This window comes from Lactuca sativa, chromosome 4 (assembly GCF_002870075.4).
Source record: "Lactuca sativa cultivar Salinas chromosome 4, Lsat_Salinas_v11, whole genome shotgun sequence".
NCBI classification, from domain to species: Eukaryota; Viridiplantae; Streptophyta; class Magnoliopsida; order Asterales; family Asteraceae; genus Lactuca; species Lactuca sativa.
In genome coordinates, this window is record NC_056626.2 from 308,594,531 (window position 1) to 308,666,619 (window position 72,089).

Below are 72,089 nucleotides of genomic sequence, written 5' to 3' on the forward strand. Positions count from 1 at the left end.
CCCAAAAACACCATTTGAGGAGTTCACGGACATAAACCTATGAGTTTACGGCCGTAAACTCCAAGGTGTGGGGTTTGTTGGATGGTGAACTCCTATACAAGGCCCTTTGATGTTTCAAACCCTTTTGCCTTGTCCCGTAGCAACTTAGATGCAACCATTTGAACCTTAAACACTCATAAAAGTGTTTAAATGTTTTCTATGTGTCTTAACTTATTTATTTAAGTTATTATATGTCTAATTAGTTATATATATGTTTATTATATGATAACTAGGCTCGTGCGTGTAAACCAGTCTCCGTTTGTCACCTAGCACGGTAGCCGACACTGCAATTCAGACGACTCACCACAACTGAGTTCATACCCCTTGAATCAACCTTTGAAATGATTTTAAGTGTTTTAAATACTTTATGGGGGGGGATACAAGTCAAATACTTATAGTTATTGCTTCAATCACATGTGATTGCATTTAATCACATGTGATTAATAACTAGGAAAACAACGATTTTTACCACTATTCAAACTGTTTTCAACTGCTTTACTATTGAAATGTTTTACAAACTGTTTTACTATCCAAACTTACTTATAGACTGTGATTCAATCAAATGCTTTTTATACTTAAACTGTTTTATCAACTTATGCTTTCAAAATGATTTATAGATCGACATCAAGTCAATCTTCTCTTGAAATTATGTTTATGCTTCAAAATGTTTTATGAAAACTTATTTATGCTTTTATATATCCAATTGCATGCCCATATATGTATAGATATATAAATAATGTTTAAAGGGCTTAGGAAGGCCATCCGCCCTATTTCCTTTTCCTCGATTTGGATGTGGTCTGGTGGGATTTCGGGTGACCATCCGAAGGTCATTTCCATATTACTTATATATCATATATACATGTATAGACATAAAGGTACTTCCATATTCATACTCTTCAGTACATCATTAGCTGGTTACCATCGGGGTAACGCAGGAACAATACATATACAGATATACTAGAAACAATACATATACAGATATACTAGAAACAATACATATACAGATATACTAGAAACAATACATATACAGATATACTAGAAACAATACATATACAGATATACTAGAAACAATACATATACAGATATACTAGAAACAATACATATACAGAGATACGAGAAACAATACATATACAGATATACGAGAAACAATACATATACATAAATACGTAATAATTGTGATCCACTGTATCGGGCATGCCTTAAATGTCATGGCCCGAGTTGTAGCCAGAATTCTCTTGGAGGGAGAGCGTGAGTTTGCGTATAGATCTATACTGGATTGACTATCCTACACCTTGCTGCTAGCTACAGCCGGACCTGCAGGTCTGCGGGTGCCAAACGTCATTTCTTATTACGACCATTCATTATGTCGTTGTTACCAGTCGATAGCATGGTGCAATTTATCACAATATGCCTTAATATAAATCCGGTTTAAGGTAGTAGTATTTAGTACAGCAATAGTCTTATTATACAAAGCTACAGTACTACAATGATTTACCCATTACATATTTTAGTGATAATCTCACTTAAGCATTAATGTACAAACTATATTTTAATAAATGATAGTTATATTTGGGTAATCACACACGTTACAACAGAAAAGTTTACAAAACAGCCTAGCCTTGGTAGAAGGTTACTTTTATAGAAAATATAGGATTTTCTGAGTGATTCAAACTTTTACAAACACTTTCAAACATTTACTTACATTTTTACAACTTATACATTGAGACAGGTTCAAACGTTTTTACAAGAAACATTGACACTAAAATACTTATGAACTCACCAGCTTAATGCTGATAAACTCTTTCAAAATAACTTGTATTCTCAGGTCATCAGTAGACAGGTACCAAGGCCAGCTTTTGAGAAGATGGTGTGCATTCAAGAATCATCTCATATTATTTTGTGTTTCATTATTTTTGGTGTCTATAACTGTACAGAACACACTTGTATTAAAATTATATATTTAATGCAATGGATGATGTTGTTTGCTTATTTACATTTACTGTGTTGTGATACTGTACATGACGTCCTCCGCCCCGGAACGTTTCCGCCGTTCTTGGTTTTGGGGTGTGACAGATTGGTATCAGAGCATTGTTTATAGTGAATCAAATATATCAACCCATAAAAGATATACTAATCTATAAACCCAAAAGGGACTAAAACACTCTGACCAAGAGTCTATACTTTAAATAATAAAATATTTAATTAAGTATACTAGTCTACATTTATACTAAAATCAGTGTCACAATGACAAGAACAAAAGTATTACGATTGTTGAATATCACAATTGAGCTCGGGGATGTATGGTCAGTCCTGGGAATGGCATAGCCTGATCAACTATGCTGGTCCTAGGAGTAATTAGCATATGCCCTAGAATGGTTGTGATATGTTAGCAAGTCTAAAAACTTACCAACAATACCACAAGAAGATCAGTACAACTTAACCTTAAAATACTATAGGAGTATTTTGTGCTATTAGTTACACGTATACTATATTCTTATACCTCTCTTCTCGCGTAGATCTAAATGGCTGGATTCCATCATGGCGACCCGTACTTCCCCATTGAAGGCAATGCCGGGTGGATCGATGAAGAGCCCGAAGATGACCATCCAATCCCTTTGGATGATCACCTCGCAGAAGGCTTTTCAGATGGATCTGACTCCGAGCCTGAAGTCAACAACCTACCGCTTGTAGGTCAAGCCCCGAACAACAACCCTCGACCAGCGTTTCCAGGTCCTACTCCCATGTGGGCAAACAATCTGAATCGCTGGAGTGATGAGCAGGGTCAGCCCTTGCCATACTTTGGGGACCGAACCTTCTACAACATCAGCGATGGTGGCTCTGCTGACAGAGCTCTGCCGGTGATCATCCGCAGAATAGCTCGTAATGTCGAGCAAGGTCGAGCAGCCATCGACCGGGTCATGGAGATTGATGCCAATTCAGGTGTCAATACAGTCCGCATTTGCCGTCTTGAAGAAGACATGGAACGGACCCGGAGAACCAACGAAACTCTGCAGCAACAGCTGGCTGCCTCCCGTGCTGAAGTCTTAGAACTTCGAGCTCGTCTGAGAGCTCAGGACCGACACCTTCAAGAGGTGTTTCGCCAAGTGTCCGACCTCATGGATCGCCCGAGGAATTCCCATCGCCATTAGATGATGTCTAGTACATCTCTGTCTTTTGATTTAGGGATAGCCTTGAACTTATGTGCTCTAAGTGGCACTTGTCTGTAAAATATTCCTAACTTTCGGTACTCTAATTAGGAATCTAGGACTGTCAGTATTGTCCTTATGGTATGATGTAAGACCTACTGTTAGGTCGACTTTTTCCTTGAACTTATTACATCAGTAATACCCGTACTATTGAAATCTATATAATCTGTGGGAAAAATTTGTACACTTGTGTATTCCTACTAATATTTCTTATTGTGATTTCAAACACTCATTCAAACGGTTGGGCTATGGTTACTTAGTCCATGGGTCACTCTCACTTTGCTTACAAATTGATTCTTAACATCCTTCTTGTTTTATAAACTTATAGCCGAAGGATGCCTCCTCGCAAATCTCCTCGGAATAGGAATAATCCTGTACCTCCACCGCCTCCACCACCTGCGGTCATCGATACTGTAGCTCTGAATGCTGCTGTAGCTGCAGCAGTGGCAACTGCCATGGCTCAGTATCACTCATCAGATGCCAGCAGAGGTGGAACCCCTGTTGAATCTATCCCAGTTGAAATCCCTGTGCGCTCGAGAGAGTGCTCTTACAAGGATTTTACAAACTGCAAGCCGAAGCCTTTCTATGGCACCGGCGGAGTCATTGCTCTCTCGCAATGGTTCGAGAAGACTGAATCAGTCTTCGAAATCTGTTCGTTCCCTGCAGCATTCAAGGTGAAATATGCCGCATGCACCTTCGGGGATAAAGCCCTAACGTGGTTGAACGGCCACGTCAAAGCCCTAACTCTTGTCGTGGCTAACGACATGGGCTGGGCAACGATGAAGGACCTCATGACTGAGGAGTATTGCCCGAGGGGCGAAGTCCAGAAGTTAGAACATGAACTCTGGAATCTAGCAATGAAGGGCACCAACGTGATCGCTTACACTGCCCGCTTTAGCGAATTGGTGGCCCTATGCCCCAACATGGTTCCCACTGAAGGGAAAAAGATTGCACGGTATGTATGGGGACTAGTGCCTCCGTACCAGGGGAACGTCTTAGCATCCAACCCTGCTACTTTCGACAGTGCCAAGCGATTGGCACAAAGACTTATTGACCATGGTGTCAAGACCCCTGCAACTACAACCACCCTAGTCATCCCAGAACCCTCCAAACCCGCTGGCAACAAGCGGAAGTTTTGGGATGAGAAGAAGAAGCAGCGTGCTTCAAAGAAATAGCAAATAGTAGCAGTACATGCTGCGGTAGTCCCTACTGCTGTTACTTCTCCGGGGAAGCAGTACTCGGGAAGTTTGCCGAAGTGCAATAAATGCAGCTTCCACCATAACGGCGCCTGTCGTGAAATGCAGTGTACTAACTGCCACAGGAAAGGACACACCGTCCGATTCTGTAGGTTCCCGGCGCAACCGATCTCCCAAGTTCCTGGCTCTGGTGTGAGCCCAACTTGCTATGGATGTGGCGAAACAGGCCACTTTAAAAGGGACTGCCCTAAGGCGAGGAATACTGGAGGAGCAGGGAGGGTACTAGCAATAGGCCACGGGGAAGCAGTTGCTGACCCGACAGTGGTGAACGGTACGTTCCTCCTTGATAACTCCTATGCATGCATTCTATTCGATAGTGGAGCGGAGCGAAGCTTCGTAAACCACAAATTTGCTTGCATGCTTAAGCAACAACCGCACGCACTTAATGAACAATTCACAGTAGAAATGGCCAATGGGAAGACTGAAAGTACTAATAGCATATACTTAGGTTGTCTTCTAACATTAGATAACCATTCATTCCCAATTGACCTTATGCCGGTCTCGATAAAAAGTTTCAACGTTATTATCGGCATGGATTGGTTAAGTCTTCATCGCGCCGACATCATGTGCTACGAGAAAGCAGTCCGACTAAACCTCCCGTCTAACGAAACTCTTATAGTCTACGGCGACAAACCGGGTGCGAGTCTTCGCATAATATCTAGTATTCAAGCACAGAAATATCTGCGCAAAGAATACCACGCATTTCTTGCTCACGTCGTCGACACGAACCTAGAAACGAAAGAACTGAAGAACCTCCCAGTAGTGAGCGACTTCCCCGACATTTTCCCAGAAGAACTACCCGGGTTACCTCCGCAACGACAAGTCGAGTTCAGAATAGACTTATTCCCAGGAGCTACCCCAGTAGCCAAGTCGCCCTACCGTTTAGCACCAGCCGAGATGCAAGAACTCTCTGGTCAACTTAACGAACTGCTCAGCAAGGGCTTTATAAGACCAAGTTTCTCACCTTGGGGAGCACCGGTCTTGTTCGTTAAGAAGAAAGACGGATCATTGCGTATGTGTATTGACTATAGAGAACTCAACAAGTTGACGATCACAAATCGTTACCCTCTGCCACGCATAGATGATCTATTCGACCAACTGCAAGGGGCGAACTATTTTTCCAAGATTGATCTGAGATCCGGATATCACCAGTTACGAGTGCTCGAGGAGGATGTGCCGAAGACAGCCTTCCGAACTCGTTACGGACACTACGAGTTCGTGGTGATGCCATTCGGATTGACCAATGCGCCCGCAGTCTTCATGGATCTGATGAATAGAGTATGCCGACCTTACTTAGATCAGTTCGTCATCGTTTTCATTGACGACATCCTGATCTACTCCCGAAGTAAGAAAGAGCATGGTGATCATCTGCGACAAGTTCTAGAGACGTTACGAAGGGAGAAACTTTATGCGAAGTTCTCAAAATGTGAATTTTGGATCTGAAGAGTCGAATTCTTAGGACACGTGGTTAGCGAAGAAGGAATCCACGTGGACCCATCCAAAATAAAAGCCATTGAGAACTGGTCAGCACCAAAGACACCTACAGAAATTCGTCAATTTCTAGGTCTCGCTGGCTACTACCGCAGGTTCATTCAGAACTTCTCCCGAATAGCGAAGCCTCTTACGACCCTGACCCAGAAAGGAGTGGCCTTTGACTGGGAAGAGAAGCAAGAAAGAGCGTTCCAAACGCTCAAACGAGCCTTGTGCACCGCACCAATACTATCCCTTCCAGAAGGAATAGAAGACTTCGTAGTCTATTGCGATGCATCCAATCAAGGACTCGGATGTGTTCTGATGCAGCGAGGTAAGGTCATCGCCTACGCCTCGAGACAGTTGAAGACACATGAGGTTAACTACACGACCCACGATCTTGAACTAGGAGCAGTAGTGTTTGCTCTGAAGATCTGGAGACATTACTTGTATGGAACGAAGAGCACTATCTTTACCGACCACAAGAGTTTACAACACATTTTCGATCAGAAGGAGCTCAACATGAGACAACGACGGTGGGTTGAGCTACTCAGTGATTACGAATGCGATATTCGTTATCATCCGGGTAAAGCCAACGTAGTAGCAGACGCCCTAAGTCGGAAGGAATATTCTGGTCGCAAGGTCAAGTCATTATCAATAACCATCCATTCACACTTGACTAAGCAAATTCAGGCAGCTCAACTTGAGGCCATGAAACCTGAAAATGTGTCGAGTGAATCCCTTAGGGGAATGGACAAGAACTTCGAAGCCAAGGGTGACGGAGCTTTATATTTCATGAACCGGATCTGGACACCGAAACACGGTGGTTTCCGAGACGTGGTCATGACCGAGGCGCACAACACTCGGTATTCCGTCCACCCGGGTTCAGATAAGATGTATCTGGATCTGAAAAAGCTATACTGGTGGCCTAATATGAAAGCAGAGATTGCTACCTTCGTGAGTAAATGCCTTACTTGCGCGAAGGTTAAGGTCGAGTACCAGAAGCCCTCTGGTTTACTGCAACAACCAGAGATTCCAGAATGGAAGTGGGAGCGGATCACTATGGATTTCATAACCAAGTTACCCAAGACAACGGGTGGACTTGACACCATATGGGTCATCGTTGATAGATTGACCAAGTCTGCACACTTCCTGCCTATCAAAGAAACAGACAAGATGGAGAAACTTACGAGAACATACATTAGGGAAATTGTACGATTGCATGGTGTACCTATTTCCATTATCTCCGATAGAGATAGTAGGTTCACTTCCAGATTTTGGCAATCCCTACAACATTCCCTAGGAACAAGGCTGGACATGAGCACAGCCTACCATTCACAGACCGACGGACAGAGTGAGAGAACCATTCAAACATTGGAAGATATGTTGCGAGCCTGTGTGATTGATTTTGGGAAGGCATGGGATACTCATTTACCCCTTGTCGAATTTTCCTATAACAACAGTTATCACACGAGCATCAAGGCTGCTCCATTCGAAGCTCTCTACGGCCGCAAGTGCAGATCCCCTCTGTGCTGGGCTGAGGTTGGTGATACCCAATTAGCGAGAGGGCAAGCTTCCGACAGTACTCTCACTGGTCCGGAAATCATTCGGGAAACGACAGAGAAAATCGTTCAAATCCGTGAACGATTGAAAGCCTCTAGAGACCGACAGAAGAGCTACGCCGATAAACGAAGAAAACCTTTGGAATTTCAGGTGGGAGACCGAGTCCTTCTCAAAGTCTCACCCTGGAAGGGCTTGATACGCTTCGGCAAGCGTGGGAAGCTTAATCCGAGATACATAGGGCCTTTCGAGATTCTTGCCAGAGTCGGCCCCGTAGCTTACAAACTTGATCTACCCGACACACTTCGCAACGTACATTCTACATTCCACGTATCTAACTTGAAAAAGTGTCTGTCCGACGAGACTCTCGTAATCCCACTCGACGAGATCGAGATCAACGAGAGCCTCAACTTCGTGGCAGAACCTGTAGAGGTCATGGACCGTGAGGTCAAGCAGACGAAACAAAGCCGTATCCCTATCGTGAAGGTTCGCTGGAACGCGAAGCGAGGACCGGAATTCACTTGGGAACGCGAGGATCAGATGAAGTTGAAATACCCTCATCTTTTCGCTTAAATTGTTTGTAACTTTTATTTGCTTAAATTCTAATTTCGGGACGAAATTCCCTCTAACGGGGGGATGATGTGACAACCTGAAATTTCCAACCGTATAAACCTCATCTACTCAATAGAAGCTAGTTCAGTTTCAGTGAATTTCAAGCTTTTCCGAACAAGTTTGTGTACATTAGGGTTTATGTTTTACGTGATAACAGGAGAGTGGATACTCCTGGTTTTGTGAAACTTGGGCATTTCAAGTTTCATAAGGTTACAGTCCAACATCAGGAATAAAAACATTTTCTGTCAAAATATTCCAGGACTATAAATAGTTTTCTGAATTAAATAAATTCATTATTCACAATTTCAAATAGAGAAAAGCCATATTCTCTCTGACGGATCTTCGGGTTTTCATCCCAGATTGTGAGTCTACTTTTCTATATGTGATTCAATACTAGTTTAATGCTTATTAACAACAATAACATGTTTAGATTACAAGTTCCGGGAGTTTACCGCCCAAGATCGTTCTTGGGGAGTAAACTCCAAAATGGAACATTATGGCTTCCTAGTCCCAATTCCTTGCTAGAAGACTTGTTTAGGAGATAGGATATGACATTTATGGATCAAAAAGCAACCAAGAAACATAAGTTCTAGGAGTTTACGGCCAAGGAACTCCCTTGGGCCGTAAACCCCTTTTCAAGGGCTAAAATGCCCTAAAACTTTCCCCAAATGCTTAAGGACCTTACCTACTAGTACATGTGCTTGATTAGAACACCAAAAGCCCATAAAAGCCATAAGTTTTTAGGATTTTACGGCCAAGAACTCCCTTGGGCCGTAAACCCCTTTTTGTGGGACAAAAATATTCCAAGCTACCCTTAAGCCTTTAGACAATTTACCTTGCACCTTTGGGACTAGAATGGAGAGTAGAACACATAGAAATCACTCCTTGAAAGGAGTTTACGGCCAAGGAACATGACTTGGGCCGTAAACTCCAAGTGAAGGCACCAAAGTGTGCCTCTTGTTCCCATTAGCCTTAGATAAAATCATGGATGCCATTCTTGATGTTTAAGTGCCTCAAATCAATTTATTTCCTAGAGTTTACGGCCGTAAACTCTAAGGTGAAGGAACTTAGGCCGTAAACTCCCTTATGGAGTGTTCTAAAGCCTTAAAACTACTTCATGCATTATTCCAATAGAGATAGGAGTGTTCTAAATACAAGATAACACCACAAAACACCCAAAAACACCATTTGAGGAGTTCACGGCCATAAACCTATGAGTTTACGGCCGTAAACTCCAAGGTGTGGGGTTTGTTGGATGGTGAACTCCTATACAAGGCCCTTTGATGTTTCAAACCCTTTTGCCTTGTCCCGTAGCAACTTAGATGCAACCATTTGAACCTTAAACACTCATAAAAGTGTTTAAATGTTTTCTATGTGTCTTAACTTATTTATTTAAGTTATTATATGTCTAATTAGTTATATATATGTTTATTATATGATAACTAGGCTCGTGCGTGTAAACCAGTCTCCGTTTGTCACCTAGCACGGTAGCCGACACTGCAATTCAGACGACTCACCACAACTGAGTTCATACCCCTTGAATCAACCTTTGAAATGATTTTAAGTGTTTTAAATACTTTATGGGGGGGATACAAGTCAAATACTTATATTTATTGCTTCAATCACATGTGATTGCATTTAATCACATGTGATTAATAACTAGGAAAACAACGATTTTTACCACTATTCAAACTGTTTTCAACTGCTTTACTATTGAAATGTTTTACAAACTGTTTTACTATCCAAACTTACTTATAGACTGTGATTCAATCAAATGCTTGTTATACTTAAACTGTTTTATCAACTTATGCTTTCAAAATGATTTATAGATCGACATCAAGTCAATCTTCTCTTGAAATTATGTTTATGCTTCAAAATGTTTTATGAAAACTTATTTATGCTTTTATATATCCAATTGCATGCCCATATATGTATAGATATATAAATAATGTTTAAAGGGCTTAGGAAGGCCATCCGCCCTATTTCCTTTTCCTCGATTTGGATGTGGTCTGGTGGGATTTCGGGTGACCATCCGAAGGTCATTTCCATATTACTTATATATCATATATACATGTATAGACATAAAGGTACTTCCATATTCATACTCTTCAGTACATCATTAGCTGGTTACCATCAGGGTAACGCAGGAACAATACATATACAGATATACTAGAAACAATACATATACAGATATACTAGAAACAATACATATACAGATATACTAGAAACAATACATATACAGATATACTAGAAACAATACATATACAGATATACTAGAAACAATACATATACAGATATACTAGAAACAATACATATACAGAGATACGAGAAACAATACATATACAGATATACGAGAAACAATACATATACATAAATACGTAATAATTGTGATCCACTGTATCGGGCATGCCTTAAATGTCATGGCCCGAGTTGTAGCCAGAATTCTCTTGGAGGGAGAGCATGAGTTTGCGTATAGATCTATACTGGATTGACTATCCTACACCTTGCTGCTAGCTACAGCCGGACCTGCAGGTCTGCGGGTGCCAAACGTCATTTCTTATTACGACCATTCATTATGTCGTTGTTACCAGTCGATAGCATGGTGCAATTTATCACAATATGCCTTAATATAAATCCGGTTTAAGGTAGTAGTATTTAGTACAGCAGTAGTCTTATTATACAAAGCTACAGTACTACAATGATTTACCCATTACATATTTTAGTGATAATCTCACTTAAGCATTAATGTACAAACTATATTTTAATAAATGATAGTTATATTTGGGTAATCACACACGTTACAACAGAAAAGTTTACAAAACAGCCTAGCCTTGGTAGAAGGTTACTTTTATAGAAAATATAGGATTTTCTGAGTGATTCAAACTTTTACAAACACTTTCAAACATTTACTTACATTTTTACAACTTATACATTGAGACAGGTTCAAACGTTTTTACAAGAAACATTGACACTAAAATACTTATGAACTCACCAGCTTAATGCTGATAAACTCTTTCAAAATAACTTGTATTCTCAGGTCATCAGTAGACAGGTACCGAGGCCAGCTTTTGAGAAGATGGTGTGCATTCAAGAATCATCTCATATTATTTTGTGTTTCATTATTTTTGGTGTCTATAACTGTACAGAACACACTTGTATTAAAATTATATATTTAATGCAATGGATGATGTTGTTTGCTTATTTACATTTACTGTGTTGTGATACTGTACATGACGTCCTCCGCCCCGGAACGTTTCCGCCGTTCTTGGTTTTGGGGTGTGACATGATCCAAGTAAGGTCGGCATACCTTATTCATCAGATCCATGAAGACTGCGGGCGCATTGGTCAATCCGAATGGCATCACCACGAACTCGTAATGTCCGTAACGAGTTCGGAAGGCTGTCTTCGGCACATCCTCCTCTAGCACTCGTAACTGGTGATATCCGGATCTTAGATCAATTTTGGAAAAATAGTTCGCCCCTTGCAGTTGGTCGAATAGATCATCTATGCGAGGCAGAGGGTAACGATTCTTGACCGTCAGTTTGTTAATTTCTCTGTAATCAATACACATACGGAATGATCCATCTTTCTTCTTAACGAACAAGACCGGTGCTCCCCAAGGTGAGAAACTTGGTCTTATAAAGCCCTTGCTGAGTAGTTCGTTAAGTTGACCAGAGAGTTCTTGCATCTCAGCTGGTGCTAAACGGTAGGGCGACTTGGCTACTGGGGTAGCTCCTGGGACTAAGTCGATTCTGAACTCGACCTGTCGTTGCGGAGGTAACCCGGGTAGTTCTTCTGGGAAAATGTCGGGGAAGTCGCTCACTACTGGGATGTTCTTTAGTTCTTTCGTTTCGAGGCTCGTGTCGATGACGTGAGCAAGGAATGCATTGTATTCCTTACGCAAATACTTCTGTGCTTGAATACTTGATATAATACGAAGACTTGCACCGGGTTTGTCGCCGTAGACTATAAGAGTTTCGTTAGACGGAAGGTTTAGACGGACTGCTTTCTCGTAGCACATGATGTCGGCGCGATGAAGGCTTAACCAGTCCATGCCAATGATAACGTCGAAACTTTTTATTGAGACTGGCATGAGGTCGATTGGGAATGAATGGTTATCTAGAGTTAGGGTACAACCTAAGTATATGCTACTCGTACTTTCAGTTTTTCCATTAGCCATTTCTACTGTGAATAGTTCTTTGAGTGCGTGTTATGGTTGATTAAGCATGCGAGCAAATTTATGGTTTACGAAGCTTCGCTCCGCTCCACTATTGAACAGAATGCATGCATAGGAGTTATCGAGGAGGAACGTACCAGTCACCATAGTTGGGTCAGCAATTGCTTCCCCGTGGCCTATAGCTAGTACCCTCCCTGCTCCACCAGCATTCCTCGCTTTGGGGCAGTCCCTTTTAAAATGGCTTGCTTCGCCACATCCATAGCAAGTTGGGCTCGCGCCAGAGCCAGGGACTTGGCTGATAGGTTGTGCTGGGAACTTACAGAAACGGACGGTGTGTCCTTTCCTGTTGCAGTTAGAGCACTGCATTTCACGGCAGGGGCCGTTGTGGTGGAAGTTGCATTTGTTGCACTTCGGCAAACATCCAGCATACTGCTTCATCGGAGCAGTAACAGCAGTAGGGGTTACCGCGGCATGTACTGCCACGATTTGCTGTCTTTTGGCAGCTCGCTGCTTCTTCTTTTCATCCCAGAATTTCCGCTTAGTGTCAGCGGGTTTGGAGGGTTCTGGGATGGCTAGGGTGGTTGTGGTTGCAGGGGTCTTGACTCCATGGTCAATGAGTCTTTGTGCCAATCGCTTGGCACTGTCGAAGGTAGCGGGGTTTGATGCTAAGACATTCCCCTGATACGGAGGCACTAGCCCCCATATGTACCGTTCAATCTTTTTCCCCTCAGTGGGAACCATATTGGGGCAGAGGGCCACCAATTTGCTAAATCGGGCAGTGTAAACGATCACATTGGTGCCCTTCATGGTCAGGTTCCAGAGTTCCTGTTCCAGTTTCTGGACTTCGCCCCTCGGGCATTATTCCTCCATCATGAGGTCTTTCATTGTTTCCCAGCCTATGTCGTTGGCTACGACGAGAGTTAGTGCCTTAACATGGTCGTTCCACCATGTCAGGACCTTTCCTTCAAAGGTGCATGCGGCGTACTTGACTTTACTCGCCGCAGGGCATGAACAAATTTCAAAGACTGATTCAGTCTTCTCGAGCCATTGTGAGAGGGCAATGACTCCACCGGTGCCATAGAAAGGCTTCGGCTTGCAATTGGTGAAATCCTTGTAGGAGCACTCTCTCGAGCGCACAGGGGTTTCAACCGGGGTTGATTCCACAGGGTTTCCATCTCTGCTGGCATCAGTTGAATGATACTGAGCCATGGCAGTTGCCACTGCTGCGGCTACGGCAGCATTCAGGGTTGCAGTATCGATGACCGGAGGCGGAGGAGGTGGTTGTGGTGCAGGGTTATTCCTGGTGGATTTGCGAGGAGGCATCTGTCAGCTATAAGTTTATAAAGATAAGAAAAATGATAAGAATCAATTTGTAAGCAACGTGAGAGTGACACATGGACTAACTAACCATAGCCCAACAGTTGAACGAGTGTTTGAAATCAATGCAAAGAGTATTAGTAGGAAAACACAAGTGTACAGGTTTTTCCCACAGATTAGATAGATTTCAATAATACTGGTATTACTGATGTAATAAGTTTAGGGAAAATCGACCTAACAGTAGGTCTTACATCATACCATACAGAAAAGTTTGACAGTTCTTAGATTCCTAATTAGAGTATTGAAAGTTAGGAATATTTTACAGACAGTGCTACTTAGAGCACAGATGTTAAAGGCTATTCCTTAACCAAAAGACAGAGATACACTAGACATCATCTAACGGCAATGGGAATTCCTCGGGCGACCCCTGAGGTCAGACACTTGACGAAACACCTCTTGAAGGTGTCGATCCTGAGCCCTCTGACGAGCTCGAAGTTCCAAGATTTCAGCTCGTGAGGCAGCTAGTTGCTGCTGCAGAGTTTCATTAGATCTCCGGGTCCGTTCCATGTCTTCTTCAAGACGGCGGGTGCGGACTGTGTTGACACCTGAGTTGGCATCAATCCCCATGACCCGGTCGATGGCTGCTCGACCTTGCTCGACATTACGAGCTATTCTGCGGATAATAACAGGCAGAGCTCGGTCAACAGAGCCACCATCGTTGACGTTGTAAAAGATTCGGTCCCTAAAGTATGGTAAGGGTTGACCCTGTTCATCACTCCAGCGATTCAAGTTGTTTGCCCACATGGGAGTAGGACCTGGAAAAGTTGGTCGAGGGTTGTTGTTCGGGGCTTGACCTACAAGCAGTAGGTTGTTGACTTCAGGCTCAGAGTCGGATCCATCAGAAAAGCCTTCTGCGAGGTGATCATCCAAAGGGATTGGATGCTCATCTTCGGGCTCTTCATCGATCCACCTGGCATTGCCTTCATTTGGAAAGTACGGGTCGCCGTGATGGAATCCAACCATTTAAATCTACGCAAGAAGAGAGGTATAAGAATATAGTATACGTGTAACTAGTTGTACAAAATACACCTATAGTATTTTAAGTTTAAGTTCTACTAATCTTCTTGTGGTATTGTTGGTAAGTTTTTAGACTTGTTAACATATCACAACCATTATAGGGCATATGCTAATCACTCCTCGGACCAGCATAGTTGATCAGGCTATGCCATTCCCAGGACTGACCATACATCCCCGAGCTCACTTGTGATATTTAACAATCGTAATACTTTTGTTCTTGTCATTGTGACACTGATTTTAGTATGAATGCAGACTAGTATACTTAATTAAATATTTTAATATTTAAAGTATAGACTCTTGGTCAGAGTGCTTTAATCCCTAATGGGTTTATAGTTTAGTATATCTTTTATGGGTTGATATACTTGATTCACTATAAACAATGCTCTGATACTAATCTGTCACACCCCAAAACCAAGAACGGCGGAAACGTTCTGGGGCGGAGGACATCATGTAAAGTATCACAACATAGTAAATGTAAATAAGCAAACAACATCATCCATTGCATTAAATATATATAATTTTAATACAAGCGTGTTATGTACAGTTTTAGACACCAAAAATATAATGTAAATCAAAATAATAATATGATGAGTCTTAAATGCGCTCCAACTTCTCAAAAGCTGGCATCGGTACCTGTCTACTGATGACCTGAGAATACAAGTTATTTTGAAAGAGTTTATCAGCATTAAGCTGGTGAGTTCATACGTATTTTAGTGTCGATGTTTGTTATCAAAACGTTTGAACCTGTCGTAAGTATAAGTTGTAAAATGTATGTAAGTATTTGTAAAAGTTTGAATCTCTCAGAAAAACCTATATTTTCTATTAAAGTAGCCTTCTACCAAGGCTTAATTGTTTTGTACGCTCGTTTGTTGTAAAAGTGTGTAATATCCCAAGTGTAACTATCATTTAACAAAATATAGTTTGTACATTAATGTTTAAGTGAGGTTATCACTAAAAATATGTAATGGGTAAATCATTGTAGTACTGTAGTTTTGTATTATAGGAACTACTGCTGTACTAACTACCTTAAACCGGATTTATATTAAGGCATTATGTGATAAATTGCACCATACTATCGACTAGTAACAACGACATAATGAATGGTCGTAATAAAGAAATGACGTTTGGCACCCGCAGACCTGTAGGTCCGGCTGTAGCTAGCAGCAAGGTGTAGGATTGTCAATCTAGCATAGATCTATACGCAAACTCACGCTCCCCCTCCAAGAGACTCTGGCCACAACTCGAGTCATGACAGTTAAGTCATGCTCCGATTTAAATCACAGTAATTTAAGTATTCTAGTATATGTAATGTAATGTTTCTTGTTCTAGTATAGTTGTATATGTTCTCCTCCTAGTATAGTTGTATATGTTCTCCTCCTAGTATAGTTGTATATGTTCTCATAGTATAGTTGTATGTGTTCTCGTAGTATAGTTGTATGTGTTCTCGTAGTATAGTTGTATATGTTCTCTTAGTATAGTTGTATATGTTCTCTTCCTAGTATAGTTGTATATGTATGATCCTGTGTTACCCCGATGGTAACTTACTAATGATGTGTCTAGTACGTATGAATATGGAAGTACTTTTATGTCTATATATGTATATTTGATATATAATTAATATTGAAACGACCTTCGGATGGTCACCCGAAATTCCACCAGACCACATCCAAATCGAGAAAAAGGAAATAGGGCGGATGGCCTTCCTAAGCCCTTTAAACATTATTTATACATCTATACATATATGGGCATGCAATTTATAAGAAGCAAAAGCATAAATAAGTTTTTATAAGACATTTGGAACATAAATATTATTTCAAGAAAAGATCGACTTGATGTCAATCTATAAAACAATTTGAAAGCAATAAGTTTGATAAAACAGTTTAAGTAATTGGAACATTTGTTTGAATCATAGTTTGTAAATAAGTTTGAAAAGTATAAGAGTTTGTAAAACATTTCAAAGTAAAGCAGTTTGATAAACAGTTTGAACAGTGATAAAATCATTGGTTTCCTAGTTATTAATCACATGTGATTAAATGCAATCACATGTGATTGAAGTAATAACTATAAGTGTTTGACTTGTATCCCCCCCCCATAAAGTATTTAAAACATTTAAAATCATTTCAAAGGTTGATTTAAGGGGTATGAACTCACTTCTGGTGAGCTGTTTGAATTGCAGTGTCGGATACCTTGCTAGGTGGCAAACGGAGACTTGTTTACACGCACAAGCCTAGTTATCATATAATAAACATATATATAACTAATTAGCCAAATAATAACTTAATAAAATAAGTTGGGACACTTAGGAACATGAAAACACTTTTTATAAATGTTATAGGTCCTAAGGGTTGCATCTAATTCGATACGGGACAAGGCAAAAGGGTTTGTAGCACCAAATGACCTTGTATAACAGCTTACCACCCAACAAACCCCACCTTTGGAGTTTACGGCCGTGAACCCATGAGTTTACGGCCGTGAACTCCCCACTTGGTGGTTTTGGGTGTTTTGAAGTGCTATCTTAATCCTAGAATTAGCCTAGCATTGTTGGAATAATCCTTGAAGTAGTTTAAGGCCCTAGAATGCTCCATAGAGGAGTTTACGGCCTAAAGACCATATCCCCTAGAGTTTACAGCTGTAAACTCCTATGGGGTGTTGGTTTTAATTCTTTTAAAGTCACTTGCACATGTAGGATAGCTTCTATGTTTTTGTCTAAGGCTAAAGGGGACATTAGGCACACATTTGTGCCTTTACTTGGAGTTTACGGCCCAAGTGATGTTCCTTGGCCGTAAACTCCCTTTAAGGGATGGTTTTGATGTCATTTACTCCCCATTCAAGTCCTAAGTATTAAAGGGTAATTGTCTTAAGGCCTTAGGGGTGTTTAGGGCACTCTTAGCCCTTGAAAAAGGGGTTTACGTCCCAAGAGCATATCTTGGCCGTAAAATCCTAAAACTCTATGATTTTAAAGTTTTTTGGTGTCCAAACTAGCTACAAGCATTAGAGGGTAAATGCCTTAAGCCTTAGGGGTGATTTAGGGCTCACTTTGGCCCTTGGAAATGGTGTTTACGGTCCAAGAACTCTTGGGCTGTAAACTCCAAAAGCCTTATGATCTTGGATGATTTCTAGCCTTAAAAGATCCTACAATAAGTCCTAAACTAGTTGTCTAACAAGGAATCGGGACTAGGAAGCTTTTAGGCCTCGTTTTGGAGTTTACACCCCAAGAACGTTCTTGGGCCGTAAGCTCCCGGATCTTGCATTTTAGGCATGTAATTAATGTTATATAGCATATAACAAGTATTAAAACACATCTAGGAAAGTAGACTCACAATCTGGGATGAAAACCCGAAGATCCGTCAGAGAGAAAATGGCTTTTCTCTAGTTGGATTTGTGAATAATGAATTAAATAAATTCAGAAATCTATTTATAGTCCTGAAATATTTTGGCAGAAAATATTTTTATTCCGGAGATTGGACCATGACATTATGAAACTTGGAATGTTCAAGTTTCACCAATCCAGGAGCATCCACTCTCCTGATATCTCCTGAAACATAAACCCTAATGTACACAAACTTGTTCGGAAAAGTCTGAAAATCACTGAAACTGGACTGGCTTCTATTGAATAGATATTGTTCGTACAAATGGAAATTTCGGGTTGTCACATCATCCCCCCGTTAGAAGGAATTTCGTCCCGAAATTAGAATTTAAGCAAATAAGAAGTTACAAATAATTAAGCGAAAAGGTGAGGGTATTTCAGTTTCATCTGATCCTCGCGTTCCCAAGTGAATTCCGGTCCTCGCTTGGCGTTCCAGCGTACCTTCACAATAGGGATACGGCTTTGCTTTGTCTGCTTGACCTCACGGTCCATGATCTCTACAGGTTCTTGCACGAAGTTGAGGCTCTCGTTGATCTCGATCTTGTCGAGTGGGATTACAAGAGTCTCATCGGACATACACTTTTTCAAGTTAGATACGCGGAATGTAGAATGTACGTTACGAAGTGTGTCGGGTAGGTCGAGTTTGTAAGCTACGGGGCCGACTCTTGCAAGAATCTCGAAAGGCCCTATGTACCTCAGATTAAGCTTCCCACGCTTGCCGAAGTGTATCAAGCCCTTCCAGGGTGAGACTTTGAGAAGGACTCGGTCTCCCACCTGAAATTCCAAAGGTTTTCTTTGTTTATCAGCGTAGCTCTTCTGTCGGTCTCTAGAGGCTTTCAATCGTTCACGGATCTGAACGATTTTCTCTATCGTTTCCCGAATGATCTCCGGACCGGTGAGAGTACTGTCGGAAGCTTGCCCTCTGGCTAATTGGGTATCACCCACCTCAGCCCAGCACAGAGGGGATCTGCACTTTCGGCCGTAGAGAGCTTCAAATGGAGCAGCCTTGATGCTCGTGTGATAACTGTTATTATAGGAAAACTCGACAAGGGGTAAATGAGTATCCCATGCCTTCCTAAAGTCAATCACGCAGGCTCGCAACATATCTTCCAGTGTTTGGATGGTTCTCTCACTCTGTCCGTCGGTCTGAGGATGGTAGGTTGTGCTCATGTCCAGCCTTGTTCCTAGGGAATGTTGTAGTGATTGCCAAAATCTTGAGGTGAACCTACTATCTCTATCGGAGATAATGGACACAGGTACACCATGAAGCCGTACGATTTCCCTAATGTATGTTCTTGTCAGTTTCTTTGATAGGTAGGAAGTGTGCAGACTTGGTCAATCTATCGACAATGACCCATATGGTATCAAGTCCACCCGTTGTCTTGGGCAACTTGGTTATGAAATCCATAGTGATCCGCTCCCACTTCCATTCCGGGATCTCTGGTTGTTGCAATAAACCAGAGGGCTTCTGGTACTCGACCTTAACCTTTGCGCAAGTAAGGCATTTACTTACGAAGGTAGCAATCTCTGCTTTCATGTTAGGCCACCAGTATAGCTTTTTAAGATCCAGATACATCTTATCTGAACCTGGGTGGACGGAATACCGAGTGTTGTGCGCCTCGGTCACATTTAAGTTTCATAAAACTCATAAAAGTTGGCAATGGTTACAAAAAATGAAGAGTCTTGTCCTCAAGTTATAGAGGTTCAAGAGTCACTTCATTAAGAAATAAAATGTGTAACCTTAATTCATTCCATAAGTTACAAAAAAATAAAGAAAAAGTTACATTCTTTTATTAGTTTAAAGTCTTCCATAACTTGTCCTCAAGTTATGGAACTTGAAGAGTTTTTTATTTAAAATTACTTTAAACACATAAGTTATGGAGTTAATTAGTTTTGAATAGTTTCAAAACATGCCCTCAAGTTTTGGAATTTGAAAAGTTTTCACTTATGAATACTTTAATTCCAAGTTAGCCCTTAGAATTTTAAAAGTTAAAATTCAACCCTTATACTTTATAATATTATAAGTTAATAATATTTATTTATATATATATATATATATATATATATATATATATATATATATATATGTATGTATAAGAGCAAGTCAGTCTTATCGTTAGTAGGCCTCATTCACGAAACCGGTCTATAAGGGGGGTATAAGGTTACTGCCTATAAAATGGCAGTTTAATGAGTGTTCACTCTCACCCACCGCTTCCTTGAATGGTGGAGGGTCGTTAGCCGAACGGGTAGGACAATGACTATAATTCTCCCATTAAAAGTATTAATGATAAATAGTAAGTAACTAAACCTTTTATAAATACCCAATCTTAGTTACTTAGGAAAAAGTGAATAAGGTGCTAATCCATGAAATTACACTTTGCACTTTGTTTAAGTCAGTTAGTGAAGCGTGTGTGGTTAACCGGCACACTAACTCGTATTTAACAAGGTAGGAAAAGGGTAACTTAATGTTTATCATAGTATCGATGGAGCGTGTGTGGTTAACCAACACATCGATTAAGGGGTAAACACTTAAGGGTACCAAGTAATTTGCATGGTTACTTCACACCTTGTTTTGTGATCCTCAGCATTCCAGTCACAAAACCTGAAGGGCACACTCGAGATTGAAACATGCCATTGAAAAGTTCAATGAATCTCAAAGATATAGGAGTTTCAAAACCAATTAAAACCTAATAATACATTTCGTTTATCTTGGTGGAGATTGGTGAATCGTCATTCACCTACCTTCAAATATTTTATAGCTTGGATTACTGCATCCCTTTTCCAAGTTATAAAAGTATTGTGTTGGGTCCTAGCCTTAATATTTCATATTGGGTGTTATATTAAGGACTTTAAATCAACTATCTTTAATATGTCCCAAAAGACGTCTAGTTTAGACATCTATGATCTTCCCAAATCTCTTGAAACAAGTTTTCCTAAATGAAGATGATATCCCATAGAAATCATACTTCTTTCTCCTCCTCCAATTGGCAAGCATAGGTCTATGTGTGATCACATCTTGGAGATGTAGTCACATATTGATAAGCCGGGAGAGTTGGGTGTCAAAGTCTTGAGAAAGTTGGTGGTTCAATCACTTTCTAAGTCACATAGTGAGTTCCTTTGGGACTCCTATGAAACAGACTATGACAAGACCCTTAATGATCTTATCTATTTGCTAAGATCAACTTCCTAAAACTTGTGGACATTGACAATAATGACATTGGATATCCAGTAAAGCTCTCTCTTCCTAATGGAAACGGATCAGCCATAGTCAACTCGGTTGACCAAATGGTAAAGAGAAAGGCTAAGTTTGTGATAGTCCCATGTTCCATTACCAAAGCGTCCATATGTTAAATTGCCAAATGAAGGGGCATTGGTTGTGAAGCTGCCAATTTACCTAAGGGTTTTAAAGTCAATAAGTTTGACTCTACTTCAGGTAAAGTTCACTATCTAAATCTACTAAGTTTCTATTCTGAGATTCTTGATACATGATGTGACTGGGTCACATGGTGATGTTTTAAGAATCAAACAAAAGTGAAGAAACTTAAAGAAAGAATATGTCGAATCTGATCGCGTAGATGGATTTATATCGCATTGTTTGAAGATCGGATTCTTGAGCAACTTCTTAGGAGTTATGAGATATTGCTTAGGACTAGATAACAACAAGTTTTCATATGGATTGAAAGGATAAGTTTTTCCGCAAAGTTTTTAAAAATAAAAAGAAATTTTTGTTTTTATTTATTTTATGTATCCTTACAATGGAGTTTGTGAAAAAATTATTGCTTATATGATTCCATTAATAGCAAGGGTGGAAATATGAAATTGATTCTTTCATTTGTGGTAATGTCTAAATTTACCAAATAAGGAAAGATCCTCATCACCCAAGTTTCAATTGGACCGGAACTTGGAATCATGCAAGTTATATAGCATGATGAATGAGAACTTTCAAGCATTGAAAAAATTAAGATTAACTACTTGTTCACATGGATGTGTGAGTCAAGTAACGGACTAAGGGATCGAGTACACATTCTTGTGCACTGATTAAGTCCACCACAAAAGATCGATAAGACTATTCGTCATGATTTACTTAAGTTCAGTAAATATGGCTATACTTACAAGTTTAAGTATAATTCTGAAACATTGGAAAAGTTTCAATGTAAGGCAGAACGAATAAGAAGAGTCAAATTAGGCAGAAAGATAAAAGTTTCTCAAATATGAAAAGATGGGAGAGTACTTTAGTATCAGTTTTGGTGATCATCTTAATGATTAAGAAACCACAGCACAATTAGTTCTCTAAGGAAATCTTAGTGCATTCTTGTGACTAAGAAGATGAATGTTGAATTGTTGAAATGGTTAAATCAAGAAGATGAGTCATACTTTGTTCCAATACAAGTCTTAGAGTCATACTCCAAGATTGTAACTTGAGTGACATGTCTTAGAGAAGGTTTAAAACACATGTCAAATGTAAGAGTAAAAGTTTTCTACTCTTGTACATTTGAAATTGGTAAGTTGTGATGTTTTGGATAAAACAAAGACCAACTAAGGCCAATTGTGTGAAGTGTTTGTCTTGATTAGAATCCACACTATCTCTTGAATATCTAACAAGATGGTCTTATATGTCAAAAGGACAATGGGAGTCTTAAAGGTCTTGAAAGTCTCAAGAACTAAACAAGAATAAAACTTGAAGTTCTTGACTAGCACACGACTTGAGGTTAATAACCTATCGTGTTGACATATATTGTGCCCATTCCAATTAAAGTTGGTTTTTCATACGAGTTCTTAGAGTTCTCAATTGGTTGCAGAACAACTTGGAAGCAATGGCAGGCCCTTGAGCTGCCAGGTGGCAAGAAATTAAGATTGAGTTCAGTCCATATGGGTTTGGATTTGTCATTATCCTTGTCTTGTGACTATGGTTTTGACAATTAACATGGATAAGAACACATACACCATTAAATCTAAGTGTCATAAGGTTTCTCTCTGATTCATGAAAATGATGGTGAGGAAACACTTTCACTAAGTAGATTTTAGCTAGATAGAAATTGTGATATTTGCATTCTCAAAGTCGTTAGTGGAGCGTGTGTGGTTTACAGGCACACTAAAATGGACTTGTGAGAAGTGGCAAAGGTCTAAACAATCAAGACTATGATTACGACATTCCTTTTCATAGTTCTTAAAATTGTTTAAACACACCTGTGAGCTATCTAAGATAAGGTGTATGATTATGATAAAGTTTTATCAAAGCAATCTAGTATCAGAAATCTGAACTTTGGTAAGAAAGTCAATAAAGTATTGATTTCTAGAAGTCCAACTGATTTTTGAGTACATGTCAAAGCTAGTGGGAGCATAAGTGTTATGCTAATAATCATCATGTTAGTGGGAGCATGATAATTATGATAAGTATTGCAAGTTAGCAATGTTAATTATAGAGAACAAAAAGTTTCAATTGGAAAAGAGTTGTTTAGCTATAATTAAGAGAGAGGAAATTACACTTCATCTCAAATCTAAAAGCTTAGATTGAGGTTTTAATTGTATTTAGTCAAGGATATATATATATATATATATATATATATATATATATATATATATATATATATATGAATTTCATGTTGGAATGGCTCAACATAAGGAAATTTTGTATATGGGTCTATTATTTGCGTTCTCAGATTCGATTATGATTACGGAATCCCTTTTGATAATCTGAATTATGAGAACTTGGCAAATAGAAATGGAAATGTTATAGCAAAAGACCGGATCAGTCTTTATGTGAGACATCATGAATCGTGTCCCATATGCTTCGGATATAGGATCGATTACATGTGCTATATTCATCCTTTCTAAAATTGTCCAAATGCCTGGGGCGTTAAGAAGGGAAAAGGTCTAGAATTGGATATGACTAAAAGGATTAAACAATTGTCGAGGACAATCTAAGGTTTACCAAAGATTGGTTGCTCAAGGAGAGTTAGAAGTATAGTGATAATTCTAGAAGGACCATATTGACATAATTTGTAAGGAGGCAACTCTTTTTCAGAAGTGATAGTCAAAATGGAATATGGAAATGTTTCAAAGATAGAAATTATTCAATCTATGTAAGATTAGGAAACTTAATGCAAGAAGGATGTTTCCAAGGTGTTGATCTTTTTTGGAATGCTCTGTAACCTTTATTGTCAAGTCTTTGCGACTTTATGCATAATAATTACAAGAGGATCTATGCATATAAGTTTAGAATCTAACAGATTTCAGTAAATGGCATGAATTTGGAATTCTTGCATTTGCAGTAAGGATTTGGGACTGTGAAAAGAGGATCATTGGAGTTATGTTCAATTGATCTATTTCACAAAGTAAAGATCATAGACAAACATAGTATGCAAACTTGGTGTATGGAATGACTAGTGTTTAGAAAACATAGTGTACATGCTTGGAGCATGGGACAACTATTGTTTTAAATTCAAGAATAAAGTTGATAGCTGAAACAGTATACAATGAATAATGTGTAATCATATGGTGATAAATAAAAGGTGTTTTATTTATGTTCATAAGTTTTGTAACCATATTGCATTCAATTATTATTGTGTTTCACTTTGCATGTTTTAACTTCCAGAATAACTAGGTCATTGTTATGGATGACTAAGTAATTCAAACCATCCACAGTGGGTCATATGTTGGAAGTAGATATGAATTAAGATTGTCATGGGTTGGCTTGTAGAGGTCTAAGATTTTTGACAAAGGGCTACAACACTCATGAGTGCTCATAAGTTCTGAGTATTGGATTCAACCCGCGCTCATTGGAATCATTTCATGGATTTTATCACGAGTGATCATGAGACAATAATATCTTATATTCTTCAAACCTAGAGATATGAGTTGTTACTTTGAGTTGGTTGTACATTGATTGCACGAAAACGCATTCGGTAACTCGATGTTATAAAACGTGCCTTTGTGTATGATTCAACAAGTAGTAGAACAAGCCATATGAGTCGAAGTTTATCCATTCCTTTTACCTTCGCGATAAAAGCGATATCTGTGGGCCCTTCGATGATTTGTTGATGACAAATGTAAGTGTTCGACTGAGCCTGGACTGATTTGATTTGTTCAGTTAGTCAGTCGTCATAAATTGGAAATCGGGAAACAACAAATGGACAAAGAGAATGATTATAATCCATGTCTCAGTCCATATGATATCTAGAATGGAGGAATATATGATCCCTTATCTAATGGACAAGTCATTGACAAAGGTCAGAGTTCATCTACAAGGTTAGAGTTCGACAGAAGCTTTTGAGAGCAACGATTGCCAGTCGGTTCTTGAAGTCATACGCAATAATAGTTTTAGACTTATCCACGTGGGAGACTGTTGGATTAATGTCTAAGTCCATAACTATAATTGGTAAGACTTGACCCGACCCGGCATGGTCCATTTGGGTTGCATGGCATCATGCATTTGGATAGACTATAATGAGAGAAATAACACTTAAGGTTGGTTAATATATTATAAGTTCTAATATATTAATAAGATTATTTAATTCGTATTGACCAATAATTAATCTAAGATTAATTAAGTGATCAAAAGAAGACTAATTAAATATATGGGTTGATTGTGAAAATCATCCATACTTATATAGTGGGCTAATGCTCCATGGATTGTCAAGTTGGGCTAAAACCCATAAGATGCTCCATGGATGCTCCATGGTGTATTTGTACCCATGGATCATGGAAATGAAAGGCCTTGATAATTAGGGTTTACATGGTGTAACCCTAACTATATAATGATCTTATTCTTGGAGAAAATTGGCTACTATGGGTAATAGAAAGGGCTAGCCGATTTTATGAAGTGTACCATTTTCTCTCAAGTCTTTCCATGTGTATTTGGTGTTGTGTGAACCATTTGAGGTGTCACACTTGGGGCACTAGGCACTCAAGCTTCTTGAAGACATTCTACATCAAAGAGGTATGTAATTCTAACTTGTTATATTCTTATGAATCAATGTTATTATGCTAGTTAGGATGAATACCTTGGAAAGTTCATATTTGCATGGATAATAGAGAAAACATAGATCCAAGGTATTTAGGGTTGCATGTACACTTAGGAGTGTTAGAATGCTCAAAACCCAACACCCCATACCTTGATATATGCAAGCGAGGGAACTTTCCACGCCCATATCTCATGAGGCGTTTTGGAAACCTTCATATGAGGAATAAAATATAGGATATGGGCGGCTGTCTCTAATGAACACCCCAAAAAAGAAATAGGGAGAGAAGCTTGACTCATCATGTAGTGAACCATGTCAAGAAAGGATCGATTACACCTCTCAACCATACCATTAAGTTGTGATGTCCTAGGAGGAGTTAATTGTGAAAATATTCCACATTCCTTAAGATAATCGTGGAATTCAATACTAAGACACTCTCCGCCTCTATCAAATCGGAGCATCTTTATCTTCTTACCCAATTGATTCTTGACCTCATGCTTAAACTCTTTGAACCTTTCAAAAGTTTCCAATTTATGTTTGATTTTGTAGATAAACCAATACCTGCTATAATCATTCATAAATGTCACGTAGTATTGATTTTCATCGCTTGTGGCATATCTGAAGGGCTCATATACATCATTTGGGATAAGGTCCAACAATTCTTCACCCGTCTCACATGTTCCAATGAAAGGCGATTTTTACATATTGACCAAAAGACGAGACTCACATTTATCTTCTGACCTTAAGTCAAATGATTCCAACACTCCATCCTTTTGGAATTAGACAATGCGTTTCTTATTGATGTGCCCAAGAGAACTATGCTACAAGGATGCTTGTCTACACCACTAGATGAATCAATGTGCAATACACTATTGCCTAAGTTATCAACACAAATCAAAGTTTCATACACACCATTACAAGCTAAAGCTTTAAACATAAAACACCATTTTTATAAGCTAAAATTGGACCATTCATATCAAACGAATATCGAAAACCTTGTATGAACAGCGCATGAAAATAAATAATGTTTCACGTCGTTCTGAATAATAACAAAAATTAACCAAATATATGCTAGCATCACCACCGAGCACTAGACCATAAGTTCTAATCTTGGTAACAAGTGAAGATCTCCTATTCCACATAATTATATTTATTCTTCCACGCTCCACTTCCCCACTTTCTCTTAACCCCTACGAATCAGAACAAATATGGAAACCACATCCTATGTCAACGACCCAAGAACGAGTAAGTTGTGAGTTATTGAATTGAATAGTATACATACCTGCCAACAACGGCTTGACCATGCCACCCTTCATGTCCTGCTAGGATTTTGGGCAACTTTGTTTCCAATTCCCTTTTTCATTATAATAGTAGCAAGTGGATACCTTGGGATCACTAACAATTGGAATATCAAAGTTGGGCATTGACTTTGACCCACTGCCAGACGCTCCGACATGGGTTTGGTCCTTCCAGTTTAACTGAGAATCATCCTTCCTTTTCTTTCCTCTATTTTGCCTAATGGCTAGGACATGAGTACTTGTTGTAGAAGGGATCTGGTTTTTCTTCAAGCCTAACTCAACAGTCTGCAACAAGTTCTGGAGCTAGGTTAATGTGGTCTCTGTGTTTTTCAAATGCTAAGTCACTATAAACTGATCATAAGTGGGAGGCAAAGAGTTAAGGGTCATGTCTATGGCTAAATCTTTGTCAAAAGACACATTGAGATTTTCCGACCACTCCGTTCTCTACATTCTCTGCACTTGGTTACACACATATTCTCCCTCCTTTAACTTGCATGTCGTTAACGCCTTGACGACCTCATACATCTCTTGATGTGATTTCTAGTGAAACTTTTTAGCAAGATCCAAGCACATCTCTTATGGCCAATAGTCCTCTTAGACGTTTTTCAACTCAGATACGATGGTTGCAACCATTATGCAGTCGACCTTTGTTGCATCATCATAGTGTTGTTTATATGTGGCAAGATCCTCTAGAGTAGTAGTTGCCACATCGAATTCGAATAGGGTTTTTTCGAGAACATATTGTTTGCTCTTGTTGATGGGTTTTGAGCATTCTAACACTTCCTAAATGTACATGCAACCCTAATAACCTTGGATCTATGTTTGTCTAATTATCATGCAAAGTTGAATTCCAAGGTTATATTCCTATCTAGCATACATGGGGAAAAATTTCTAACTTGAATGAAAGATAGAATAACTTACCTTGTTGTTGCTTATGTTCCTTGAAGCCTTGTGAGCCTAGCACCCCAAGTGTGATGCCTCAAATGCTTCACACAACACCAAATGCTCTTGGAAAGACTTTTGAGAGAATACACATTTCTTGAAATCGGCCTAGCCCTCTTGTTTCTTATGTGTAGCCGATTTTGGTGGAGAATGGGACTCTTATATAGTGTTGACACATCTAGGGTTACACCATGTAAACCCTAATGTGTCATGACTCTTCACTTCCAGGACCCATGGGTTTGTAACTCCCATGGAGCATCCTATGGGTAGAACCCGACTTGATAATCCATGGAGCCTCTTAGCCCACTATACAAGATATGAATGATTTACATAATCAACCCATATATTTAATTAGTCATCTTTTGATCACTTAATTAATTCCAAATTAATTCTTTGATCAAACTAATCAAATAATATTATTAATATATTAGAACTTATGATATATTAATAATCTCCAAGTGTTATTCCTCTCATTTAGTCTATCCAATTGCATGGTGCCATGCAACCCAAATGGACCATGTCGGGTCGGGTCAAGTACTTACCAGAAATAGTTATGGACTTAGACACCTTATCCAACAGTCTCCCACTTGGATAAGTCTAATAACTATAACTGCAATACTTCAGGAACCGATCGACAATCGTAGCTCTTTCAAGGTCTCTCGGAACCGAGAAGATGTTGATACGCCATTTAAGATAAGTGATCATATAATCCTCTGTTCTAGATATCAGCCGGACAATTACATGGAACAATGTCTTACTTATTGTCCAGCAGTTTGTTTCCCGATTCCCGATTCGTTTGAAAAAGAACTTAATTGAACACATGAACTTAGTTCTGATCGGGCCCGGTACATAGGTCAAAACAAAATCATCGAGGGGCCCAGATATCAGCTTCTAATCCAAGAAGGAACAGATAAACTTCGACTCATATGTTTATTCTACCACTCATTGAATTATACACAAAAGCACGTTTTATAACATCGAGTTACCAATGCGTTTTCGTACAATCAATGCATAGCCAACTTGTAAGTAACAAATCATATCTCTAGGTTTGAAGACTTATATGATATTACCGTCACACGATCACTCGAGATAAATTCCATGAAGTGATTCCAGTGAGCGTGGGTTGAGTCCAATGCTCAGAACTTATGAGCACTCATGATTGTTGTAGCCTTGTCCAACACCTTAGACCTCTTCAACCAATCGTGATAGTCTTGATTCATACCTACTTCCGACATATGACCGACTGTGGAGGTTTGAATAATATGTTATACCAAACAAAATTATTCTGGAAGTCAAAACATGCAAAAGAAATATAGTAAACGATCGACAAGAGATAGCAACACTTTACTCATAAATAAAACACCTTTTATTCATCATCTAATGTCAATTACACTTTACAAATTTCTGGGTTATCTAACTACTAAATCTAATATCATCCTTCAGCCCTATGCTCCGAGCATGCTGGAGATGCTTAACCCGAGTCAGTCCCTTCGTGAGGGGATCTGCTGGGTTCTCATCCGATGATACCCTCTTTGCCACGAGGAGTCCTTCTTCTATCCGATGTCTGATAAAATGGTATTTTCTATCGATGTGTCTGGATCTCCCATGATCCCTTAGTTCCTTGGCTAAGGCAACAACACTTTCACTATCACAGAAAATTTCCATTGGCTCTTTTATAGCTGGTACAACTCCAAGGTCTCCAATGAAGTTCTTTAGCCATATCGCCTCCTTTGCCGCCTCGCTAGCTGCAATATACACTGATTCACAAGTTGAATCGGCCACTGTCTCTTGCTTGGAACTCTTCCAAGAAATTGCTCCTCCTCTTAGGGTAAAGACCCAGCCCGACTGAGAGCGGAAATTATCCCTATCAGTCTGGAAGCTAGCATCACTATACCCTACACTTCTCAAGTCATCACTCCCACCGAGGGTAAGGACCCAGTCCTTAGTCCTCCGTAGGTACTTGAGGATATTCTTTACCGCAGTCCAGTGTGCCTTGCCAGGGTTTGCCTGATACCTGCTAACCATGCTCAGGGCAAAGGCTACATCAGGTCGAGTACACGTCATAGCATACATGATCGATCCTACAGCCGAAGCATAAGGTATTCGACTCATTTTTGCTATCTCAGCCTCAGTGCTAGGGCTTTGTGTCGTACTCAATCTGGTGTTACTCTGGATGGGTAACTCTCCTTTCTTGGAATCCTGCATGCTGAATCTCTTCAGCACCTTATCCAAGTAGGTACTCTGACTAAGTCCAACTAGTCTTTTACTCCGATCTCTCAAGATCCTTATCCCTAGAATATAGGTAGCTTCTCCTAGGTCCTTCATAGAGAAACACTTCCCAAGCCAGGACTTAACTTCCTGCAGGGTTGGGATGTCATTTCCTATGAGTAGTATGTCATCCACATACAATACCAAAAAGCTAACTATACTCCCACTAGCCTTGACATACACGCAAGACTCATCTTCACTCCTAGAAAAGCCAAATTCCTTGACCTTTTCATCAAAGCAAAGATTCCATCTGCGAGGTGCTTGCTTCAATCCATAAATGGATTTCTCAAGCTTACACACTCTATTTGGGTACTCGTTGCTGACAAAACCCTCTGGCTGACTCATGTAAACATCTTCAGCCAACTTTCAATTAAGGAAAGCGGTTTTGACATCCATTTGCCATGTTTCATAGTCATGAAATGCAGCTATGGCCAACAGAACCCGAATAGACTTAATCTTGGCTACTGGAGAAAAGGTCTCATCATAGTCCACTCCAGGAATTTGAGAGAAGCCCTTTGCAACCAGTCTAGCCTTATAAGTGTGTACCTTACCATCCATGTCGTTCTTCTTCTTGAAGACCCATTTCCACCCTACTATCTTATGACCTGGTACATTCTCAACCAAGTTCCAAACTTGATTGTCATACATGGACTGTATTTCGCTGTCCATTGCCTCTTTCCACTTGGCTGACTCAGGGCCTGCCATGGCTTCCGCGTAACTGTTAGGTTCATCCAGACCTATCAGTGTCTCATCACTGATAAGTGTATCTCCTTCTGCAGTAATATGGAATCCATAGTAATGCTCAGGAGCATTCCTAACCCTTGTGGAACGCCTTAGAGGTACAGACTTGTCAATTGGCTCAACAGGAGTTTCCTCCTCAAGTTGAGTGCTAGGGTTTGAAGTTCCTTCACCGCTTGACTCTTGAATTTCTTGAAGATCAACTTGCCTCCCACTGTTTCCTTGGCTTATGAACTCTCTCTCTCTCTCTCTAAAGAAAGCCCTCCTAGCTACAAAGACCACATTTTCACTAGGTCTGTAGAAGAGGTAACCAAAGGATTGCTATGGGTAGCCGATGAAAATACACCTCTCGCTTCGGGGTTCGAGCTTATCATGAGTCTCACGTCTCACGAAAGCCTCGCAACCCCAAATCTTGATGTGGTCTAGTTTAGGCACTTTACCAGTCCACATCTCGTGAGGAGTTTTGGCAACTTTCTTTGTAGGGACTAGATTAAGGATATAGGCGGCAGTCTCTAAGGCATACCCCCATAATGTGATTGGTAGCGAAGCTCGACTCATCATGGAACGAACCATATCCAACAAGGTTCGATTACGCCTCTCAGCCACACCATTCAACTTTGGTGTCCTGGGAGGTGTCAATTGTGAGACTATCCCACATTCCCTTAGATAGTCAAGGAACTCTGAACTAAGATACTCACCACCACGATCGGATCGGAGCATCTTAATGTTCCTGCCCAATTGATTCTCGACTTCCTGTTTAAATTCCTTAAACCTTTCGAAAGTCTCTGACTTATGCTTGATCAAGTAGACATATCCATATCTACTGTAATCATCAGTAAAAGTCAAATAATAACGATTAGCATCCCTTGTGGAATGTTTGAATGGTCCACACACATCCATCTGTACAAGGTCCAATAAACATTCACCCCTCTCACACGAGCCTGTGAAGGGTGACTTTGTCATTTTTCCAAGTAAGCATGATTCGCAACTATCATCTGACTTTAGGTCAAATGACTCCATGACTCCATCCTTTTGGAGTTGGCCTATGCGTTTCTTGCTTATATGTCCAAGACGACAATGCCATAATGATGCTTTATCCAAGTTATTATTATTAACAGAATCAATACACAATACATTATTTCCTAAGTTATCAACCACAGATACTGTTTCATACACAACATCACAAGGTAATGCTTTGAAATAAAGAAAATTATTAACGAAAGCATTAATCGAACCAACTTCATTATCAAATGAAAAAGTGAAACCTTGTTTATACAATGCATGAAAGGAAATAATATTTCTTGCCATTTCTGGCGAATAACAACACTTATTCAAATCTAAACTAAACCTACTACTTAGCGATAAAGTATAAACTCCAATCTTGGTGACAGGTAAAGTTTTCCTATTCCCCATGATCAAGTTTATTCTTCCTTGCTCCACATTCTCACTTCTTCTTAGTCCCCGCAAGTCACAACAAATATGAATACCACAACCAGTATCAAGGACCCAAGATTTAGAATGGGGTGAGTTACTAGAAATGATAGTGTAAATACCTGCATGGTTGGGTTTAACTTTCCCATCCTTCACATCTTGCTGGTATTTTGGGCAGTTCCGCTTCCAATGTGATTTTTCATGGCAATAGAAGCATTCAGCCTCTTTTGGGTCAAAAGAAGGAGTGATGAAACCTTTCTTGGTTCCACTTGAAGAAGAGCCATCAACGGTCCGAGCCTTGGTACCCTTAGAAGAGCACTTTCTCTTCTTCCCTCGATTTTTCCCTATTGCCAAAACCGGAGTAGAATTTGGAGTAGGAGTGTTAACAACCGACTTCCCCTTAAGACCTGTTTCTGCGGTCTTGAGAAGCCCCTGAAGTTTGCAGAGTGTGACCTCTTCCTTATTCATGTGATATGTTATGCGGAATTGATCATAGCACGATGGTAAGGAGTGCAAAATGATATCTATTGCAAGCTCCTCAGGGAAGTTCACATTAAGCTTCAGCAATCGATCGACATACCTATGCATTTTCTGCATGTGGCTCGTGACGGATTCCCCGTCCTTCATCATGGCTGTTATCATGGAGCAGATGATTTCATACCTCTCTTGTCGTGCACTTTGATGGTATCTTTCCATCAAATCCTGGTGCATTTCATAAGCGTAGAAATCCTCATAAGACTTTTGGAGTTCAGCTGTCATCGTGGCCATCATGATGCATGCGACTTTCGTAGCATCCCTTTCATGTGCCTGAAAGTCAGCGATCTCCTGAGGAGTTGCAGTGGTCTCATCAATCTCCTTAAGCTCCTTGTCAAGGACATATTCTTTGTCCTCGTAGAGGGTAATCATCCTGATGTTTCTGATCCACTCATTGAAGTTGGATCCATCAAAAGTGACTTTCCCACATAAGTTCATAAGGGTAAAGGAGCTATTAGGGTTAGAGCCAGAAGCAGCATTGTTTGAAGACATCTGAAAGAAATGGACAAGATTAGTTTAGATATTAGGAGAGTCCTTAATAAAACACCCAAATGTAATATTAAGGCTAGGATCCAATCACAATATATTATAACTTGGAAGAGGTATGCCGTAATCCAAGCTATAACATATTTGAAAGGTAGGTGAATGACGATTCACCAATTTCCACCACGAAAACCGAAATATTAGATATTAAGTTTTTGATTGGTTCTTAGAAATTCCTAGATTCTTTGAGATTCAATGAACATTTCAAAGGCATGTTTCAATCTCGAGTGTGCCCTCCAAGTTTTGTGACTGGGATACCGAGGATTACAAAACGAGGTGTGAAGTAACCATGCAAATCACTTGGTACCCTTAAAGTTTATCACTCAATCGATGTGCCGGTAAACCACACACGCTCCACCGATACTATAATATACTTTAAGTCACCCTTTACCTACCTTGTTAAGTCCAAGTTAGTGTGCCGGTTAACCACACACGCTCCACCAACGACTTAAGCAAAGTGTAAAATGTAATTTCATGGATTAGCACCTTATTCACATTTTTCCTAAAGTAACTAAGATTGGGAATTTAATAAAACATTTAGTTACTTTATAATATTCATCATACTTTTAATGAGAATTTATAAGTCCTTGTCTTACCCGTTTGGCTAACGACCCTCCACCGGTCAAGCAAGCGGTGGGTGAGAGTGGACACCCATTAAGTTACCATTTTATAGGCAACAACCTTATACCCACCTTATAGACTGGCTTCGTGAATGAGACGTACTAGCGGTAAGACGACTTTGTTCTTATACATATATACATACATACATATATATATATATATATATATATATATATATATATATATATATATATATAATTATTAAATCATAATAATATAAGTATAAGGGTTGAATTTTAACTTTTAAAATTCTAATGGTTGGAACTAAAGTTTTTAACATGACTTTACTTGTTCCAAAACTTGAGGGCAAGTCTTGTAAACTTTCAAAACTTTTCATTTCTTGTAACTTATGAGTTTATTAGAGTAATAAAATGAAGACTCTTCATTTTTCTAACTCTTGTGTTCTTTTAATGGTTTTAACTCAAGTGACTTTTGGTTTTCCATAACTTGAGGACAAGTTATGGACTCCATTAAAACACATTATGATCAAGAATTAAACTACCACATAGGTTACAAATAATTCCTATGATCAACTAAACATCCTAAGATCAAGAACATGAACATGAACACTTTCATGAATCAAAATTACACATAAAACTTTGTAATTTTGATAACTAGTTGTTGTAAATGGATTAGCAAAGACATTACACCATCTAAAACAAGCTTTCAAGTACCAAAACAGTTTAGGCAAACCGTGGACCGGAATTCACTTGGGAACGTGAGGATCAGATGAAACCGAAATACCCTCACCTTTTTGCTTAGTTATTTGTAATTTCTTATTTACTTACTTTCTAATTTCGGGACGAAATTCCTTCTAACGGGGGGATGATGTGACAACCCGAAATTTCCATTTGTACGAACATCATCTATTCAATGGAAGCCAGTTCAGTTTCAGTGATTTTCATACTTTTCCGAACAAGTTTGTGTACATTAGGGTTTATGTTTAAGGAGATATCAGGAGAGTGGATGCTCCTGGTTTTGTGAAATTTGAGCATTTCAAGTTTCATAAAGTTACAGTCCAAGTTCAAGAATAAAAATATTTTATGTCAAAATATTTCAGGACTATAAATAGTTTTCTGAATTATTTAATTCATTATTCACAATTCCAGCTAGAGAAAAGCCATTTTCTCTTTGACAGATCTTCGGGTTTTTATCCCAGATTGTGAGTAACTCTTTCTAGTAGTGTTAGAATACATATTAGATGCTTATAACATGATTCAGTGGGCTAAATCATGAGATCTAGGAGTTTACTCCCCAAGGTGTTCTTGGGCGGTAAACTCCCGAAACAAAGCCAAAACTGACATCGGTGCTAGGATAAGGCCTTAGAACATTAGGTAAACATATTAGGGACATGAAATCACACACAAAACCACCCAAGATTGGGAGTTTACGGCCCAGAAATCTCTTAGGCCGTAAACTCAATATCATAGCCCTAAATGGTGATTTAAGGGCTTAAGGACTTTAAGGCTTGCATCTAGGTTGTTCTCCCAAGTAGCTTAAGGTCTTAAACACATCAAATGACTCAAATGAAAGTGAGTTTACGGCCCAGAACTCTCCTAGGCCGTAAACTTAATGTAAATGGTCACAATGGGTGTTTTCATGACACCTAAGGCCCTAGCCCTTTACAAGAAATTGTACCCACTAAATGGAAGGACCAAACCACACCAAAATCACTTAAACAAGTGAGTTTACAGCCAAGACATGGTTCTTGGGCCGTAAACTCCTAAAAAGGGCACTAAGTGGTGCCTAATGCCTTCATATGCTAGGATTAAAAGTCTAGAAAACATCCCACTAGTACAAGAGGCTTGAAAGCAACCAAGGAATCACCCCAAGGGAGTTTACGGCCGTAAACTCCAAGGGGAAATGTCCTTGAGGCCGTAAAATCCTATTTGGAGTACTTCTAGGCCTTAAACCCTTCCAAGAACATAGCCACTAGGTTTGAATAATTCTAGAAAGCATATTGGACTTCAAAACACACCAAACACACATGTTTGGGAGTTTACGGCCGTAAACTCAAGAGTTTACAACCGTAAACTCCATGTGTGATGGATTATGGAGAGTAAACTCTCTTGTAGGGTCCTTTGGAAACCCTAAACTCAAGTACCCTGTCCCACAATAGCTTAGATGAAGTCTTTACGGCTTAAAACACTTACATAAAGTGTTATCTATGTCTAGGATGTCTTAAACATTATCAATTAGTCTTTTGTGTCTAATTGAGTGCATATATGTGTGATTATATGTTCATTAGGATCGTAGTGTGTGCACAAGTCCTTGCTTGACACCTAGCAATCCGATACCGTTCAGTTCATTCCAATCACCAACTACAGGTGAGTTCATACCCCGTAATCAATGTTTTAAAGGATTTTAAATGCTTTAATGGGGGGGAATACAAGTAGAAACAAACATGTTATTAAATTAGTTTCATGTATTTTATAACTATGTTTTCACTCAGTAGATTTCACATATTTCAAAAGGAGTCACGTGGAATGGTTTTCTATCTTAAAATACTTGGACAACAGAAGTATTAGTTTTGAATTATATAATGACTTCAAGTCACTTTAAATTATCGTTCAAAGCTCTTAGATATCTTTCAAAAACCTACTTGATCAATCACATACTTTCCAGTTAGATATCATAGGGATAGTTAGAAGATATCAAACAAGAGTCAGTTCATTCATGAGTCTATACTAATGCCTTACATGATACATGAGTACACGTACTTAGGATTGTATGATACATGAATATGTTTACATATACTTACTTGTTACATGAACACACCTACATGAATTCTATACAGGGACACTTCTTCATAGGTACATTATTCTGTACTTACTTACCTTGGATACTTGAACTTAGATCTAAGAGGATGATTTATTAGTATTTACTGTATAAATTGTCTTTCCCATCCCCGTTCAATGGGATGTTTCGGCGGGACTTACCATTCCGAATCTCACTGATTAGCACCAGTGATCGATGACGTCTACGGATGTCTAAGGTAGTCACTTGATTTGTGGTCAGTGACGGGACTAACTATCCCTCCGCCCGCTGTTGCAACAGTGGACGAGATGTGAATCTTCGGAGGATCATTAGGTTGACGATCTACGTCAAGAGATCGATACAGGGACTAACCCTCCTTCCATCCTGCTGCTGCTACAGAGGATGAGGGGACACTCTTCGGATGTTCCTTAGGGTCTAACTTTCGCTTCATGCGATGTAGTGTTGGTCCTAGTACCCAGTGACAACACTTACGATATTATATTTTTTCCTGTTTACTTTATTTTGTGACACATTCACATAAACGATGAGTTAGACTAAGCACTTTTAGTACTAGTCTACACAAAGGAAAAACTATCATTTTACATACAAAACATTCGAGTCTTGGTAGAAGATTACACTTTATACATACAAAACATTCGAGTCTTGGTAGAAGACTACACTTCATTCATACAGAACATTCGAGTCTTGGTAGAAGACTACACTTCATTCATACAGAACATTCGAGTCTTGGTAGAAGACTACACTTCATTCATACAGAACATTCGAGTCTTGGTAGAAGATTACACTTCATACATACAAAACATTCGAGTCTTGGTAGAAGACTACACTTCATTCATACAAAACATTCGAGTCTTGGTAGAAGACTACACATCATACATACAAAACATTCGAGTCTTGGTAGAAGACTACACTTCATTTATACAAAACATTTGAGTCTTGGTAGAAGACTACAATTCATACTTATAGAAAATAAGGGTTTTTCTAGGGATTTCATACTTACCTCAACATTTTCACTTAAAGGTTTTCATGGCATTCATAGCAGGTTTTCACAAACAAAGAAATGACACTTATATACTTATGAACTCACCAGCTTTAAAGCTGATACTCGCTTTCAAAATAACTTGTATTCTCAGGTCGCCAGTAGACAGGTACGGAGGCCAGGTTTTGAGAAGACGGAGCAGTCAAGTCTCGTCTTTTATTTTGATTGTATATTTTTTTGGTGTCTTATTACATATAAAGAACACACATGTATAAAACTTTACTTATAATGCAATGGATGATGTTGTTGCTTGTTTATTATATTACACTGTTGTGATACTGTACATGACGTCCTCCACCCCTGAACGTTTCCGTTGTTCGTGGTTTTGGGGTGTGACAGATTGGTATTAGAGCATTGTTTATAGTGAATATAGTATATCAACCCATAAAAGATATACTAACTATAAATGCATGGGATTAAAACACTCTGTCTAAGAGTTATACTTTTAAATAATAAAATATTTAACAAAGTATACATGCCTGCATTCATACTAAAACCAGTGTCACAACGACAAGAACAAAAGTATTACGATTGTTGAACATCACAAGTGAGCCTGGGGATATATAGTCAGTCTTGGGAATAGCATAGCCTGATCAACTATTCTGGTCCAAGGAGTGATTAGCATATGCCCAAGAATGGTTGTGAGGTGGCAACAAGTCTAAAAACTTACCAACACAACCATAAAGGAATACCATATGGGTATTTGATCTTACTGTAATTATCTTAGTTAGTTCGTCTATTTAGCTATTTCTTATATCCCTTTTCTCGCGTAGATTAAAATGGATGGATTTCACCATGGCGATCCGTACTTCCCGAACCAAGGCAATGCGGGTTGGCTAGAGGCAGAGCTAGAAGATGATCACCCAATCCCTTTGGATGATCACCATGCTGAGGGCTTTTCCGATAGTTCCGACTCGGAGCCAGAAGTCAACAACCTACCCCCAGCTGCACAAAACCCAAACCTGAACCCTCGCCCTGTGTTTCAAGGACCCACACCTCTGTGGGCCACTAACTTGATAACATGGAGTCATGAACAGGGTCAGCCCATTCCCTACAACGGAGACCGAAGTTTCTACAACCTCACAGAAGGAGGTTCTGCCGATAGAGTCCTACCAATCATGGTGCGTAGGATGTCTAGGAACTCGATAATAGCTCAGGCGGCTATCAATCAAGTCTTGGAAGTTGACGCCAACTCAGGTGTTAACACTATCCACATTCGCCAGCTAGAGTCTGCTCAAGAAAGGACTCTGGTCCGTAATGCAAATCTGCAAAGGGAACTTGCTGAAACCCGAGCTGAAGTTAGAGAACTTCGAGCTCAACAAGCAAGGTCGGACAGGCGTATAAGGGACATTGAATGTCTACTGTCTGGATCAAGGACTCATGCCAGTAGTTCTCGTCGCCGATAGAATATCGTTATCTCATCTTTTGGATATAACCTAGTTTATGTAAAACTTTGGTCTAAATTCCAGTCTATATAAATCTTAGACCTGTTAAGTCTTTATCTGATCTTAAGTCTGTCAAATTTTCCATCTTGGTTGATGTAAGGCCTACTCTTAGGCCATTTTTCCCGAACTCGTTACATCTGTAATTCCAGTATTATTGACAGATATCAAATCTTATGGAAATTATTATCCAAATGGCATCCTCTTCATTTAGTCATACTATTCCTTCTGTTGTTGGACTATGGTGATTTAGTCCATGAGACACATTCATTTATCATTTATTCTTATCCACGTCGTCATCTTTTAAACGTATAGTTAAAGATGCCTCCACGCAGGAATCCTAGGAGGAACCCAAACAACGAAGCACCAATACCACCACCACCTGTACCACTTCAAACACCAAATCCTTTTGATGCCACTATGTTTCAAGCAGCTTTCACAGCAGCAGTTGCAGCTGATGTGTCAGCAATCAACGCTCCTGCCCCTAGTGGATCAGGAACAGGTGCACTACCCTCAAACCACGGCGAAAGCCATGGACACCCTAGGGAATGCACCTACAAGGATTTTACTAACGCCAAACCCCGCAGCTTCAACGGAACTGGGGGTGTAATGGTGTTGAGACAATGGATCGAGAAAATGGAATCTGTCTTCGAGATCTGCGCATGCCAAGAAGGCAGCAAGGTCAAGTTCGCAGCTTGTACCTTCTCTGACCGAGCACTAACATGGTGGAACAACCATGTTAACTATCTGACTCTGGTGGTGGCTTATTCCATCAGCTGGGAGAAATTAAAAGAAATGCTCATGAAAGAATACTGTCCTCGAGGCGAGATACAAAAGCTCGAGCAAGAATTATGGGGTCTACAAATGGTTGGATCCAACATCACTACCTACACAAATAGGTTTTGTGATTTGGCAAACTTATGCCCCGACATGGTTGCTCTCCAGAGCAACAAGATCGAGAGGTATATCTGGGGACTGTCGCCCCAGATCCAGTCAAGTGTGATCGCTTCCAGGCCTATTACCTTCGATAGTGCCAAGGAACTAGCACAGTCTCTTATCGATCACCGGAAACCTCAGAACATAACAATCCCTACCCCTGTACCACAAAAGTCCAACCCCGACTACCACAAAAAGGGGTGGAATAAGAGGAAAGGAGGGGCTCCGCAAGGGTCCTCCAAGAAACAACAATATGTGGCAATCAATGCTGCCACAGTTACTCCTGTTTCCCCTGCCAACCTCTTACCAGCAAGGGCATATGTTGGAACCCTCCCGAAGTGCACCAAGTGCAACTTCCATCACAACGGACCTTGCAGGGAGATGCATTGCTCTAACTGCAACAAGAGGGGACACACCGTCCGCTTCTGCAAAACTCCAACAGCTCAAGCTGCTCAAGTTCCTAACGCCGGTATGGGCCAAGCTTGCTACGGATGTGGTGAAGTGGGCCATTACAAGAGGAACTGCCCTAAAGCAGGGATGGCTGGAGGAGTGGGAAGAGTTATGGCTCTAGGCCACGAGGAAGCAGTAGCTGATCCAACGATAGTTACTGGTACGTTCCTCCTTGATCACTCTTTTGCTTGCATACTTTTCGATAGTGGAGCCGAGAAAAGTTTTGTAAGTCACAAATTTGCACACCTGCTTAAACAAAAACCATGTGCATTAGATAGTTCATTCACGGTAGAAATGGCTAACGGGAAAACAGAGAGTACAAACTGCATATACATAGGTTGTACTTTAACTTTAGATAGCCATACTTTCAAGATAGATCTTATGCTAGTTACCATTAAATGTTTCGACGTTATCATCGGTATGGATTGGTTGAGTCTTCTGCGTGCCGACATTATGTGCTTCGAAAAAGCAGTTCGTCTTAACCTTCCTAACAACGAAACTTTAATTATCTACGGCGACAAACCTAGTACCAGCCTTCGCATCATTTCGTGCATTCAAGCACAAAAGTGTTTGCGGAAGGAGTACCATGCATTTCTCGCTCACATCGTCGATACCAGCCAAGAACAGAAAGACATCTAGAAAATCCCAGAAGTACGCGACTTTACCGACATATTCCCAGAAGAACTTCCCGGTTTACCACCACAGCGCCAAGTCGAGTTCAGAATCGACTTAGTGCCAGGGGCTACCCCAGTAGCCAAATCTCCTTATCGTCTTGCACCGGCTGAAATGCAGGAACTTTCCAGTCAACTTAACGAACTTCTCAAGAAGGGATTCATTCGACCAAGCTTCTCACCATGGGGAGCACCGGTCTTGTTCGTGAAGAAGAAAGATGGATCTTTTCGCATGTGCATAGACTATAGAGAACTCAACAAACTTACCATTAAAAATCGTTATCCCTTGCCCCGCATTGACGATTTATTTGATCAACTTCAAGGAGCCAACTACTTCTCGAAGATAGATCTGCGATCCGGATACCACCAACTACGAGTGTTAGAGGAAGATGTTCCCAAGACAGCCTTCCGAACTCGTTACGGGCACTACGAGTTTGTAGTGATGCCATTCGGATTAACTAACGCGTCCGCAGTATTCATGGATCTGATGAATAGGGTGTGTCGTCCTTACTTGGATCAGTTCGTCATCGTCTTCATTGATGACATACTCATCTACTCTCGAAGTAAGGAGGAGCATGGTCAACATCTCCGTAAAATCTTAGAAAAATTACGAGCGGAGAAGCTCTACGCAAAGTTCTCAAAGTGCGAATTTTGGATTCGGCGAGTCGAATTTTTGGGCCATGTAGTTAGCGAAGAAGGTATACACGTGGACCCTTCCAAAATTAAGGCCATCGAGAACTGGTCAGCACCAAAGACACCTACTGAAATTCGTCAATTTCTAGGTCTAGCTGGCTACTATCACAGGTTCATTCAGAACTTCTCCAGCATAGCGAAACCTCTTACAACCCTGACCCAGAAAGGTGTGGCCTTCGACTGGGAGGAGAAACAGGAGAGAGCGTTCCAAACGCTCAAACGAGCCTTGTGCACCGCCCCGGTACTATCCCTTCCCGAAGGAATAGAAGACTTCATTGTCTATTGCGATGCATCCAATCAAGGACTCGGATGTGTTCTGATGCAGCGAGGTAAAGTCATCGCCTATGCCTCAAGACAGCTGAAGACACATGAGATGAACTACACAACCCACGATCTTGAACTAGGAGTAGTTGTGTTTGCTCTGAAGATCTGGCGACATTACCTATACGGTACCAAAAGCACGATCTTTACAGACCATAAGAGTCTACATCACATTTTCGACCAGAAAGAGCTCAACATGAGACAACGACGGTGGGTCGAGCTACTTAATGATTACGAATGCGAAATTCGTTATCATCCGGGTAAAGCCAATGTAGTAGCCGACTCCCTAAGTCGAAAAGAATATACTGGTCGTAGGGTCAAATCTTTGACTCTAACTATCCATTCACACTTGTCCACGCAAATAAAGGAGGCTCAGCTCGACGCTTTGAAACCTGAAAACGTGGCGGGTGAATCCCTTAGAGGAATGGATAAAAAACTTGGAAGTCAAGGTGGTGGAGCCTTATACCTTATGGATCGGATCTGGACACCGAAACACGGTGGCTTCAGAGACTTGGTCATGACTGAAGCTCACAACACTCGTTATTTCGTCCACCCGGGTTCAGATAAGATGTATCTAGATCTTAAAAAGTTATGCTGGTGGCCTAACATGAAAGCAGATATTGCTACCTTCGTGAGTAAGTGCCTTACTTGCGCAAAGGTCAAGGTCGAATACCAGAAACCCTCCGGTCTTCTACAACAACCAGAGATACCGAAATGGAAGTGGGAGCGGATCACTATGGACTTCATAACCAAGTTGCCCAAGATGACGGGTGGACTTGATTCCATATGGGTCATCGTCGATAGACTGACCAAGTCTGCACACTTCCTACCAATCAAGGAAACAGACAAGATGGAGAAACTTACCAGAACTTACATTAGGGAGATTGTAAGACTGCACGGTGTTCCTTTGTCTATCATCTCAGACCGAGATAGTAGATTCACTTCGAGGTTCTGGCAGTCATTACAAAATTCCCTAGGAACTAGGTTGGACATGAGTACAGCCTACCATCCACAGACCGACGGGCAAAGTGAGAGGACTATCCAAACCCTAGAAGATATGTTGCGTGCCTGTGTGATTGACTTTGGAAAAGCTTGGGATACTCATTTACCCCTTGTCGAATTCTCCTACAACAACATTTATCACACGAGCATAAAGGCAGCTCCATTCGAGGCCCTCTATGGCCGGAAGTGCAGATCCCCTCTGTGTTGGGCTGAAGTGGGTGATACCCAGTTAGCTAAGGGACGAGTTCCCGAAAGCACTCTCATGGGTCCGGAAATCATTCGGGAAACGACAGAGAAGATCGTTCAAATTCGTGAACGACTAAAACCCTCTAGAGACCGACAGAAAAGCTACGCCAACAAGCGTAGGAAACCATTGGAGTTCCAGGTGGGCGACCGAGTCCTACTGAAAGTCTCACCCTAGAAGGGCTTGATACGCTTTGGAAAGCGTGAGAAGCTCAATCCAAGATACATAGGGCCCTTCGAGATTCTCGCAAGAATCGGCCCTGTGGCTTACAAGCTCAATCTACCGAAAGAACTCAGTCACGTACATCCTACCTTCCACGTGTCAAACTTGAAAAAGTGCCTATCTGACGAGACTCTTGTTATTCCACTCGACGAGATCGAGATCAACGAGAGCCTCAACTTCATGGAGGAACCAGTAGAGATCATGGACCAGGAGGTCAAGCAAACAAAGCAGAGCCGTATCCCGATAGTGAAGGTGCGCTGGAACGCAAAGCGTGGACCGGAATTCACTTGGGAACGTGAGGATCAGATGAAACCGAAATACCCTCACCTTTTTGCTTAGTTATTTGTAATTTCTTATTTACTTACATTCTAATTTCGGGACGAAATTCCTTCTAATGGGGGGATGATGTGACAACCCGAAATTTCCATTTGTATGAACATCATCTATTCAATAGAAGCCAGTTCAGTTTCAGTGATTTTCATACTTTTCCGAACAAGTTTGTGTACATTAGGGTTTATGTTTAAGGAGATATCAGGAGAGTGGATGCTCCTGGTTTTGTGAAATTTGAGCATTTCAAGTTTCATAAAGTTACATTCCAAGTTCAAGAATAAAAATATTTTCTGTCAAAATATTTCAGGACTATAAATAGTTTTCTGAATTATTTAATTCATTATTCATAATTCCAGCTAGAGAAAAGCCATTTTCTCTCTGACAGATCTTCGGGTTTTTATCCCAGATTGTGAGTAACTCTTTCTAGTAGTGTTAGAATACATATTAGATGCTTATAACATGATTCAGTGGGCTAAATCATGAGATCTAGGAGTTTACTCCCCAAGGTGTTCTTGGGCGGTAAACTCCCGAAACAAAGCCAAAACTGACATTGGTGCTAGGATAAGGCCTTAGAACATTAGGTAAACATATTAGGAACATGAAATCACACACAAAACCACCCAAGATTGGGAGTTTACGGCCCAGAACTCTCTTAGGCCGTAAACTCCATAGCATAGCCCTAAATGGTGATTTAAGGGCTTAAGGACTTTAAGGCTTGCATCTAGGTTGTTCTCCCAAGTAGCTTAAGGTCTTAAACACATCAAATGACTCAAATGAAAGTGAGTTTACGGCCCAGAACTCTCCTAGGCCGTAAACTTAATGTAAATGGTCACAATGGGTGTTTTCATGACACCTAAGGCCCTAGCCCTTTACAAGAAATTGTACCCACTAAATGGAAGGACCAAACCACACCAAAATCACTTAAACAAGTGAGTTTACAGCCAAGACATTGTTCTTGGGCCGTAAACTCCTAAAAAGGGCACTAAGTGGTGCCTAATGCCTTCATATGCTAGGATTAAAAGTCTAGAAAACATCCCACTAGTACAAGAGGCTTGAAAGCAACCAAGGAATCACCCCAAGGGAGTTTACGGCCGTAAACTCCAAGGGGAAATGTCCTTGAGGCCGTAAACTCCTATTTGGAGTACTTCTAGGCCTGAAACCCTTCCAAGAACATAGCCACTAGGTTAGAATAATTCTAGAAAGCATATTGGACTTCAAAACACACCAAACACACATGTTTGGGAGTTTACGGCCGTAAACTCAAGAGTTTACAACCGTAAACTCCATGTGTGATGGATTATGGAGAGTAAACTCTCTTGTAGGGTCCTTTGGAAACCCTAAACTCAAGTACCCTGTCCCACAATAGCTTAGATGAAGTCCTTACGGCTTAAAACACTTACATAAAGTGTTATCTATGTCTAGGATGTCTTAAACATTATCAATTAGTCTTTTGTGTCTAATTGAGTGCATATATGTGTGATTATATGTTCATTAGGATCGTAGTGTGTGCACAAGTCCCCGCTTGACACCTAGCAATCTGATACCGTTCAGTTCATTCCAATCACCAACTACAGGTGAGTTCATACCCCGTAATCAATGTTTTAAAGGATTTTAAATGCTTTAATGGGGGTGAATACAAGTAGAAACAAACATGTTATTAAATTAGTTTGATGTATTTTATAACTGTGTTTTCACTCAGTAGATTTCACATATTTCAAAAGGAGTCACGTGGAATGGTTTTCTATCTTAAAATACTTGGACAACAGAAGTATTAGTTTTGAATTATATAATGACTTCAATTCACTTTAAATTATCGTTCAAAGCTCTTAGATATCTTTCAAAAACCTACTTGATCAATCACATACTTTCCAGTTAGATATCATAGGGATAGTTAGAAGATATCAAACAAGAGTCAGTTCATTCATGAGTCTATACTAATGCCTTACATGATACATGAGTACACGTACTTAGGATTGTATGATACATGAATATGTTTACATATACTTACTTGTTACATGAACACACCTACATGAATTCTATACAGGGACACTTCTTCATAGGTACATTATTCTGTACTTACTTACCTTGGATACTTGAACTTAGATCTAAGAGGATGATTTATTAGTATTTACTGTATAAATTGTCTTTCCCATCCCCGTTCAATGGGATGTTTCGGCGGGACTTACCATTCCGAATCTCACTGATTAGCACCAGTGATCGATGACGTCTACGGATGTCTAAGGTAGTCACTTGATTTGTGGTCAGTGACGGGACTAACTCTCCCTCCGCCCGCTGTTGCAACAGTGGACGAGATGTGAATCTTCGGAGGATCATTAGGTTGACGATCTACGTCAAGAGATCGATACAGGGACTAACCCTCCTTTCATCCTGCTGCTGCTACAGAGGATGAGGGGACACTCTTCGGATGTTCCTTAGGGTCTAACTTTCGCTTCATGCGATGTAGTGTTGGTCCTAGTACCCAGTGACAACACTTACGATATTATATTTTTTCCTGTTTACTTTATTTTGTGACACATTCACATAAACGATGAGTTAGACTAAGCACTTTTAGTACTAGTCTACACAAAGGAAAAACTATCATTTTACATACAGAACAGTCGAGTCTTGGTAGAAGATTACACTTCATACATACAAAACATTCGAGTCTTGGTAGAAGACTACACTTCATTCATACAGAACATTCGAGTCTTGGTAGAAGACTACACTTCATTCATACAGAATATTCGTGTCTTGGTAGAAGACTACACTTCATTCATACAGAACATTCGAGTCTTGGTAGAAGATTACACTTCATACATACAAAACATTCGAGTCTTGGTAGAAGACTACACTTCATTCATACAAAACATTCGAGTCGTGGTAGAAGACTACACATCATACATACAAAACATTCGAGTCTTGGTAGAAGACTACACTTCATTTATACAAAACATTTGAGTCTTGGTAGAAGACTACAATTCATACTTATAGAAAATAAGGGTTTTTCTAGGGATTTCATACTTACCTCAACATTTTCACTTAAAGGTTTTCATGGCATTCATAGCAGGTTTTCACAAACAAAGCGATGACACTTATATGCTTATGAACTCACCAGCTTTAAAGCTGATACTCGCTTTCAAAATAACTTGTATTCTCAGGTCGCCAGTAGACAGGTACGGAGGCCAGGTTTTGAGAAGACGGAGCAGTCAAGTCTCGTCTTTTATTTTGATTGTATTTTTTTTTGGTGTCTTATTACATATAAAGAACACACATGTATAAAACTTTACTTATAATGCAATGGATGATGTTGTTGCTTGTTTATTATATTACACTGTTGTGATACTGTACATGACGTCCTCCACCCCTGAACGTTTCCGCCGTTCGTGGTTTTGGGGTGTGACAACTTACCTTGTTGTTGCTTATGTTCCTTGAAACCTTGTGAGCCTAGCACCCCAAGTGTGATGCCTCAAATGCTTCACACGACACCAAATGCTCTTGGAAAGACTTTTGAGAGAATACACACTTCTTGAAATCGGCATATCCCTCTTGTTTCTTATGTGTATCCGATTTTGGTGGAGAATGGGACTCTTATTTAGTGTTGACACATCTATGGTTACACCATGTAAACCCTAATGTGTCATGACTCTTCATTTCCATGACCCATGGGTTTGTAACTCCCATGGAGCATCCATGGAGCATCCTATGGGTAGAACCCAACTTGATAATCCATGGAGCCTCTTAGCCCAGTATACAAGATATGAATGATTTACATAATCAACCCATATATTTAATTAGTTATCTTTTGATCACTTAATTAATTCCAAATTAATTCTTTGATCAAACTAATCAAATAATATTATTAATATATTAGAACTTATAATATATTAATAAACTCCAAGTGTTATTCCTCTCATTTAGTCTATCCAATTGCATGGTGCCATGCAACCCAAATGGACCATGCCAGGTCGGGTCAAGTACTAACCAGAAATAGTTATGGACTTAGACACCTTATCCAAAACTTGTATCAAAGAGTCATTTTGAGATTTATCATCTAGTACATGTAGTTTGGAACATCTAGTTTCTTTTTCGATAAGATCGATAGAAGAGTGATGTTTGAGTTGTTGGTGGAGGATTGAGCATCGGTAACATAACTAGAAGTAGACATCTATATTAAGAGAGATAGTTTTAGTTAGTTGACATAAATCCTTTGTATTTTAACCCAAAATAAATATTTAAGGCTAGGATCCAAAACACAATTCACAATCAAGAAGAGGGATACATAGTCTTATTGTGATTTATAAAGGTAGGTAAAACAATCCACCAATTTCAATCTAATATGAAATTCCTAGATCTTTTGAGATTCATTGAATCTTATCATTAGCATGTTTAATCTCATATTATGCTCTTCTATTTATGGATGCGATACCGATTATCACAAACAAGATTTGATAACCATGCAAACCCGCTCGATAACCTCGATGTCATTTATCATCTCAAATTGACGTGCTAGTAAACCACACACACTCCATGAACAATGATAATTTACAATTTGTACCATCATTCAACTTTATAGTCCCAAATTATTATGTCGGTTAGCTACGCACGCTCTATTAATGACTTATACAGAATGATGTGTGTTTTCATGGATTAGTATAATTTTGACATTTTCCTAAAGTAACTAGAGGCGAATTTAAAAGAAAGTTATAGTACTTTTACAGATTATACTTTTAATCAGATTATGTCCTATCGAACCTGTTCAACTAACGACCCTCTACCACAGGAGAGCAGCAAGGACACCCAGTCAATGGTCATTTTATAGGTCGTTTCTTTATACCATCTTTATAGCATGACTTCTTGAATGAGGCTTACTAGCGATTCAAATGACCTTTCTTACACATATAGTAATTAAACTTTTAATATATATATATATATATATATATATATATATATATATATATATTAGGTGTATTTTTTAAACATTTCAAAATACAAGGTTTAAATATTATTAATCTGAATTAAACGTTTACTTAATTATATTTAAACCAATTATGATTTAATCTTTATCTTTTAAATTAATAATTAATTAATATAATTTAAATAATTTAAGGATTAAATAATTATTTTCAATTAAACTATTAATTAAATAATTCAAATTTAATCCGATAACCCTCAAATTTTCGAATATTTGGGGATTGGGTTACCAAATTTTAATTATTAAAATTTTAAGACATTTAAAATAATGATTAAGGAAACTAGAAACCCTAAGAAATCCTAAGGCAAATTCGAAAATAACAGGTGGAGGCTAGGGTTTCAAGAAACCCTAGCCAAGTCAAAATTTTCAAATAAATAGGGTTTATTTTCAATAAACCCTAATTTTGATATATTCAATTTTATGCACAATCAATAGAAAAAATGGATCTGATACCACTAATGAGTTTTCTCGGTTACTAAAATACATATGAAGAGAAAATATTAACTCTTAGGTTCACATGTAACCTGTAAATGATCTATGTTTTCTCAGATTGATAACAATGAACTATTGAACATTAAGCACCCTAAAGGAACCTCAAAATAATCGAAATATAGATAGGATTAGGGTTTACATACATTTTCATTATTATAGAAAATAACCAAACAAAATTCATTCTTGAAAGACTTGGAAAGCAAGCATCAAAAGTTTAGTGCCTCTATTGGTTTGTACCCCAAAACCTAGCAATTAGAAGACTTGAGGAGAGAGAAGATATAAAAGAAATATTTTGGCTCTGCCTTACGTTATGAGAGCGGATGAAAATAAGGATCCTAAGGGCCCTATTTATAGATGATACAAGGAACCCAAGAAACCCTAATTTGAATATAATATTAATATTTCAAGTTAGTTAATTATCCAACTCCTTATTTAACTAAAATGAACATTCAAGAAACCATAAATGGACATGCTTAAACTATCCATCTCAAGAGGTGTAGCACCCCATTTTTGTCTTATAGTGTAAACGACAGTCACACAAATAAATGTTTTTAATAGAAGACTATTTAGGATAAATAGCCTTGACGAAAGTCGTAGTAATCGCAAAAAATGAGAGCACACATACAGAGAACGTCCAAATCTGACTTCATAACAGGAAGTTATGATTTTTAGAAGTTTCAGCGTAGCAGTGTATGACACATAAAACGAAATGGAGATCAGTTGATTGGTGGGAAAAACAATCTAAACGAGAGTTGAAAATATCATAAATATAATTCCATCGATATAAAGACAATCGAGAATGGAACTCATATAAGAGAGTTATGATTTTTGTACGGACTTCAACAGTCTAAGCCTGTTAAAAATACAACTTTAAAAATAAATTGAAAATTAGCCGACAGAGTCTAAATTACATTTGTATATGTCATCAATAGCTACACGTGGATATAAAGAACATCAAAATGGATCTCATATGAAGAAGTTACGAAATTTACAAAAAATTAGAAAATCACACGCGTACGCGCGCGTTGCATGACGCGCATATACAGTCCGCTGCGGTCCACCGTATTTTTACCACATGTCGCCCTCTGACTAAAGCCATGTCACCAGCCCTGACTAGATGCCCGATGTACATCTATGTTGTGCGACATGCACCCATACTATAAATAGAAGTCTTCAGTCTCTTTTATTTCTCACACCACCCTTACTCCAAACTCTCTCATCTCTCTCTCTCTCTCTCTCTCTCTATATATATATATATATATATATATATATATATATACATATATCTCACTCTCAAGTTCGACCCTTGGGGTACTTTTGGGAGTCCGAGGTAATCCACTTTAGTGATGCTCTGAGGTAGTGGGTCTGGAAAATAGAAGTGCTCGGTATCGAAGCCCTGCCGATGATCTTCTCGGTTTTCGCTAGGATCCCTATAAGTTATGCTACGCTTGTATTTATATTCTTAGTCATTGTCATGGATATATAAATAAGATTTATCAGTAATTCCAGTTATAATGCTGATTGATCTACTTATGGGAGAGGTGCCTAGAATGATCACGTTGGCTTGGTTGTTGGATTTCAAAAAAGCTATATGCCGAAATGGGTCTGCCTGCCAACTATCCGGTCCTGCTGATCTTTATTCGATGGAACTCTCAGTGTTCATTGACATTAGTGAAATATCTAGCTTTCATTACCAAATTACCATTGGATTTAATAAGTTATAGTACTATTGGTTAATACTTCTTAGGCACGTTACCAGCCTGATTAGATTTCCAATAGAATTGCCCATATACATGCCTAGGTGAGTTTTCTCACTATTTTATGTGCTCCAATATATATCCTCTATATGATAGGATATAGTTTCCCTATAATATGCAATTAGGCTAGTTCTGTTGGTTTCGTGTAGTGTTGGATTGTTGTATGTTATATATACATACATACATACATATATATATATATATATATATATACACACACACACACACACTTGTTGATACATTATGTGGGGAGTTGAGGGCAGACCAACCTCGTGCTGAAGGCCAATAGACTTGGGCAGACTACAATTATGCTAAAGGTCAAAGTGAGCACCAATTATATGCTGAAGGCAAAAAGGACGGACCATATTCGTGCTGAAGGCCAAGGGTAGACCAACTTTATGTTGAATGCCATTATACAAATGCATTGTATATGTATTGTGGTATATGGTGTTTTGGAGAACTCACTAAGCCTCGTGCTTACCCAATTGTTTCTAAATGTTTTTTCACAAGCTTCGTTGGTTTGTGTAAAAGGTAAGTTTTGACTGTACACACGCACATTCGTAACATGTTTTCGCATAATGTAATTATAGTATGATATATTATAATAAGTAAAAATGAAAAGAATTTGGGTTGAAAATCGGGACGTTACAAGTTGGTATCAAAGCCCAAGATTGAGTGAACTGGCTGAACACTCGTCTGATTCCAAAATCAAACTAAGGATCTGAGTAATTAATAAATCTTTTCATAAAAAGAATAATACAAAAAGGAAAGAATATGATGCGTACAGTCAACTAAAGCACAGAAAGAAAAAGTGATTCCTAAAATATCCATATTGGTATGATTGTTGATATAGGAAATGTTAGAAATGCATACTAGTCTGTAAGCTAGGGATCTTTTAGGGAATTGCTAAATAGAATTTCTTGAAAATTAAGATGCGTTAGAGCTTAGATATTTGCCTGTTAATTGTTGCTTAGAATCTACATTGATATTAATTAGTTCTTTGACAAATACATTAGGTTACATGCTCCCAAAAATGAATAGTTTTAGATTGCTTGATTTGGCTCTATTATGTAGCTCTCGTATGAGTCTAACCGTCGTAGGATTGGATCTTTCAGTTGACAGGCTGTTTGATTTTAGAGGCATGTAATCGTATTCGTCCGATAATTAGTTAATATTGATAGAAGTGCTACCACACCTAATAGTAGGGTGGAGTGGAAAGGAATCTTAGAAGGGAAGTGATATATCCACGAATTATTTTGATACATCCATAGATTTTTTAGTATATTGACAATTATGCCCTCAAGATGCATGCATATGTTTTTGCTTCTTCGGTTGCAATCATCAACCAGTAAAAGGTAAGTGATACCCTATCTGTAGGTTTCATTTTTCACCAGATATAGAGATAGATCTTAAACTCCCCACCATAGTAATAAAACCCGACAAACCCACTTCAACAAACATATAAACTTCACATTCCAACAAGAAAGTTAAAGAATCGAACAAAACTCCGGCGAGAAAATCATTCAGTGTGTCAAACTCAGAGTCCATCGGTTCTCCCGAACTAGCATTGAGTAGAGGAATTCTTCATCCTTCAAAAGTCTGCACAGAGAAAGAAATTGTCAGAAAGCTCTCTGAGTATGCTTGTAATGGTTCCTTTTAATCACTTGATTTTACTCACCTACAACTGCAACTGGTCTTGATATATGCTCTTTAATGGTGTTCTTTTTCCATCTACATAAAGTTTTGAAAGTCTAGCAATGAATTTTACACAGTAGCAGATATGACTAATAACCACTTGATTTTACCACCACCGTACCGTATATGATCATTAAGATAGAGGAATCACTTGCATCTGGAAATAGTTTTGAAAATCTAGCAATTTCTCATATTCTTTGGTAGTTAGAGGTGGTGCATGTGTTCTTCCGGTAAGCATAACCTTCTACAGCAAACCTGGTTTTACTCAGACAACTTTTTGGTTCTTGGTTTGAGTTTTTACGGCTACTTCCCATATAATCTTGATGGTACCTTATTTTGATAGTGATGTGGTGACCGACGACAAGAGAGGGTAAAAAGAGATAGGATAGTGTGATGGGCTTTACAACATCGTAGTCGTCAGGCTAGAGTGGAAATTACACTGCCACCAAAAGGGGACAAATCGAGTACACCGAGGAGCTAGATTTAAGAAAACGTAAGTTAAAGGCCCTTGACTTTTGCTGGATTTTTTGTCAGGTAAGAGAATCTCACGAGGGAAAAACTAGTCAAACAGGATGGGGATGGAGATAAAGGGGGTAGGTCAGTCTATTTTAATGAAGATAAGCAGGGGCATAATTTTCACTTCACTTAAAAATCTATGGAAGTATCAAAATAATTCGTGGATATATCAGCGAAGAATCTAGGAAGCTTAATATATGCTCGATATAGCATATATTTGTGGGATAGGGTATCGGTAAATATTCAAAGCTTTAGTGGAGTCTAGGAAAACCTGTTGTAGGTGCTCATGGGACATATACATATATATGTTTAGCGGCAGGTGTGTAGTTTTGGAAGTGACTTGGAAACTGTAAGACAATTTTTGGGACAAGTATGAGTAGGTGTGAAAGGTAGTAGAGGCCTATACTACTAGAAGAACATGACTCATACTTGGATAAGGAAAAGTCACAAGGTTACTAAGGCACTCATAGTTGAGTTATTTTGTTTGTATCGGTCATTACCATCGTTTTGGTGATGACTAATAAATTGTATGTTATTCTAACCTTAGTGGTAAATCAATCCTGACTAAGATAAATTTGCGAAGAAAGCTCAATGAAGTGTATGAATTTAGTCAAAAGATTTAGGGGAAAGATGATCAAAGAAATCGACAGAAGTATCGCAACCGTCATTAAGAAATGGCACCTACAATGACGTAATCGTACCATGTTAGAACATGGAGGAAGATATCTCCTAAATTTGAAGTGTTGACTTATAGAGACAAGTTTTTAGTTCATTCTAAATCCTTTGAAGGTCATTAAATATGAACATTCAGTTAGTTGTTATGAGGTGATCATATGTCAACCTCCCAAAACCTAAGGAGGAAGGATTGAGCTATCCGTATGAAAAGGATAAGATAGATAAGCTATGCCTTAGGCATTAGATTGATAGAAGCAAATTTCAGTACTCTACGATCTTTTTGCAATTAAACGTCAACAAAATGAGTAGTAATAGGTCTTATTTACAGAATGTTGACTACACATCCTGAAGCAGAGAGCTTTGGGATTTGCATTGACAACGCATCCCTACATGATTGGATTGTCGTTGAGGTCTCACATACCTTACTAGATGAATTACCCGATATCATTAAATGGGTCACGAATAGATTTATTATCAGTGTTAAGGAGCGGATTTCTGCCATTCAAACTATTGATGAAATTGTAAGGACCACTCAAGAAGGATAGTTTGAAAAGAGGAAGCAAGCACAAGATCCAACTCTTCTAGCAGTAGCCAAACGCTTTAAGCATGCCAACTCAAGGACCGGTGGATAGAGGGGCCCTCGGTGTACCAAGTGTAGGAAGTCTCACGAGGGAGCTTTTCACACTTTGGTATGCTTCAGGTGTGGCGAGAAGGGACATTTTTGCGGAGAATGTAAGCAAAAAACACATGGGGTGAATGTTTGTTTCCACTACAACTAGAAGGGACAAATCAATGCCAATTTCCCTCTTCAAGAACCAACAAGTGAAATGCGTGCTCTAACTCCTGAAACTTTTAGTATAACTAATGGAAGCCTAAGGGAGAAGGTACCTACAACCAATAATGGAGTTGTGTTGTTTCCTATCAAGGAAGAATGAGTGACACTGATAGGATGTACTAAAGAGTATGTACTATGTCTATTTTTGGTATGTAGGTATTAGTATGTAACCCAAAAATCATCGTTATTTCTTGTAAAATTCTATTACACAATAAAATCCCCTTTCTCATACGTATGTGTTACTACGTTTTTTGATGAACATTGTGCTGGTCACGGCCTTATCATGTTTTGGTCGTGCTATGTAAAAATACCACTTACGGTAGGCATAATTAGTAGTACTACGATGAGAATGTCGAATGTCATTGGAGATGACAACCATGAGTTTCTTCAAAGTCAAAAGGAGACACAGATGACATAGGCTAAGCTAGATTAAGTTACAAGTAGCAACCGATGATGGGTCGAACCCAAGTAGGGAAGAACCGACCCTTAAGGAGAAAGTACGTAGGGCAGTTCAACTTTTAATTTTGACATAGAGGTCCAGGAGAGTAGCAGCACATGTAGGAGGAGATAGTTAGTTTTGTTTTTTGGTAACAGAAGAACGAATTCTTATGTAAGATTACCCATAGGCTATGAGTTTCTTGCTTCTCAGGGAAAGGTTGGTCTTTCATCCCAAAACGACTAATAGGATTTAGGAATTTTCCAAACTCCCAGGTACAACTCAGATAGCCAAGAGAACCATATAGGTTCATGCCTTCGAGGATGTAGGATTTATCCTCACAACATAGGATCAGTTAAAAATTCAGTAGGTTGCCCAGATTGCCAAAGAGAGCGTCGAATACTCATAAAATACAATTTGACGAATTTGATTTCAACCATAGTAAAGGATTTAGTTAACTTGTGCCAAAGGATTATAGCAGTAGGATCAATGTAACGGGATAGAGTGTTTTCGTGAGTACGATTAGAGACCCATAGGAGGAGACCATTCGAAAAGGGCTATACCCATAAAGCATATGGTAATACTTTAGTGTTACTTTAGGCATCATGATAGACTAGGTGTTTAGTTTAGTTATTCCTTCAGTCGATAAGCGTAAGAATTAATAGAAAACTAAGATTGAATTTCGATGTTCATAGCTTGACAAAGGACGATAGTTAGACTTTAGCTTCAGAACAATGTAGATTAAGGACCTCTAATTAGTTGTAGCCTCAAAATGTTTAACAACCAGGGATCTGTTGTGATAAGAAGATATCAAGGAAGGATAATGATTGGGTTCCCTCAGGACAATCGGATAATGGTGGTGAGTCGTTAGGGTTCATCGTGAGTCTTCAAGCCCGAGGGGGAATGATTACAAGAGAGATTTGGAATCATGATCCCAATAGTTGAATAAGTGTCATGATGTATCATGAACGAATTGCTCGAACAATATATAGGTAATGTAGTTAGAGCCTTGAGAGAGGGCTATTAGGCGACCTCGTGTTCATTATAATCTAGTAGGCTAGAAGATAAGAAATCCTTATTATGAGTCCGTTGCCGATATTAGAGTACTGGTCCTAGTGTTTTCAAGCCAATAAACCTGTTATAGTAGTTTGGTTAACATTCAGGATATTGGAATGCCTGAACTAGGTAAGGAAATTGTTTATGATCTCGGTTTGCATGTGTTTTATCAATATAACATAAGCCTTTTAGAGGCATCTTCATGAAAATGGATTGTATTAGGATGTTGTAGATAAATTCCATAGTTAAGCACCTCATAACCAGTCGATGATATCAGCATTTTATGTCTGAAAGCGATCGTCAAAGGTAGCGTGTAAATTTTGGAAGTCCAGACCGACGAATTCCCATTTTTGGAATACTTTGCGGGGAGTTAAGGAGTACATATACGGTAGAAAATGAAGTTCTACGGCCAAATAACTACAGATGGACGAATTCGATGCTGCAACGTCGGCTAGATCCTGAGTTGATCTCGTGAAACCCTAGTAGAATAGTATAAGAATTATCTTAAAGTGCGGTAAGAGTAGGATTTTGGGGACGAAATATATATAAGTGGGGGAGAGTTGTAACACCCCAATTTTGCCTTATAATATAAATGAATTAGTCACATAAACATTTTTGATAAAAGACTATTTAGGATAAATAGTCTTGATGAAACTTGTAGAATTGCAAAAATGGAGAGCAGGCATGTAGAGAACGTCCAAATCCGACTTCATGATAGGAATTTATGATTTTTAGAAGTTTCAGCGTAGTATTGTACAACATGTAAACCGAAATGGAGATCGGTCGATTGTTGGGAAAAATAATCTAAACGAGAGTTGAATATCTCATCAATATAATTCCATCGATATAAAGACAGTCGAGTATGGAATTCATATGAGAGAGTTATGATTTTTGTATGGGCTTTAATAGTATAAGCCTGTTAAAATATAAATTTAAAAATAAAGTGAGAATAAAATGACAAAGTATAAACTAAAGTTGTAGATCTCATTGATAGCTATGCTTGGATATAAAGAATGTCGAAAACGGAGCTCATATGAAGAAGTTACGAAATTTACTAAAAATCAGAAAATCGCACGCGTACACACGCACTGCACAGCACGCAAAGACAACCCAACGTGGCCCACCATGTTTTTTTCAAGTGTCACCCTCTTACTGAAGCCATGTCACCAGCCCCGAAAAGATACACGTTGTGTATCCGTGCTGTATGGAACGCACCAATACTATAAATAGAAGTCTTAGATCTCTTTCATTTCTTCCACCACCCTCACTCCAAAATCTCTTATCTCTCTCTCAAGTGTGACCCTTGGGGTATTCTTAGGAGTCCAAGGTACACCACTTTAGATAAGCTCTAAGGCAGTGGTATCGATGCTCTGCTGGAGATCTTCCTGGTTTTCACTAGGATCCCTATAAGTTAAGCTAGACTTATATTTATATTCATAGTCGTTGTTATGGGTATATAAATAAGATTTATCAATAATTCCAGTTATAATGTTGATTGATCTACTTATGGGAGAGCCGCCTAGAATGGTCACATTGGCTTGGTTATTGGATTTCAAAAAAGTAATATGCTGAAATGGTCCTGCCTCTCAACTGTCTGACCTAGATGATCCTTATTTGATCAAACTCTCAATATTCAGTGGGATTAGTGAAATATCTATATGAATTAATAAGTTAAAGTGTTATAGGTTAATACTCGTTAGGCGTGTTACCCAGATAACTACCTAGATGAGTTTTTCTGAATATATTATGTCTTCAATTATATATCCTCTATATGGTAGGACATATTTACCTATAGTATGCAATTAGGCTAGTTCTGTTAGTTTCCTGTAGTGTTAGATTGTTGTCTGTTACATATATATGTATTGATATATTACGTGGGTAGTTGAGGGAAAACTAGCTTTGTACTGATGGCCAATAGACTCAAGCGGACTAGCATTATGCTAAAGGCCAATGTACGAACTAACTATATGTTGAAGGCAAAAAAGGTAGACCAACTATGTGCTAAATGCCAAGGCGGACCTACTTTATGATGAAGGACATTATGTGTATGCATTGTATATGTATTGTGATATATGGTATCTTGGGGAACTCACTAAGCCTCTTGCTTACCCAGTTGTTTATACATTCTTTTTCAGGAGCTTCATTGGTTTGTGTGAAGGGTAAGGTTCGACTGTACACATGCGCATTCACAATATGTTTCCGCATAATGTAATTATACTCTGATATATTTTAATGAATGAAAATGAAAAAAATTGGGTTGAAAATCAAGACGTTACAAGAGGGTTCTAGAATTTTTCTCGTGATCAACTTTTGAACAATTACAGCTTAAGTCCTTGCACTTTTAATTAATCCTAAAATTAATTCCTATTAATTTCTCATTAATTTTGAATTAAATTACACTATTTCAAATTAAGATATTAATCACATAATATATTAACAACTCATTTAATCATATAATAAATCAATAAATCAACCTCTCTCTCTCTCTCCCTCTCTCTCTCTCTCTCTCTCTCTAAAAGCCATTCTACTTAATCACTAGTTATGAGGGCAACCCAAAAAGGACTTTGTTTTGAATTCAAGTATATATCAATTTAGCTATGATCTTAGAAACTTTAATCCAACATTAGCTACCTCTCTTTTAGTACCTATTCACTTGAATATTAACCATGGAAATGCAAATAAAACTTTAGACTCCTAAATCGAAGAGCGTACAGGAATCAAAATCAAATAACATATAAATCTTATATAACTATTGCTTAAAGATAATCAGAGGAATCGAAGAAAAACCACAAACCCAATATTGTTGTTTCTCTATGATTGTCCACCTCCATTCACTTTTAATCTCACATGAATTTGGGGTTTGGAGTGAAAACGATGTCGGAAGGTTTCCAAATCCTGAAGAAGTATCGATGTAGTTCCTTCTTAAATCTAAAGGAGAGATGAAATCAATAATTATGAAACCAATCTATTTCTTATTGGCTTACAGGTGAAGGGAGGTAGAAGGACTAAATATGGACAACTTCAAATCAATAACTAAACCTATCAACCCCTCAAAATAGTATGGCCAAGGTTTAAAGCACAAGAACTTTACTATTCATAAATCATTATATATATATATATATATATATATATATATATATATATATATATATGAATGGTGTGTATGGTAATGTAAGTAAGCAAAATGATTTGTTTGACCACCTATATGGGTTGTGTGACCATATAGATTCTTTTGCATGACCATATAATGAAGAAAAAAAGTGTTTTAGGATAATTCGGAATGTCCCCTAAAATGTATTTTTGTTACAATTTTTGGTCCTTAATATACCTAAAAAACTATATTGCCATTTTTATTTCTTTTTATTTTGTCTATTGTTTATTTTATATTTATTTATTAAAAAAAATTTTATTTCTTTTTAGTTAGATCCCACCCTTATCCCTTCCCCATTTCCATGATTTGTAGTCCTATACATATAGTGTTTATTGATGTGAATGTGAATCACAGCCTTTTGCAGTCAAAGCAGGATGTTGGTTACGACCAGGTGCAAATGGATGCGAGCGATCACAACCAGTTGTAGTTCCTAGAGAATTGATGTGAAACCCAGACGATGCGTTGCGATTGCGAGGCTTGGAAAGATAACTGCGAACGACTAGTATTGGCTATTAGATTCGGAAGTACAGAATACGAAGACTCATGTGTGTGAGGAGTTTGCATGGTTTCTATGTCGATTAAGCAAGAAGGTTCTAGAAACATGTTTGGTTTATTTTAGCTATGAATAAGCCTTTGCAATATAGTATTTTAAAGTTTCCTTTTTGTAATTGGTTTTTAGGTTATAAATACCCCTTATAGAACCTTTTGGAAGATATGTTTTTGCTGATTATCAAATAAAAGAACTTTATTTTCTTTTGAGTTGCTTACTCTTTTTTGTCAAATCTAGATCGCATTTTCTAGGTTGATTCAAACTCAAATCAATAGGTCTTGATTTGTTTTCACTTGATACTCAATATATAGCTCTAGATTGTTTATCAAACTATCTTTTTCTTAATGTCTTGTTGCACAAGTTATTGTTTTCTATTATTAATCTTGTTTATCTGTTGCTGTAACTGATGGGTTTTGAGCATTCTAACACTTCCTAAGTGTACATGCAACCCTAATAACCTTGGATCTATGTTTGTCTAATAATCATGCAAAGTTGTTTTCCAAGGTTATGAACCTATCTAGCATACATGGGGTACAATATTCTTTGTATAAAAGATAGAACTACATACCTTGTTGTTGAAAGTGTTCCTTGAAACCTTGTGAGCCTAGCACCTCAAGTGTGATGCCTAAAATGCTTCACACAACACCAAATGCAAAGAATAAACTTGAGAGAATACTCTAACACATGCAAAATCGGCCAAGCCCTCTTGTTTCTTAGTGTATATCCGATTTTGGGGAGAGTTACATTGCTTATATAGTGTGTTGCATTAGGTAAACCCAAATGTTCCATGACTCTTCATTTCTTGATCCATGGTTTAACTCCATGGAGCATCCTATGGGTGGAACCCAACTTGATAATCCATGGAGCCTCTTAGCCCACTATATAAGATATGGAAGATTTACATAATCTACCCATATATTTAATTAGTTATCTTTTTAATCACTTAATTAATTCTCAATTAATTCTTGATCAAAACTAATTAAATAATATTATTAATATATTAGAACTTATAATATATTAGTAAACCATATATGTTATTTCTCTCATTTAGTTTATCCAATTGCATGGTGCCATACAACCCAAATGGACCATGTCGGGTCGGGTCAAGTACTTACCAGAAATAGTTATGGACTTAGACACCTTATCCAACAGTCTCCCACTTGGATAAGTCTAATAACTATAACTGCAATACTTTAGGAACCGATCGGCAATCGTAGCTCTTTCAAGGTCTCTCGGAACTGAGAAGATGTTGATACACCATTTAAGATAAGTGATCATATAATCCTCTGTTCTAGATATCAGCCGGACAATTACATGGAACAATGTCTTACTTATTGTCCAGCAGTTTGTTTCCCGATTCCCGATTCGTTTGAAAAAGAACTTAATTGAACACATCAACTTAGTTTTGACCGGGCCCGGTACATAGGTCATAACAAAATCATCGAGGGGCCCATATACCAGCTTCTAATCCAAGAAGGAACAGATAAACTTCAACTCATATGTTTGTTCTACTACTAGTTGAATTATATACAAAAGCACGTTTTACAACATCGAGTTACCAATGCGTTCTCGTACAATCAATGCATAATCAAATCATAGGCAACAAATCATATCTCTAGATTTGAAGACTTATATGATATTACCGTCTCACAATCACTCGAGATAAAATTCCATGAAGTGATTCCAGTGAGCGTGGGTTGATTCCAATACTCAGAACTTATGAGCACTCATGATTGTTGTAGCCATGTCCAACACCTTCGACCTCTTCAACCAATCATGACAGTCTTGATTCATACCTACTTCCGACATATGACCGACTGTGGAGGTTCGAATAATATGATATACCAAACATAATTATTCTGGAAGTCAAAACATGCAAAAGAAATATAGTAAACGATTGATAAAAGATAGTAACACTTTACTCATAAATAAACACGACTTTTATTCATCATCAAATGTCAATTACACTTTACAAATTTCATAATTTATCTAACTACTAAAACTTATATGATCCTTCAGCCCTATGCTCCGAGCATGCTGGAGATGCTTAAGCCTACTCAGTCCCTTCGTGAGGGGATCTGCTGGGTTCTCATCCGATGATACCCTCTTTGCCATGAGGATTCCTTCTTCTATGCGATGTCTGATAAAATGATATTTTCTGTCGATGTGTCTGGATCTCCCGTGATCCCTTGGTTCCTTGGCTAAGGCAACAACACTTTCACTATCACAGAAAATTTCCATGGGCTCCTTTATAGCTGGTACTACTCCAAGGTCTCCTATGAAGTTCTTCAGCCATATAGCCTCCATTGTTGCCTCGCTCGCTGCTATATACTCTGATTCACAAGTGGAATCCGCCACTGTCTCCTGCTTGGAACTCTTTCAAGTGATTGCTCCTCCGTTTAGGGTGAAGACCCAGCCCGACTGAGAGCGGAAATTATCCCTATAAGTCTGGAAGCCGGCATCACGATACCCTACAACTCTCAAGTCATCACTCCCACCGAGGGTAAGGACCCAGTCCTTAGTCCTCCGTAGGTACTTGAGGATATTCTTTACCGCAGTCCAGTGAGCCTTGCCAGGGTTCCCCTGATACCTTCTAACCATGCTCAAGGCAAAGGCTACATCAGGTCGAGTACAAGTCATAACATACATGATCGAGACTACTGCCGAAGCATAAGGCACTCGACTCATTTCTGCTGTCTCAGCCTCATTACTAGGGCTTTGTGTCTTACTCAATCTGGCATTAGTTTGGATAGGTAACTCTCTTTTCTTGGAGTTCTGCATGCTGAATCTCTTCAACACCTTGTCCAAGTAGGTACTTTGACTAAGTCTAATTATTCTTTTACTCCGGTCTCTCAAAATCTTTATCCCTAAAATATAGGCAGCTTCTCCTAGGTCCTTCATAGAGAAACACTTCCCAAGCCATGACTTAACTTACCCCAAATCCTGATGTGGTCTAGTTTGGGTACTTTACCAGTGCACATCTCGTGAGGAGTTTTGGCAACTTTCTTTGTAGGGACTAGATTAAGGATATGGGCGGCAGTCTCTAAGGCATACCTCCAGAATGAGATTGGTAGCGAAGCTCGACTCATCATGGAACGAACCATATCCAACAAGGTTCGATTTCGCCTCTCAGCCACACCATTCAACTGTGGTGTCCTGGGAGGTGTCAATTGTGAGACAATCCCACATTCCCTAAGATAGTCAAGGAACTTTGAACTAAGATACTCACCACCTCGATCGGATCGAAGCATCTTAATGTTCCTGCCCCATTGATTCTCGACTCCCTGTTTACATTCCTTAAACTTTTCAAAAGTCTCTGACTTATGCTTGATTAAGTAGACATATCCATATCTACTATAATGATCAGTAAAAGTCAAATAATAACGATTAGCATCCCTTGTGGCATGTTTGAATGGTCCACACACATCCGTGTGTACAAGATCCAACAAACCTTCACTCCTCTCACAAGAACCTGTGAAGGGTGACTTTGTCATTTTTCCAAGTAAGCATGATTCGCAACAATCATCTGACTTTAGGTCAAATGACTCTAAGACTCCATCCTTTTGAAGTTGGCCTATGCGTTTCTTGCTTATATGTCCAAGACGACAATGCCATAATGATGATTTATCCGAGTTATTATTATTAAGAGAATCAATACACAAAACATTATTTCCTAAGTTATCAACCACAGATACATTTTCATACACACCATCACAAGGTAATGCTTTAAAATAAAGAATATTCTTAAAGAAAGCATTAATCGAACCAACTTCATTATTAAATGAAAAGGTAAAACCTTGTTTATACAATGCATGAAAGGAAATAATATTTCTTTCCATTTCTGGCGAATAACAACATTTATTCAAATCTAAACAAAACCCACTATTTAGCGATAAAGTATAAACTCCAATCTTGGTGACAGGTGAAGCTTTCCTGTTTCCCATGATCATGTTTATTCTTCCTTGCTCCACATTCTCACTTCTTCTTAGTCCCTGCAAATCAGAACTGATATGAATACCACAACCGGTATCAAGGACCCATGAGTTAGAATGGGGTGAGTTATGAGATAAGATAGTGTAAATACCTGCATGGTTGGGTTTGAATTTCCCATCCTTCACATCTTGCTGGTACTTTGGGCAGCTCCGCTTCCAATGTGCCTTTTCATGGCAATAGAAGCATTCAGCCTCTTTTGGGTCAGAAGAATGAGTGATGAAACCTTTCTTGGTTCCACTTGAAGAAGAGCCATCAAGGGTCCTAGCCTTGGTACCCTTCGAAGAACTCTTTCTCTTCTTCCCTCGTCCTTTCCCGATTGCTAAGATAGGGGCGGAGTGGGTAGGAATAGGAGTAGTAACAACTGCCTTACCCTTAAGACCACTTTCCGTGGTCTTTAAGAGTCCTTGAAGTTTGCTGAGATTTACCTCTTCGTTGTTCATGTGGCATGTCATGCAGAATTGATCATAACATGAAGGTAAGGAGTGCAAAATGATATATATTGCAAGCTCCTCGGGGAAGTTCACATTAAGATTCAGCAAGCGGTCCACAAACCTTTGCATTTTCTGCATGTGGCCCGTGATGGGTTCACCATCCTTCATTCGGGTTGTTATCACGGAGGAGATGATTTCATACCTCTCTTGACGAGCACTTTGATGGTATCTTTCCATCAAATCTTGGTGCATTTCAAAAGGGTAGAAGTCCTCGTAGGACTTTTGGAAGTCGGCTGTCATAGTGGCCATCATGATGCATGCCACCTTGGTGGCATCCCTTTCATGTGCCCTAAATTCAGCGATCTCTTGAGGAGTAGCAACTCTCTCATCAATCTCCTTAAGATCCTTATCGAGGACATATTCTTTGTCCTCGTAGCGGGTAATCATTCGGATGTTTCTGATCCATTCATTAAAGTTGGATCCATCAAAAGTGACTTTCCCACACAAGTTCATTAAAGAAAAGGAGTCATTAGTATTAGAGCCAGAAGCAGCAGTGTTTGCAGATGTAACGCCTGTGTTTCCGGGCATGCCATTTTTAGCAATTTAATAGTCTAGGTTAACCTTTGTAACCCGTTTTGAAACAATAGAAGTATATTATTTGAGTATTATGTGTTTTGTGCTTAATTGCTTAATTATGTGGTTTGATTAATTAAGAATAAAAATAAGCGTCAAAATTTAAGTGTAAAATAAACTTGATATCTTTGGATAATGTTGTAGTAGTTGAAATGAGGTTTCCGAATATATATAGAACGCCCAAATCTGACTTCGTATGAAGAAGTTATGATTTATCGAAGTTTCGGCTTAGCGGTGTGCAGCCCGAAATACTTGATTTGAGATCGAGCGGTTTTTAGCCGAAGCAATCTAAGCGAGGATCGAAGGTCTCGTTGGTGGTATCGAAGCGATGAAAAGTTAGGCGAGAACGGACGTCAAACGAAGAAGTTATGAATTTATAACGAAGTTTTTCTGTCCCGGCCTATTAAAATTAAATAATAAAAATAAGTTTAAAATTAGCCGACGGAGTCTAAACGAAAGTTGTAGAGCATAGTCTCACCTTCGCGTGGATATAAAGAACGTCGAAAACGGAGTTCGTATGAAGAAGTTATGAATTTCCGAAGTTTATTAAATAATTTGTATTTAAATTTAATCTTTAATTCGGATGATTATCCGAAGGAGTCACCGATCTGATCCGAAGTATGCCCCGCGTACACCGAGGGATGTCCACACTCGCACTCGAGCACTTCGGATACGTAAGCAGTGACGATTTCGGAGCAGTACACCCCGCGTACTGCAGTACGCCCCGCGTACTCCGAGGCTCCAGCCTCCTATAAATAGGATGCGAGGGCAGCCGAGTTCTTTTGCTCTTTTCTCTCTTCTCTCTCCCATTTTGCATCGATTTGCGTGCTAGAAATACCCCGAAGCCACAGTATTATTCTCGAGCCCCGAGGCAAGTCCCGAGATCCCGAAGATCCCGAGAAGTGCGGTTCCCGAGCCGAAGCTCTATCCGCGAGAAGTTCGATTTTTGTGAAGATCTTCCAGATCTGCTGAGGATTACTACTTCTGCAAGTCGTAGTGCTGTCCGATCATCTTCTGATCAAGTGAGTGTATACTATCTTTCATAAACACGATAATAATACAAGTATGGTTTGAGTGTATTAAGTATATTGTTGTTTATATGTGTGAATGTGTATTCACTTTCTTCTATCTCATAGCTTTGATTATTCTCTATTAAATACGTGTTATGTGTGTGTGTGCCTCATCTATTATGTGGAATATGTATTGATTAAAGCATGCTATACAGGTTTTCAAACAATGTATAAAAATGTATATTTTTATCTACTAATATGTTGGGTAGAACATGGGTAGATAGTTGGTGTGTAATAAACAGATGGGAGGCCTCGTTGTTGTTTGATTTAGTCATCTAGCGGAGTTTAGATGACGACCACGGACTTTTCTAGATAGTTTTGTGGAAACATTAGCAGGTTCGCCAACTGTAGGTGTTAATGAACTTGGGTGTTCATTCGTTGTACTCCATCCCCCTCATGGTTTCCTTATTTGACTTATATTGCTAAGAACCCCCGAAGCATGTGTTGTCGCCCCGATGAAATATTCTTAGACTAGGTCCCTTGTGTTGGTTGGTGAAAATTAAATATGATTATTTATTGTGGGTTGAAAACCCTATATGCTCACCAGGCTCCCAAGCCTGACCCACTCAATTTTAATTTGTATTACAGGAAGTGGCGCGAGGGCATAAGATGGATGAACCATCAAGTTGTTTTGTTTACAAGTCTGTATATGTATATATTTGTTGAATGACTTGTAATGTTATCGTTTATGCTTATTGGTCTGTATCGGAACATGACACCCCGAGTTTTGATTATATAATGAAAAATACATTTCTTTTATAAAATGCTTTGGTAAACATTGTTTTATCATGCTTTGTTTTTCGGAACAAATTCCGCAACTCTTTCAAATCAAAAGGATTTACTCTGAAATTATTTTAAAAGCATAAATGAAAATCGGTCTTTTCTGGCCGAGATTTTGGGGATGTCACAGCAGACATCTGAAAAGACGAAAAATTTAGTTTAGAAATAGAGATAGTCCTTAATTAAACACCCAAATGTAGTGTTAACGCTAGGACCCAATCACAATATATTATACTTAGAAGAGGTATGTCGTAATCTAAGTAATAACATATTTGAAAGGTAGGTGAATGACGATTCACCAATTTCCACCAAAGATGAAATATTAAAAATATTTAATTTGGTTCTTAGAAACTCCTAGATTCTTTTGAGATTCAATGAACTTTTCAAAGGCATGTTTCAATCTCGAGTGTGCCCTCCAAGTTTTGTGACTGGGATGCCGAGGATCACAAAAAGAGGTGTGAAGTAACCATGCAAATTACTTGGTACCCTTAATGTATTACCCCTCAATCGATGTGCCGGTTAACCACACACGCTCCATCGATACTATGATAAACATTAAGTCACCTTTTACCAACCTTGTTAAGTTCAAGTTAGTGTGCCGGTTAACCACACACGCTCCACTAACGACTTAGACAAAGTGTAAAGTGTAATTTCATTGATTAGCACCTTATTCACATTTTCCTAAAGTAACTAAGATTGGGAATTTAATAAAACATTTAGTTACTTTATAATTATCATTATACTTTTAATGAGAATTTATAAGTCCTTGTCCTACCCGTTCGGCTAACGACCCTCCACCAGTCAAGCAAGCGGTGGGTAAGAGTGGACACCCATTATGTTGCCATTTTATAGGCAACAACCTTATACCCACCTTATAGACTGGCTTCGTGAATGAGGCGTACTAGCGGTAAGACGACTTTTATCTTATACATACATACATACATACATACATATATATATATATATATATATATATATATATATATATATATATATATTATTAACTTATAATATTATAAAGTATAAGGGTTGAATTTTAACTTTTAAAATTTCTAAGGGTTGGAACTAAAGTTTTAATATGACTTTACTTGTTCCAAAACTTAAGGGCAAGTTTTGTAAACTTTCAAAAATTTTCATTTCTTATAAATTATGAGTTAATTAGAGTATTAAAAATGAAGACTCTTCATTTTCATAACCCATGTGTTCTTTTAATGGTTTTAAAAACAAAGTAACTTTTGGTGTTCCATAACTTGAGGACAAGTTATGGACTCCATTAAAACACATAATGATCATGAATTAATCTACCACATAGGTTACAAGTAATTCCTATGATCATCTAAACATCATAAGATCAAGAACATGAATATGAACACTTTCATGAATCAAAAATTACACTTAAAAACTTGTAATTTTGATAATTTCTCATTGTAAATGGATTAACATGAACATTACACCAACTAAAACAAGTTTTAAAACACCAAAACAGTTTAGGGTAATGTTCCTAGTCCATTTCCAGTAACAAAAATCGAAATTCTGAAAATTACAGCCTCTACTCGTCGAGTGCATGAACAAACTCGACGAGTAGCTTGCATTTGGTCATGGACTCGTCGAGTCCCCCCATGGACTCGGCGAGTACATACGGGCAGAAAGCAGAAAACTCGATTTTTCCAAGCAGTTTGCACAAAAATCAAACAAGCAAGCCTAGTCTCTGATACAACTTATGGGTTTTGAGCATTCTAACATTTCCTAAGTGTACAGGCAACCTTAATAACCTTGGATCTATGTTCGTCTAATAGTCATGCAAAGTTGTTTTCCAAGGTTATGAACCTATCTAGCATACATGGGGTACAATTTTCTTTGTATAAAAGATAGAACTACATACCTTGTTGTTAAAAGTGTTCCTTGAAACCTTGTGAGCCTAGCACCTCAAGTGTGATTCCTAAAATGCTTCACACAACACCAAATGCAAAGAATAAACTTGAGAGAATACTCTAACACATTCAAAATCGGCCAAGCCCTCTTGTTTCATAGTGTATATCCAATTTTGGGGAGAGTTATATTGCTTATATAGTGTGTTGCATTAGGTAAACCCTAATGTTCCATGACTCTTCATTTCTTGATCCATAGGTTAACTCCATGGAGCATCCATGGAGCATCCTATGGGTGGAACCCAACTTGATAATCCATGGAGCCTCTTACCCCACTATATAAGATATGGAGGATTTACATAATCTACCCATATATTTAATTAGTTATCTTTTTGATCACTTAATTAATTCTAAATTAATTCTTGATCAAAACTAATTAAATAATATTATTAATATATTAGAACTTATAATATATTAATAAACCATATGTGTTATTTCTCTCATTTAGTTTATCCAATTGCATGGTGCCATGCAACCCAAAAGGACCATGCTGGGTTGGGTCAACTACTTAGCAGAAATAGTTATGGACTTAGACACCTTATCCAACAGTAACATCCACAAATTTTACGCCAAATTTGAACTTTTTCAATCACAAATAAAACCCAATAGTATTGTTTACAGAAAAATGTCTTCAAATCATTATTCAATCAGAGTGTCCCAAAAGCCAGATCATAAGGATGAGGAGTGGTACGGTCACGCCTTCGCCTGGCCATGATCTCCTGAAGTACCTGAAACAATAAACTGAAAACTGTAAGCCCGAGGGCTTAGTGAGCTACCCCCAAAATACCAATACCACACTAATAATACCATATCAGTAATAATCAATCAATCAACATGCATATTGGGCCATTGGCCTGATTGGACCGCCCTACAGAGCCTACAGTCCAACTGGATCAATACCGAGCCTTCGGCATGAATGGACCGCCACGTGGGCCTATAGTCTCCCCGGACCACTCATAGGGTGTGTTGGCCTTCAGCACAAAGCAGGACCGCCTCAACCCAACAAACAAGCAAATAATCATGTGCGCATATCTATCATATACTGACATATACAGACATCAAATATATCTATCTTACTGATCATCAATCATAGCAATCTCTCATAACTAGAGTACCGACCTAGCAAGCCACTAACATACCAATCCCTAAGGATCATAAAAGCATAACATATTGTATATCCTTATTCCGATCTACCAGATCATAACTGCATATATCATATCATAACCACAACAATTAAAGGGCCGGCCTTGGTGCCTTAGGCCCTATTGATATAGTGAGGATAACTTAACTCGTAGATGTCGACTCGGTAGATAAACTCCAACTCTCGGGTCACTTGCCAAAGACTCCACCACTTATTACCATAATACGAATATACCCATAAGTCCCCAACCTTACAAGGTACTCCATAAACCAACTAGTCAACCCCTGGTCAAAGTCAAAGTCCTCAGTCATGGTCAACAGTCCATGTTGACCCTAACTCGCTGAGTACCCTCGGCTACTCACCAAGTTCCTTGAAGTACTTTCCCACTCGTCGAGTCACCGAGGTGACTCGTCGAGTTCCTCCGGTATAAGATTGAAACTCTGCGGCCACTCATCGAGTTTCCTCCATGCAACTCGATCGAAACTCTACGGCCACTCGTCGAGTTTCCTCCATGCAAATCGACGGATACGCATGCAAACATAACTTGGGGAAATCTCATCTGACTCGTCGAGTTGTTCATACCACTCGTCAAGTCTATGACAATCTTCAGCGGACTCGCCGAGTTGTTCTTCCAACTCGTCGAGTTCATGCCTATCTTCATATGACTCGCCGAGTCGACCATGCGAATCGCCGAGTCCCTTCCGTCCTTTTTGCCATACAGACTCATTGGAGGCATGCAGCGGCCCCAAACTATAGATCCAAGATTCTAATGCATGCTTTTCACATAAATTTGCAAACTTTACGTGCATGCATAGCTATAAAGGCTCTAAATGTCCAATCCAAGCCCATAATGAGGTTTCCTACCCAAGGTAGGTTTCATTCATGTCCAAACCAGAAACTTTATGACTCTACGACTTAAGAAGGGTCCAGATCTGAAGTTACATCTTCAGATCTGGCCCATAGTCCACCTCTTCAACTCAAAGATCCATAAAAGCCCTAGATCTCAACCAAAACAGGTCTAGAAGAAAATGAGGTAAAGGTGACGACTTGATACCTCCAGAGGATGCTATCTGAGGTAGAATTATGATTTCCTACACCTCCTTGCCCCTAGCCTTTTGTCCTCCAATCTCTTCTTCCCAAAATATTTCCTCTCCAAAGCTTTAAACACACAAGAATGAAGCACCACACGATTTAGGGTTTTCTAAGCTCTCAATGGACTGCAAAGAGGCCAGAGGACGCTTATGCTTCCTTAAATAGGGTGCAAAACCTGGGGATTTAGGGTTTCATCTGCCAGCTCCTACTCGTCGATTCCCTTCATGGACTTGGCGAGTAGGCCACTAAACACGTGTCCCCAACCCACTGCTACTCGGCGACTAGGGAAACCAACTCGAATTTGGGTAGGAAGCACCACACGATAATGAAAAAGGATGGGT